Source organism: Dromiciops gliroides, chromosome 5 (assembly GCF_019393635.1).
Source record: "Dromiciops gliroides isolate mDroGli1 chromosome 5, mDroGli1.pri, whole genome shotgun sequence".
In the NCBI taxonomy this organism is placed as follows: Eukaryota; Metazoa; Chordata; class Mammalia; order Microbiotheria; family Microbiotheriidae; genus Dromiciops; species Dromiciops gliroides.
Window position 1 is genome coordinate 188,387,432 of NC_057865.1, and position 72,089 is coordinate 188,459,520.

The window sequence follows — 72,089 nt, forward strand, 5'->3', positions numbered from 1 at the left end:
TCTGGAACATTCTGTTCCTATTCTCACTCTCCACCCTTTCCCCACCCCCAGCTCCTCTTCCCAAGAGAGTCCCACTCCCAATGCCTGGGGAGGCCCTAATTTTCTGTAGCCTCTGGCTAGGTCATAGTGGTTGAGGTCACTGTTCTCCCAGCCAGCTGATTGGTAGGTAGCCAGCCTTTCCATCTGTCTGAGCTTCATGAAAAACACAAGTGCTCACACAGGGCTTTCCATACTAATCTCTTATCCTAAGTTGCTTTCTTTCCTTCACATTCTCTCCTGCCCGCCCCCCCTTCACTACTTCCTTCTTTTCCCAGACTCTATTCCTAGAATCACATCTGTTTTCCAGGCGCTCAGCATTCATTGTAGAATGGATAGAAAATGAGAGAGGTCCAGGAAGAAGTGACCAGGTGGTAGAGGCAAATAGGATTTATATTCAGATTTGTCTTCAGGGCTGACCAGAATCTGCAAATTAGTCATCAAGATGGGAGTGCTTAGTACTAAAGAGGCATACATATTTGATTTTCTCTGTGTTTTTGTCTTTTTTCTTTCCCCCTCTTTCCTAATTTACTGTTACTCTTTTCTGCTTTTTTTTTCTAATCCATAATTTATTAGTCTCCTATTAGTTTGCTATTTCTCTGTAAAAAACAAAACAAAACAAAACAACAAACCACACTCCTCCCCCCCAAAACCCACAAGGGGATAAAAATAAATGGTTTTCTGGAGGGTCTTACGTGAGCTGATGATGAGTGAGATGAGCAGAACCAGAAGAACATTGTACACAGTATCATCAACATTGAGTGTTGACCTACTGTGATGGACTATATTCTTCTCACCAATGCAATGGTACAGAAGAGTTCCAGGGAACTCATGATAGAAGAGGATCTCCAAATCCAAGAAAAAAAAAGAAAGAAAGAACTGTGGAGTATAGATGCTGATTGAACCATATTACTTCTTTTGTTTTGGGTGCTGTTGTTTTTTTTTTTTCTATTTTGAGGTTTTGCATCACTGCTCTGATTTTTTCTCTTGTAACAGGATTAATGCAGAAATTGGATTAATGTTATTATGTGTATATATATGTGTGTGTATATATCTATATCTATATGTATATGTATAGAGATATATAGATATAACCTATATCAGATTACCTGCTGTCTAGGGGAGGGGGGAGGGAGGGGAGGGAGGGAGAAAAATCTGAAAATTGTAAAGCTTGTATAAACAAAAGTTGAGAACTATCTTTACATGTAACGGAAAAAATAAAATACCTTATACATTAAAAAAAAATAAATGGTTTCTAGACTTAGAATTTTACAATATGAATCTATGATTTCATTTACCCAATTTGGACTTTCCTTTATTACCTCTCCATTTAGAAAGAAATGATTTCAAATTCTATTGTAGCTTGCTTATCGAACTTACTATCATTCTGGTCAATGTCTATATTTTAGATTTATTTTTTCCAAAATAAGGATATACATCAGTCTCCTACGACCCCTAGGAACACAGTACAGAACATTCAGTGTAACGATTTTTAAGTTCCTTGTATTAAAAAACCATTATTTTGGTGTGACTTATGACCTGGATCACTGGGCTAGCTCACCCAAAGAATTGGAGGCTCATCACAAATTTTGTTAAATAAAAAGAGATTTATTAGGAGAGAGGAATATATGGCCGGGGAACAGATCACTATGGTGACTGTCCCACTAGAGTAAGAGAAGACCTGGTCTTTTGTATCTTTACCAAAAAAAAAAGGGGAGGGAGGGGCAGCTAGGTGGTACAGTGGATAGAGCACCAGCCTTGGAGTCAGGAGTACCTGAGTTCAAATCCGCCCTCAGACACTTGACACTTACTAGCTGTGTGACCTTGGGCAAGTCACTTAACCCTAATTGCCTCACCAAAAAAAAAGGGGGGGGGAGGGAAGGGCAAGATAACTGGGAGGGGATCTTTGAATAATGGGGTATGAGTAGGATATGCAGCATTCATCCATATCCTGCATATCATCCTTTTTTAAAAAAAATTTTTGTGGAGTAATGAGGGTTAAGTGACTTGCCCAAGGTCACACAGCTAGTGTCAAGTGTCTGAGGCTGGATTTAGACTCAGGTCCTCCTGAATCCAAGGCCGGTGCTTTATCCACAGAGCCACCTAGATGCCCCCCTCCTGCATATCATCTTGCAGAAGACACTAGGTCCCCTGGCTGGACTGCATGTTGAGGTTGCTGCCAATCTTCTTGTAAAAGTTTAGGAAGGGTTTGATTGGCATAATCTCTGAGGGTTTGGCGAATGGGCCCAAGTTGTTTAGAAAACTGCCAGGAGGGAAAAGGTTTCCCATAAAGGAGTTCAAAGGTCAGGAGCTGTTCTAATTTGGTTGAGTGCAGTGGGGAGTGCATGGACACAATCAATCTTTGCTTCCTCACAGAGTTTGGTAAGGGTCAATCATCTAAGTAATCTTGAGAGATGAAAGCAGAACCATTATCACTCTGGAGTGATTTGGGAAGGCCAAACCCAAGATTTATTACTTGAGAAGGACTTTGGTTACATTCTGGAATTGCAGACATCCCAGATGGTCTTAGAGATGCCCTCGCCCATAAAGAGAGACTTTACTAAAGTGGTTAGAGCTTCCTTTCCCAGGTGAGTGGAATGGTGGCAGCCCATTGCAAGTTTCCATATCATATTCCTGGGGAGAAGCAGCAAACCAGAAGGAGAACACCACCATCCTGTATCCTCAGGAACAAAACCTTGACTTTTAGCTTCTTTGGTATAGGAAGGGGAGATACCTTGGGGCACAGTAGGGTCCAAGGGGGCCAGGGCTAGGGTGGATGGGTGAATGGACCTGGCAGCTGATTTATCAAGGTCTGCCCTGTGATTTCCTTGTGCTGTGGAGGAGTTGATAGCTCAATGCTCTCAGCAGTGCATTACAGAGACCTGACTGGACAGGTTTATGCCTTCAGGTAGGTCCAGAATCTCCTTTCCATGCTTCATAGGAGAATTCTTTGAGGTCAAAAATTCTTTTTCTTTATTAAATTTCTTATAGTTTTTCTTTCTTGTTGCTTTTTTTTTTTTTTTACCTTTTTATGTTTCACTTGAACCTTGTACTTAGGTTTCACTTGAACCTTGTATTTGGAAGTCAAATTTCCCATTCAACTCTGGCCTTTTAATAAAAAATGCTTTAAATTCCTCTACTTCGTTAAATATCCATTTCCCCCCCTGAAAGATTATATTCAATTTTATTAGGTTTGTAATTCTTGGTTGTAAACCTAACTCCTTTGCCTTCCAGTATATTATATTTCAAGCCCTGCAGTTCTTTAATGTGGAAGCTGCCAAATTCTCTGTAATTCTGACTGTAGCTCCACGGTATATGAATTGTTTCTTTTTGGTTGCTTGCAATGCCTTTTCTTTGATCTGTGAGTTTTGGAATTTGGCTATGATGTTCCTGGGAGTTTTCATTTTGGGATCTCTTTCAGGTGGTGATCTGTGGATTCTTTCATTATCTATTCTACACTCCGATTCTAATATTTTAGGTAAATTTTCCTTGATAATTTCTTTTTTTTTTCTTTTGCAACAAACATTTATTTTATTTTCCATTTACTACATGTAAGGGTAGTTTTCAACATTCATTTTCATAAGATTTATTTGTTTGGTTTTTTTTTAGTAAGGCAATTGGGGTTAAGTGACTTGCCCAGGGTCATACAGCTAGCAAGTGTTAAGTGTCTGAGGCCGAATTTGAACTCAGGTACTCCTGAATCCAGGGCCAGTGCTCTATCCACTGCACCATCTAGCTGCCCCTTCATAAGATTTAGAGTTCCAAATTTTTCTCCCTCTCTCGCTCCCTCCCTTTCTTCCCCCCCTCCACAAGATCGCACCCAGGTTATATATGTATAATCCACAAGTGTTCTTTTTATCAGTTCTTTCTATAGGGGTGCATAGTAAGCTTCCTCATTAGTTCCTTGGGATTGTCTTGGATCATTGCACTGCTGAGAGTAGTTAAGTCATTCACAATTGCTCATTGAACAATATTATTGTCACTATGCACAATGTCCTCTCAGTTCTGCTCACTTCACTATACATCAATGTTCATTAGTCTTTCAAGGTTTTTCTGGGATCATCCTATTTGTCATTTCCTGTAGCACAAGACCATTCCACTACAATCATATAACACAGCTTTTTCCACCATTCCTCAATTGATGGACATTCCCTTGATTCTCAATTCTTAGCCTCCACCAAGAGTTGCTATAAATAGTTTTTGTACAATTTTTCCCCCTTTTCTCTTTTTCATGATTACTATTGTTAACTGTTTCCTTTCCATCCTATTCCCTTCCCCATGATATTTATTCTATTATCCATCTTCTTTCATCCTATCACTCTTCAAAAGGGATTTGCTTGTCTGTCCCCTCCCCCACTCTGCCCTCCCTTCTTTTGCCCCTCTCTCTTTATCCCCTTCCCCTCCTATTTTCCTGTAGGGTTAGAGAGATTACTCCATACAATTGAGTGTGTACATTATTCCCTCCTTGATCCAATTCTAATGAGATTGAGGTCTTTGAACCAATTTTGATGAGTGTTAGGCTCATTTACTGCCCAGATTAAATAGATTACTCCACCCAGTTGGGTATGTCTATTAGTCCCTCCTCGAGGTACCCCCCTTTGTTTCATTTGAAAAATGAATGATTTTGCTCAATGAAACAGCTCTGATGACTTTAAGATCTTTGAGCCTTTTCTGAAGAGTGTAAAATTCATTTACTGCCCTGCTCCTCTCCCATCTCTTCCCCGACTCCATAAGCTTTTTCCTGTTACTTTCATGTAAGATTTCACCTCTGCCCTTCCCTCTCCCCCAATGAATTCCCTTCACCCCTCAATTTAACCCTAAAGATGTTATCATCTAGTTAAGTGACACAGTGGACAAATCATCACCCCTGGATCCAGGGGGATCCCAGCCAAAACCTGGCCTCAGACACAAGACAGTTACTTACTGTACAACCCCAGGTATGTCCCCCAGCTCCAATTCTTTATGGTTCTCTAGGGTCTTGTATTTGAATGTCAAATTTGCCATTCACTTCAGGTCTTTTCATCACAAATATCTGAAAGTCTTCTTTCTCCTTAAAGTCCCATTTTTTCCGCTGAAAAATTATGCTGAGTTTTGCTGGGTAGGTGATTATTGGTTGTAATCCCATTTCCTTTGCCCTTTGGAATATCATATTCCATGCCCTTCAGTCCTTTCATGTAGAAGCTGCTAGATCTTGTGCTATCCTGACTGGGGCTCCACAGTACTTGAATTCTTTCTTTTTGGCAGCTTGCAATATTTTCTCCTTGACCTGAGAGCTCTGGAATTTGGCTATAATATTCCTAGGAGTTTTCCTTTTGGGATCTCCTTCTGGAGGTGAATGGTGGATTCTTTCCATTTCTATTTTAGCTTCTCCTTCTAGAATTTCAGGGCAATTTTCCCTGAGAATATCTTGGAAGATGGTGTCTAAGCTTTTTCCTTGATCATGGTTTTCAGGTAGACCAATAATTTTCAAATGATCTCTCCTGGACCTATTTTCCAGGTCAGCAGTTTTTCCCAGAAGATATTTCACATTGCCCTCTATTTTTTTATTCATTTGGTTTTGCTTTATTGTGTCTTGGTTTCTCATAAAGTCACTGGCTTCCATTTGTTCAATCCTCATTCTTAGGCAATTATTTTCATCAGAGAGCTTTTGTACCTCCTTTTCCATTTGGCCAATTTGACTTTTCAAGCTGTTGACTTTTTTCTCATGTCTTTCCTGCATCCCCCTCATTTCTCTTTCCATTTTCCCCTCTACCTCTCTAACTTTATCTTCAAAGTCCTTTTTGAGCACTTCTATGGCCTGAGACCAATTCATATTTTTCTTGGAAGCTTTAGATATAGGGGCCCTGATGTTGCCATCTTCCTTTGAGGGTGCCCCTTGGTCTTCCTTGTTACTGAAGAAACTTTCTATGGTCCTCACCTTTCTCTGTTGGCTCATCTTGCCTTTCTTTTAGTTGACTTTTAGTTCCTTAAAGTGGGGCACTGTTTCCAGGGTGCAGTATCCCAAGCTTAAGAAGCCCCAGGTGGTATGATTTAAGGAGAATCAGGTTCTTCCCTAGTCCGGCCTGTTTCCTGGTCCTAGATGACCCCAGACCAACTTGCTAATCAACCAGCTTTGTGTGTTGTGGTTGTTAGCTCTGACAAGCCTGTGCCCCTCCCCCACCTGGGCCACTGCTACTCGAGCCTACCACCTGGTTCTCAGCAGGGGTATAAAATCCAAGTTCTGCCTTAGCACCAGCATAGACCCCTGTAGTCTCTCCCTTGCCCAGGGCTCAGGCCACTCACCAGACTGTGAGCTTAGTTCCACATGACACTAGTGCTTCAGCTGATTCAGAGGCTCTGGGGGTCTCCCTCTCTGGTGAGGCCTTCCTGGGACTGGATCTGTGTCAGGGTGACTGTGGGATTGGGCTCAACTCCTGTATCAGCACAGCAGCTCCCTCCTTCTGACCTTCCAAGCCATTCTTGGTTAGAAGATGGTTTTAGCACATTCTTCTGTGAGTTTTGCTGCTTTGGGCATTTTCCTATGGCATTATTTGGATGTTTTTTGGAGCGATCGTGTCATGAGTTCAGGAGCTCACTCCTTGATAATTTCTTGAAAGATATTGTCCAGGCTTTTTTTTTGGTCATATCTTTCACGTAGTCCAATAATTTTTATATTATCTTTCCTGGATCTATTCTCTAGGTCAGTTGTTTTTTCAATGAGAAATTTTACATTTTCTTCTATTTTTTTGCTTTTCTGATTTTGTTTTACTGCATCTTGGTGTCTTATTGAGTCGCTAGTTTCCATTTGCTCAATTTTATTTATTTTTTTCTTTTGGTGAGGCAATTGGGGTTAAGTGACTTGCCCAGGGTCACACAGATAGTAAGTGTTAAGTGTATGAGGCCAGATTTGAACTTAAGTCCTCCTGAATTCAGGACCGGTGTTCTATCCACTGCGCCACCTAGCTGCCCCTCAATTTTAATTTTTAAAGAATCATTTTCTTAATTTACTTTTTGTAATTCCTTTTCCATTTGGCCAAATCTGTTCCTTAGGGAATTATTTTCCTCAGTAATTTTTTGTATTTTCATAGTATTATTTTATATTTCTTTTTCATGGTTCTGCTGCATCACTTCCAATCTTTCCTTAGCCTCTCTAATTTCATTTTCAAAGTCCTTTTTAATCTCTTCCAGGAATTTATTTTGGACCTGAGACCAATTTGTACTTCTCTTCGAAGGTTCACCTGTGGTCATTTTGTTATTGTCCAGATGGAAAACATGAAATGCATAACTATCTTTAACCTAAATAAAACTTTCTAGTTACCTTCCCTCCTCTCATCAAAATATATTTGCAATGGGGAGGAATTTAAGTTTCTTCTAAACCAAAAAGGAAGATACCCAGTTAATTTAGCCTTATAATAATACAGTATAGGCATTAGCAGGCAGATGGCAAGCCTGAGTATTAATGTACCTAGTTGTTTGGCTTATTGAGTAACCACATATTTAGACTGAAAACAGATCTTACATACTTGCATTGTGTTCATATCTTCCACTGACTACTTGTTCTGATTATAGAAAGCTGCTATAAAAGAAAAAGTAGGGACATGATTATAACAGCCAGGATAAAAACATCCTTAACTCTGTTTGATTCCAGGTAAGAGTCACAAGTGACAACCAGTCATGCAGTAATAATTTCATCTCATAGCCGATAGATTCAGGAATAGCCAGGTGGGAAACATTTCCTGTTCAGCAGGAACACAATGGGAAAACTGAGCCAGAAGGATCCTACCTTTGATGAGACCAAGATCGTCCTTTCAGCTTTTTCCCAGATACTTCCACCTGTAGCCAATTTCCATAGATTATACACATAATTACAATGTTTGACAGACACATAAATGCACATAAGACATACATAAATCACACAAAGGAACCAACAACTGTGAGATAGTGGAGGTTACTTCTTCCTGTCTAGCCCACTAAGGGATGTGGTAGGGGCTAATCAGGAAGCTTGTCTACCTTAAATTCTCCTCTCTCCTGCAAATAATGGACATTTGGTGTTACAATAGAAAAACATTTGTTTCTTTTCGCCTAAATCCATTTCCCCCTCCCCCACCTTTTTTTAAGGATACACCTGAGGGGGGAGGGTTCACATGGAATGCTCTCTCCTCCCTTATCATGGTGGGTTGAGCTAGACCCCACTGAAAGAGGATTGCACTTACATCCAAGGAGTGCTTCTTAAGTCAGGACATCTCTGGACCATAGAGAAATGAAGATCCAGAAGTAGCCTGGCAATTCCAACCTCAGACATTGGGGGCCCACCTGACATGACTGAGATTCCTGACAGAGGATAAGGTACAGTATACACCCCACCCAGGGAATCCAAGAGCCAAATAAGTAGCTCCCTGTTTATTTGTCTGATGACTTTTCCTGGGGTTTCAGCACCAAAATGTTGGGGGGACTTGATATCTGGATCACGGAGCTAGCTCACCCAAAGAGTTGAAGGCTCATCATGAATTTTGTTAAATAAAAAGAGATTTATTAGGAGAGAGGAATATATGCCCGGGGAACAAGATCACTATGGTGACTGTCCACTGCAGTAAGAGAAGACCTGGTCTTTTGTATCTTTACAAAACAAAGGGGAAGGAAGGGCAAGATAACTGGGAGGGGATCTTTGAGTAATGGGGTATGAATAGGATATGCAGCATCCATCCCTATCCTGAATATCATCTTTTTTTTTTTTTTGCAGGGCAATGAGGGTTAAGTGACTTGCCCAGGGTCACACAGCTGGTTAAGTGACAAGTGTCAGAGGCTGGATTTGAACTCAGTTCCTCCTGAATCCAAGGCCAGTGCTTTATCTACTGCGCCACCTAGATGCCCCCCTGAATATCATCTTGAAGACCTTGGTATTGCTTATCAGCATACCAGGGTCATGCTCAGCAACACCCATTCCTAAGGTGGGAGATAGAGCTGCCCCCTCTCTTGGGAAACTTTAAGGATTCTTTGGGAGTCAAGATCCTTAGTTCCCTTGGGGTCCCACTATATTCTCACAATAACTATATCCACAGCACATAAGATAACTTAACATTTATTCATGGCACCTGTGACATTCTCTCATACCTAATGTGCACTCAGAACAGTAAATTATGAACCTGCAGTTGTGTTAACTTTTTCTTTAGTCAGTTAGAGGACACAGTTAGCATGAAGGAATGGCATTTGATAAAATAACAAAGGAAGATTTATAATATAACAGGAATATATAATTATTATATATAATTTAGCAACACACAAATAATTTAATTACTTAATATATAATTTATATACTTAATTAATATAAAATATAAATATAGGGTACACACTTCTACAAATAGGGATCATCTATCAGAAGCGTATCTGTAATGAATATGCAGTACATATGGAGGGACAACCCTCCTTGCTAGGTGCAGCTTCATGCTGGGCACCTCTTGTTCTACTGGGTTTGCTGGGTCTGCTCCTCAACTGGCACAAAATTTCTACTGAGCTCATTGCTTTGCTGGTCTCACTGGTCTTGTTCTTGATTAGGAACAAAATTGCTGGATACTCGTTTCTTCGAGGCCAGCTCAACAATCTTAGCTTCAACCCACTAGGGAAGAGGGGCTAAAAACTATCCCTGATAGTCAACCTGGTAGTTTTTTAGTGACGGCCGCATCTAGCTAACAAAAGTCATTCAGTGGGGCAGCTAGGTAGCACATTGGATAGAGTGCTGGCCCTGGATTCAGAGTACTTGAGTTCAAATCCAGCCTCAGACACTTGACACTTACTAGCTGTGTGACCCTGGGCAAGTCACTTAACCCCAATTGCCTTACACACACACACAAAAAGTCATGCAGTGTGCTAGCTATTGCTTTCCATTTGTCTCAGGATGGTAATCAAAACCTTCTTTTACAGATAATAGTCTAACTTAGGGTTCAACTAAGCTGACCCATGCCAAGAACCTCTCTGACTTAGTAGATTCAAATGAATGCAAGTCAAAATAAAAGGTAGAGCCAGGAGAGAGGGTCAGGATTTTCTGCCTACCTACTCCAAGTTTCTGACTTTATGATGCCTTTCTTTCAGTAGCAAAACCTGAATGTGCTCACAATTTTTTTTGGGGGGGTGGGGCAATGATGGTTAAGTGACTTGCCCAGGGTCACACAGCTAGTAAGTGTCAAATGTCTGAGGCTGATTTGAACTCAGATCCTCCTGAATCCGGGGCTGGTGCTCTATCCACTGCGCAACCTAGCTGCCCTTGCTCAAACCTTATCTCGTTTGACTAGTATAGCAACCTGTGAAATAGCTACTATGCATATTATTATTATCGTCATCCCCATTTTACAAATGTGAAAATTAAGGTTCAGAGAAATTGTGACACTCCAGGTCACACAGCTAGTAAGTGTCAATGGCAGTATTTGAACCTTGGTTTTCCTGACATCAAGTCCAATGCATTTTTGACTGTGTGGGTTTGGTTTTTTTTTGTTGTTGGTTTTTTTTTTTTGGTGAGGCAATTGGGGCTAAGTGACTTGCCCAGGGTCACACAGCTAGTAAGTATTAAGTGTCTGAGGCTGCATTTGAACTCAGGTCCTCCTGACTCCAGGGCCGGTGCTCTATCCACTGCACCACCTAGCTGCCCCTTTGACTGTGTTTTTGATTGAGAACATGACCCATGCACCTGATCTCCATATTGCCTCTGACATTGGGCCTGCAGGGTTCCACAATTCAAGATGCTCAGTATAAGCTAGAACAAAGATCAGTTCTGACAGATAGGGCTGCCATGCTCTCCCACAGAGCTCTAGCATGGTGCTTGGCCAGAATTCTGCAATTGCCTGTTTCTCAATTTTTAGCCTAACCCTGAGTCAACCAATCATTTGCCAGAGAAGTATAATAATTCCCAGGAAGAGAATTGGGAATAGTCTAGAAGCCTGAAAGCTCGAAGGACGGAAGGAAGGAAGCAAGAGACTGAGGAAGATAAAAAGAAAGGGAATGAAAGAAGAGAGGGGTGGCTACGGCAAGAGGGAGGTATAACAGAAGAGACAAAGAGCACAGAAAGATGGGCGAGGTTTTTTTTTTTTAAAGGAACACAGAGAGATATACTAGATTTTATTTATTCAATGTGATCAAATAGTTTAAAGAGTGAGGGAGAACTAATCAGATAAGAACGATGCATGGACAAAAGGAAGGATTGGGCGGGAGTCTGTGAATGACCCATATGTGCTCAGGATTCATTACTAGGTTGGGCCCTACACCAGAGAGTGGAATCATTATGGTCCTAACCTTTGCATTGAGAGTGTAAGCTCCCCTTTTCCCTCCCTCCCCTTTTCTCATTCCATACTCATTATGACACTCCATCCTGCCTCTTCTCTCTCTTTTTTTCCCCCTCTCTTCCCTTTCTCCTCCCTCTCTACTTCATTCTTTCAGACACAGCCAAACTTGGAATGCTTCCTGGGGAGTGGCCCTGCTCGTCCTATTCCCCAGCCAAAGGGGGGGACCCGACTGAAAAAGGGTAAAGACACACTCAACTGCTAAAGGAGACGGTAGGAAAAGACAGATCACTGAACCTAGTGAGTTGTCCTGCTGTCTGGGGCCCTGAAAAGGGAGAGAGAATAGGGGTGGTGGGGATCACGAAGTTTCAAGTGGTGGGATGGCAAGTTTTGTGGCATTATCCAAGGTCCAAGAGAGGAAGAGACACCAAAAGAAGCAGAGGAAGGGAGACAGACTGAAGAAATCGAGAACTGGATGACAAAGAGTGGAGGAAGCTGTGCAAGATGGGCCAAGTGAAGGGAGCAAGTATGGACTGATGGGTGTACTGAAAGCCCTCTTACTTTCTGGAAAAAAAGGAAAGGTTGAAAAGAACAAAGAATAGTAAGCAAAAGATGGATATAGGAGAAACAAGAATTAAAAAAAAAACCCAAAGAGGTAGATAAAATAAGGTGAAGATGAAAGAAAAAGTAGGATTTTAAGGACAAAATGAGACACAGTATATGAGAAGAGACCAGACAGTAAAAGAGGCAGGGACCCCAGAATATCCTGTTCCAGAATTAGATGCTGCTATTGCCTTCATTTTTCTACTCTCCCTTTTCTCTCCTCTATTATTATCCTCTCCTCCATCACCACTTTCTCTCCCCCCACAGACATGCTGCCTTTGGGACCCAAGCTTCTGTTGTGCTTCATTGCACTCTTCATGCCCCCTGGTAAGTCATTCCCTTTTTTCATATTCTCTCTAAGGTGTCTATTTCCAAAGCTTGTGTGTGTGTGTGTGTGTGTGTGTGTGTGTGTGTGTGTGTGTGTGTATGTATGTGTTGTGTGTAGGGGGTAGTATTATCAGGGCCTGGTATAAAAATCAGCACCACTCCTAGCTAGAGGAGCAATAAAATGTTAAGTCTGGAAGGGAAAATGAGGAATGTGAATAGACATGGCCCTAGGCTAGTGAAAAAGTCCACTGAAGGCTCTATATAGTGTTATTAGGACAAATAAACAAACTTACATAAACCAAGGGAAAACACCCACTCAGATTTATGTACACTGAAGGAAATAAAGCTAGAAGGCTGATATAAACACATACACATAAGTACAGAAATCCATATTTATATAGACATACAGACATTTAAGAGCAAGGAGCATAGACACAAAGCACAAATGTACATATTACAAAATACAACTCTTCTTGAAATAAACATACATACTCATAAACCCATACATATATCCGTACAGTACATGTGCACATTATAGATGCAGAAGGAAAAGCTTTTCATAGGAAATCAATGCAGAGATGAACAACTGGGAGTGGACCTCAGATTTGTAAAACGGGTTAGTTTCCTTTCTTCTCTGCCAGATCAAGCATACTAAGGAAGAATTTCTATGAGTGTAAATTCTTCAGTACAGTAAGTTAAGGAACAATCTTGTCCCCATTGTCACCTGACAGATCATTAAGAGGGAAGGAACTTAATGTCATTGGTGCGATGATCTAAATCCTTTCTTTCTCTTGTAGATTGGATTCGACTAGGGGTTAATGGTCAGAGAGGAGGTAAGTGTCCCATCTTGTTCTGGATTCTGTTTGGAAATGATGGAGTGGGTTGGTAAGAGTTCAACAGATCGTACCAAGTATATTGGTGAGTAGTGGGAGAGAGAATTCCTTAGACACTAAAATGTCCCTTAGCTCTTATAATCTCATTTCTCTACCATGACTTCTCTTGTTCTTTCATGTATCTGAAGACCCTTTTCTCAGAAACATCTCTTTGATCCATTTCTCTAACATTGCCTATGCATGTAAACTCCTTGCAAGTAAGCATTATTTCATTCTTTGGTGTTATCTCCCCAGTGCCTAGCACAGTGCCTGACATATAAAATGAACTTAATAAAAACTTGCTGATTGACTGATTTTCCAAGAAAAACTTGCTGGCCAACTATTTCAGACAGAAACCATTGGGTTGTTACATGAATTTAACAGATGGAAAAATTGAGCCACAGAGATAGAGTAGAAAGTTTTCTCAGAGGCATCTTCTTCTCTATTTGAGGAAGTAAGGGGACTATAAGTGTGGAATGCTGCAGTAATGTCAACTTTTTCAATGTGTTGGTTAGTTTTGCTGAACTTTTTTCTTTTTTTAAAAAAAATCTTTATATAAGAGATAGCTTTCTAAGGAGGAAAAATACACTGGGAGTACTCTGGAACATATTGAGAAATGTAGTTGACATAAAACCAAAATATATCAATAGAATTTTATTTTTTCAAAAAGAAAGCTTTTCTTTGGTCTAACAGCGAAGTAAGTGGTAGTGCATATGGAAACATGGCCAGGTCTTCAATTTCTCTTCTTTAGATTTGGTAAAGGAAACACTGGTCAATTCCTCCTCCTTTTCCCACTCCTCCCTCTGCATCCCCTTAGGACCCACAACATATTTATGAAGTAAGATCCTTCATATACTGCCGGAAGAAGTTAGAAGTCATCTACTCTAACAGGTGAGGAAACTGAGAAATAGAGAGGTCAGGTGACTTTCCCAAAGTCCCAAAATACTTAGAGCATTCTACAATTTGTTATGCTTTCCTCATTCTCTGATCCAACAAATAGTTCAGGGGTCCAGAGAAAAAATGGGGAAAGGATCCCTTTGTTGTTGTTAATGACAATATTTAACTCCTTTGATTTACTAAGTACAAATCTATTAGTCAACAGCAAATCAGACCACAGTAAAAAGAAAACAAACAAACAATAAAGAAAATAAGTTTCCATTTGTGTGACTTAAGAACTCTTCTTAAGTTCTTCACAGAGGCAGGAAGATGTATATTCCCAGTGTGACAGTCAGAATTAAAAAGATAAGGAAAAAGTGCCCAAGAGATTGTATACTGAAAAGTGGGTCTTTGGCAGAGAAGATTTTGAAAAACTTGGATGTTGTATTTTTAGGCAGTTATTTGTCTTTCTTGTCCTCTTTGAGAACTGATAACTAAAAAAAAAAAAAAGGGGGGGGGCAGCTAGGTGGCGCAGTGGATAGAGCACTGGCCCTGGAGTCAGGAGGACCAGAGTTCAAATGCGGCCTCAGACACTTAACACTTACTAGCTGTGTGACCTTGGGCAAGTCACTTAACTAAACACTCACTAAAAAAAAAAAAAAGAAAAAGAGAGAACTGATAAAAGAGAATAGGTAAATTCAAGTATTGAGAGTCATGGAGTTATGCCAGAAACTACACACTGTGTCTGTTGCTAAGTTTGAATTGAGAACTTTCACAATTTCTCTGAACTCCATCTGATCCATGCTTCTGTTTTTGTGAGTGAACTATATCTTTGTGGAATAAGTCTATATCTCAGTGATCTATAACTTTGATTATATCCTAAATAGCCCTAAGATTCACTGGGCCATTAGTGATTCTCATAGAATGAACTTTAGTCCAGTTATTATTATTTTTTTTTTTGGCAGAGCAATGGGGGTTAAGCGACTTGCCCAAGGTCACACAGCTAGTAAGTGTCAAGTGTCTGAGTCCGGATTTGAACTCAGGTCCTCCTGAATCTAGGGCTGGTGCTTTATCCACTGCGTCACCTAGCTGCCCCCATTCTGGTTACTTTTTACCTCCTTTTGCCCTGTATTTGTGTCCCCAGTGCCTTGGTACTATTTTTTTTTTTTTGGTACTACACATAATTTCATAGGTGTAGGGAACTTCTGGTGTGGAAATGTTCTTTACACAGTGCAGATTAACGACTCATCTATAAATTATAGTGTTTTTTTTAAAAAAGCTTTTTTGTTTTTTTGTGAGGTGAGTGGGGTTAAGTGGCTTGCCCAGGGTCACACAGCTAATAAATGTCAAGTGTCTGAGGTCAGATTTGAACTCAGGTCCTCCTTGACTCCAGAGCTGGTGCTCTATCTGCTGTGCCAACTAGTTGTCCCCTATAAATTATAGTTTTAAAGAGCTTCCAGCTGGTTTTTGTTTGAGGCAAGACTTGAATCACTGACTCCTTGCCAACTTTCTATCTATACCACTCTGCTTCTTGTCTTGGACATAGTGAGGGTTTAATAGACAAATACTTGTTGGATTGGATTGAATTGGATTGGACTGGATCCCAGTATAAGTATATTTCCTTCTGCAACTTTAGCAATAGTTAGGGAAAATTCATGGCTCCCTCTTCAGTATTTTATTTTTATTTCCCATATCTTTTCCCACAACTCTCCTATGTCCTATCGGGTTATGATCAGTTGAATCAGGAGTAAACACATGGAGTCAAAGGGCTTGCAAAAGGCAGTTAAATGGTGTGAATTTGCTGACACCTAGTGGGCAACATTGGCTATGTTATGGACTCAAGTAAAAACAATTCTATCAACATTAAATACATTTAGGTACTAGTGATACAAAGATGAAGTATAACATAGTTCATCACCTCTAAATGCTTATAGACAAGTGATGAGGGTGAAATGTACACAAATAACTATAATACAACTTAAAATCTGATTGAGCACACAAAGAAATCAGAGTGGCACAGGAGATTTGGGTGGTGGGAAAAGATTATTCCTGGATGGAGGGATCAGAATGTTCTCATTTTTTTTTTTAAGTGAGGCAATTGGGGTTAAGTGACTTGCCCAGGGTCACACAGCTAGTAAATGTTAAGTGTCTGAGGCCTGATTTGAACTCAGGTACTCCTGACTCCAGGGCTGGTGCTCTATCCACTGTGCCATGTAGCTGCCCCAGAATGTTCTCATTTTGATGGAAAATGAATTTTATTTTCACAAGTTTGTCCCAATGCCAAAATTGCTTCAGTTTTTAAGGAGGAGAAATTTGTAGCAGGAGAGAATACTGTTTGCAACTTCAGACAGGTTTTTTGTTTGCTTCTACTAAAAGAAACCACCTTAGGACCTGTCCCATTTTTACTTTATATTTCCTTTTACAAGTTCAGCTCCACAGTCTGTGACAGATAAGCCCTTTTAAGCAACAACAAGGCTTTTCCTCTGTCACTACCACTAATACTCTGAGAACAGTCACCAAGAAAGAGTCAAGAGAACCTTTAGTAAACTATATGTAGCAAATCTATGTGATTTAGAGTTGAAACTATATAGGCTTAGGTGATTATATGGTTGAACTGCCTTAATTTGCAAGTGAGTAAACTGAGGCTCAGAGATCAGTTAACTGATTTGCCCAATGTTATACAGCAGTTATTAACAAAGCTGAGATTTGAATATACATCTTCACACAACATTCAAATTCACATTCAATCCAATGTTGTATATCAAAAGAACAAGGATGTCAGCATAAGGATTTTTCATTTAATAGAATCTATCAGATATATAAAGCAGTGTTACTATCAGCTATCTATTATGTTTTTTTTGTTTTGTTTTGTTTTTTGTTTTTTTGCGGGGCAATGGGGGTTAAGTGACTTCCCCAAGGTCACACAGCTAGTAAGTGTCAAGTGTCTGAGGCCGGATTTGAACTCAGGTCCTCCTGAATCCAGGGCCGGTACTTTATCCACTGCACCACCTAGCTGCCCCCCAGGGACTTTTTTATTCTTACTCACATCTCCTGTGACAACCTGACCACACAACTGGTCACCTCCACTCCAGTCACCTGCTATGGAACCACACAACCATAATGGGCAAATCTTAGATACCATCTCTAACAACACCACTTCATTACATCATAACTATACCACCATTAAAGAAATGACTTTAAAATTCTGTTCTTTTATCACGTCACCTCTCCCATTTTTTTTTTTTTTTGGTGAGGCAATTGGGGTTAAGTGACTTGTCCAGGGTCACACAGCTAGTAGGTGTCAAGTGTCTGAGGCTTAGTTTGAACTCAGGTCCTCCTGAATCCAGGGCTGGTGCTTTATCCATTGTGCCACCTAGCTGTCCCACCTCTCCCATTCTAATTTGAATTAAAACTATTCATCTATTTCTTGACTTATCCCTATTTTATTATCCATCTCCCATGCCTTGTATTAATTTGCCTACAGAGCTAATCTTGACTGTGTTGTCTGCCACTTTAATGTTTTATTAGCTGCTGTTTTAGAAACCCTTATCTTTTGAAGTTCCCATCTTTGATTTATTCCCAACATCTTATTTCTGTTCCTACTCTAAGGCTATTGAATGTCACTAAAGAAAGCTAAAACATTGATTTCACTTTTTACAACTAATTTGTGGAATATAACCTTACTACAGCCTTCACTACTGATCAACAATTCTACTGTATTTGTACTTATCCATTCTTATTATCCATTATAATTATCCATCTTATTTCCCACAATAATTGTTGTTCTCCAAATTTCAGATATCCAAACATATCCAAAACAGATCCTCAAATTCCCCTTTGTTAATAACTACAATAGGACAGCTAGGTGGCACAGTGGATAAAACTGGCCTTGTATTCAGGAGGACCTGAGTTCAAATCTGACATGACACTTGACACTTACTAGCTGTGTGACCCTGGGCAAGTCACTTAACCCTCATTGCCCTGCAAAATAAAATAAAATAAAAAAGTCATAACTACAATGAACAAATGAATGAACGAAGGAATGAACGAAGGAATGAACGAATGAATGAATGAAAAAGTACTTATTTACGGTGTACTCTGTGCCTAGCACTGTGCCAAGTGCTGGGGAAACAATACTAAAGTGAAACAATCCCTATCTTCAGGGAGAATAGTGGTACACAATATCTATTAACGGATTAGTGGCTAAGGAAGGGTATTTGGTTTGGGGAATTCAGGGATAGTGAGTGCTCATTGACTTGCCCTTTCCAGAGGCAACAGTAGTGTCGATTTGACTAAAATTCTCTGAGAACGAGGTGAAAAGTGGAAGGAGACGTAAGTGTAAATAGCAAAGCTCAAAATGATGAAAGTAAATACTCATGGCTCCAGGGAGTTCAGAATGGAATACTTGCCCCCAATCCACCTCCAGGATGGTTTCTACTTCTGTAAGTTCCTAACCTGAGTGAGGCATCTTTCACTCTTCATTCTCCCTAAGCTTAACCCAACCAATCAGCTACCAACTTTTATTGATTCTACCTTCACAACCTTTGTTGTATCACTTCCCTGCTCAGCACTGACACAGCAGCTTCCCTTTTCAGGTTCTCATCACAATTCATCTGGACTATCGCAACAACTTCACAATCCAACCCTCTGCCTCCAGTATCTCCCTTCTTAATTCATCATCCATACAACTGCCAATCTGATATTCCTAAAGCACAGGTCTGACTATGTCTTTTCCCTGCTTGAGAATCTCTAGTTTCTCTCTAGCCTTTCAGATCAAATACAAATTCCTCTCTTTGACATTTAAACCCTTAATTATCTGCTTTGGCTTCCTCTTTTTCAGATGTATTATGAAGGTAAAACTCTTCCATCTATTCTGCATAACAGACAAGCTGACCCATTTGCTGTCCCCCACACTTAGCAGTCCATCTCTTTCCACTCTTCCTTTGCACAGGCTGTCCCTTATGCCTGGAATGTACTCTCTTCATCTTTGCCTCTTGTAATTTTTAGTTTCTTTTCAAGGCTGAACTCAAGTGCCACCTCCTACAGAAGAACTTACAAGATCCCCACAGCTGCTAGTTTTTATCCCCTTAAATTATCTTGTATTTATTTTGTATATATTTTCTATCATGTTTATCTGTTTTACCAAGTAGAACTTATGTTTCCTTTTTTTTTTTTTTTTTTGCGGGGCAATGGGGGTTAAGTGACTTGCCCAGGGTCACACAGGTAGTTAAGTGTCAAATGTCTGAGGCCAGATTCGAACTCAGGTACTCCTGAATTCAGGGCCGGTGCTTTATCCTCTATACCACCTAGCTGCCCCCAGAACTTATGTTTCTTAAGGACGGTGACTTTTTTGGAGAGGCAATCGGGGTTAAGTGACTTGGCCAGGGTCACACAGCTAGTACATGTCTGAGGCCAAATTTGAACTCAGGTCTACCTAGCTCCAGGTCCAGTACTCTATCCACTGTGCTAATTAGATGCCCCAAGGACAGTGATTTTCATTTCTATCTCTGCATCCCAGGTACCTGAATCATAGTAGATGATTAATAAATATTTATTGATTGATTTATTGTCTCTCATTTCTCCTTTCACCCTCAAATTGTACCCACTCCCTATCCCTTACACTTAGAACAAATGAGGTGGATTCCTGACTCACTGAGATGATTGAGGCTATTCAATAAGCTGTTTTAACTCCTTTCTCCAGTCCTCAAAACTTCTCAGCATCATTATCAACTCTTTTTTGTTTTTGTTTTTTTATTTTTATTTTTGATTGGACAATGAGGATTAAATGATTTGCCCAAGGTCACACAGCTAGTGTCACGTGTCTGAGGTTGGATTTGAACTCAGGTCCTCCTGACTACAGGGTCAGTGCTCTATATCCACTGTGCCACCTAGCTGCCCCCATCCATTCTTTTTTGATCACAGAAGATAAAGTAGCCCTATCCTTGAAAAAAGCTAAATCCCTCTATCTGTGTTCTTATTCTATTCCCTTCAGCTTCCTCCAGGACCTTTCTTTAACTGTCACTCTGTCTCATATATTATGAATCTCTTCATATCCACTATTTCTTAAACATCAGTCTAAAAACAATCTCTGGTCTTCTTAATCCCTCCGTCTTTCTCTGTTTTACTTCACTGCTAAATTTCTCAAATGAGTGATCTAACCCTCCTCTTTCTTGATACACTCTTCCCTCTAGGTTTTTAGGACATCATTATCCCCTGTTCTCCTCTTACCCATCTGACTGCTCTTTCTTAGTCTCTCTTCCCGGACCATCATCCAGATCATGTTCTATTACTTACTGTAGGTATCCCACAGGGTTCTGTCCTGGCCCCTTTTTTCTTCTCCCTCTATTCAACCTTTTTTGGGGATCTCATCAGCTCTCATGGATTTATGTTGACCATTCTCAAATCTACCTATCCTTCCTCAAACTCTGCTGACCTCCAATTTTGCATCTACATATGTCTTTCAGACATCTCTAACTGGTTGTCTAGGAGACATCTTAAACTCAATATGTCCAAAATAGAAATTATTCTTCCCCCCTAAGGTCCCTCCTTTTACATTGTATTAAAGTTATTTGAATATCTTTATCTTCCTCATGAACTTCCCCCACAATTTGCAAACAGTTTGTTGAATGTCTTGTTGAAGTGAAAATAACGACATTTGGACTTTTCCTAAGCTTCCCCCTCCACCCCCCCCCCCATGAAAAACATAAAGCATTCTCTAAACATTATCTTGGTGATTCCCACCATTCCATAAGGGAGATTAGATGAGTTCTCATGATCTCTTGTCTTCTGAAGTCTCAAGAGAGGAAATGGTAATAACAACATGTAGGGGTCAAAGTTTAGGTCATCAGGGGAAAGGACTCAGGGTGGATTGAGGGCAGAGGTGGGGAGAGGAGAATTTTGGAACACTTGGAGGAATGATTTTTAAAAAATTCTTCCTTTGTCTTTATTCCAGATGAGACAACTCAAGAGACATTTACAGATGATCCTAGTAAGTTTCCTTCTCCCAATGTTGCATTAGGAGTAGAACTGGAGCTGAATTCTGTGAAAGAAAAAAATGAAAGCAGAGAGTATTAGAAATTTTAAATACATGTAAAACCTCTTTGTCAGATGATGAAGTCAAGCTTTATTCTGATTATTCTTTCCATTCCATGTAGGTTCTCAATCCTCCCAAATATCAGCCTATCCTCCCAGGATTTACTTTATAATTGCCTTTAAGATCCTATTTCTTTCTCCCTAATTCTTTAGCCCTTTCTTTAGACATTCTTTATTTTGCCTGCCTATTTTCTTTCTCAGAATTTCCCCTCTCCTGTCCCTGTATATTAATCTGATTTGGAATATTTCAGATCTGGTTGTGAATGATCCCCCAACAGATGACACAGGTGAGTTCTAATCTGGCACCTTAGAGATGATATGGAATTCACGTTTGTTATATCTATCCTGAGAATAATCTTTTACTCCCATTACTTACTACTTGGGCTCCTTGGGGCTCAGGTTTCTCATTTGGAAATTTAAAAGGCTTAGATAATATAACCTCTAAGATCGTTTTCAGTTCTAAACTATTATTCTATGGTCTTTTCTGCATGACAGAAGGGAGGGTAATGGAATGCCACAAACTCAAAATGAGAGATAAGGAGGGGAGGGTTTTACTTTTAGCCCATGAGTAAGAGTAAACTCTTTTTTTAGTTTGATAGCTAAATTGAAAAACAGATATTACTTGGAACAGTTCTATCAGTAAGTGAGACTTCTCTTTAGTGAGTATACACAGCTAGTTTAATTTTTACCTAACCCCTAAATCTAGCCTTATTTTCTCAGACAACTTCCTTAACCCTATCATCCCTCTTTTCCCTCTGCCAGATCACTCCAAGCTATTTCCTTCCCCACCCCCATGCCCAGCCTCAGACATACACACTTTTGTTTTTTCTTTGCAGTTCTTGTTGATGTTGTGCCTTCCATAGATGATCAGGGTAAGTTTGGCTTTGGAAACCCAGGGACTTCCCCAGAAGTGTGAAGGGAGAGGGACCAAAATAGATGTATTTATTGTTCAAGTAGATACCTTCTTTAACTACACCTACTCTGGATTAAATCTATCAGCAAGGGTTTTCCCCCTTGACCAAGATCTCATTCTAGCTTGGTTGATAAAAAGGTTAATACAGAAAACCAGTGTTCAAATGGAGAATTAGAGATTTCTATATCCTTTTCCCACATTGTGATTATTCTAGTTAACTCCCAGAAGTAGGATTCTCCCAAGTATACTACTTAGTAACTCTTCCAGTGATGTCCCTTCTAGGTATCTCTTGTTGGAACCCTGATCTCTAATCAATTATGGATTTTTTTTTTTTTTTGCTCTATCCTTCCCGAGGCCCCAAACTCATATTTTGCCTACCTCTAGCCCAAGGCAAATGGTGGCAGGAAAATGGCAATATTGTCTCTTAAGACATATCCCACAGGGGGGCAGCTAGATGGCGCAGTGGTTAAAGCACCGGCCCTGGATTCAGGAGTACCTGAGTTCAAATCCGGCCTCAGACACTTGACACTTACTAGCTGTGTGACCGTGGGCAAGTCACTTAACCCCCATTGCCTAAAAAAAAAAAAAAAAGACATATCCCACAAAGCCAAACTCTACAAGTCTAATAGGAAAGAATCATATTCTTGTGAAGATACACAATTCTACCAAGATTTCATCTTTTTTTTTTTTTGTGCTCTACATGCAATTCCTAGATAAAAGACTTTCTGGACACTAGGACCTTTGCTTTATTATGTTCGAGCTTCTAGTTAATCGTTCCAAGATACTAGCAATACATGATACTTCCTAAGTCCCAGGACAGGAAGAGGGAGGATAGATTCAGATTTTTCCATCTCATCCTGTTGGGATTCATTCTATCCCATGACTCATGAGTAGTCTTTAAAGTAGTCATTTTACAACTGAAAAACTGAATGATATCAGATTCCCCCGCCTCCACCCTTACTCCCACCCACACAGCACTGGCAGAGTAGATGATATCAGAAAATAATAGTAACCAACTAAAACTTTCTGTTTTTTAGCCATCTCCAGTGACAAAAACACCACTGCAGGTATGATTGCATCCTGCATGCTTTTCTCTGGTACTTTTCTTCCCTTCCTTTGCAGCTGTTGTTTCTTGTCTCCTTACTCTTGGGTAAAAATTCTACCTTCTTGTTTTTAGTTCTTTCCTTAATCAACTTCCTCTAGGGCATGTGAAATAAAAGCAAGGCCTCTGGAGTCTATACACAAATGCATCAAGTGTGGAATAATGAGCACAATGAGCTAGAGAGTTCATAGTAACAAGGAGGCAGTTATGACCTCAGAAGTATTGCTGATACTGGGTGGCATGAAATCTGTTACTGGGATATGGCTCTGGAAGAGTATACCATATTTAAGAAATAGAATAAGGAAAAAGGATAGGCACAGAATGCCATTATATATAATATATGTATTTATATACATATATATTTTTTGGGTGAGGCAATTGGGGTTAAGTGACTTGCCCAGGGTCACACAGCTAGTAAGTGTTAATTAAGTGTATGAGGTTGGATTTGAACTCAGGTCCTCCTGAATCCAGGGCCAGGATCTACTGTGCCACCTAGCTGCTTCGCCATTTTATATATATATGTGTGTGTGTGTGTATGTATTTATATACATATATATTTTTATATACATATCTATTTTATATACATATCTATTTTTTGGGTGAGGCAATTGAGGTTAAGTGACTTGCCCGGGGTCACACAGCTAGTAAGTGTCAAGTGTCTGAGGCTGGATGTGAACTCAGGTCCTCCTGAATCCAGGGCCGGTGCTCTATCCATTGCGCCACCTAGCTGCCCTGCCATTATATATTAAGAGGATAGATTCATACAAAGAAATCCTTGGGTGGGGGAGAACAATATCAGGGAAAACATTTAGGTGAAGATCTAAAGAAGCAGAAATTGTAGGGATATTGTTGTCAAAGTATATTACTGGGGGTGGGGGCAGCTAGGTGGCACAGTGGATAAAGCACTGGCCCTGGATTCAGAGTACTTTCGTTCAAATCCAGCCTCAGACACCTGACACTTACTAGCTGTGTGACCCTGGGTAAGTCACTTAACCCTCATTGCCTTGCAAAAAAAATAAAATGACTAGCTATATGTTCCTAGATAAATCATGGAACTTTTCTGAGCCTGAGTTCCCTTATCTGTAAAATGTAGATACTATTGTTTGTGTTACCTAGTAACCTAAAGATTTATATTAATTCCCAGGGAACTCATTGATCAACTTGAATTTTTAGAAATGTACAAGAGATGAAGCAAGGGAAAGTAAAGGAACATTAATGCAAAACATTCCCTCTCTCTCTATCATTTTTTTTTAGTGAGGCAATTGGGGTTAAGTGACTTGCCCAGAGTCACACAGCTAGTAAGTGTTAAGTGTCTGAGGCCGGATTTGAACTCAGATCCTCCTGACTCCAGGACCGGTGCTCTATCCACTACGCCACCTAGCTGCCCCGCAAAACATTCTCTAAGACCATTGTCAGGACTTTTAAGCCTCAGAAAGAGCTAAAACTGTCCAGAAAAGTAAAGATTGGAACCATTTTTTTTGTGTGTTTTATGTTTTGTGTGTGGGTTTTTTTTTTTTTGAGGCAATTGAGGTTAAGTGACTTGCCCAGGGTCACACAGATAGTAAGTGTCAAGTATCTGACGCTGGATTTGAACTCAGATTCTTCTGACTCCAGGGTTAGTGTTCTATCCACCGTGCCACCTAACTGCCTATTTTTTTTCAATCAGAAAAAAGAAGAGGATTAAAGAAGGGATAAGATTTCTATTTTATGTGAATACAATGTGATAAAATGGGGAAGATGCTTATTTATTATTTTGCTTTTGTTTTCTCTGACAAGGAGAATGATATTTGGACTGGACAGAGCAGAAAAAAACTGCTTACAGAGAATGGATAACTAAGATAATTAGTGAGAGATTGAGAAGTACCTAGTCTTCTCAATTCAAGTTACTAGTAATAGATGAATTCTATCTGAGAGTATTTTTGAATAATTGGTGGATATCATCACTGGGCTGTTTTTCAGTGGTCTTTGAGAATATTATAGAGGAAGACAGAGGTCATTCCATTAGTTTGGAAAATGGAAAGTGTTGTCTAAATTTCAAAGAAGGCAAGAGAATGGAATCTGTAAATTATAGGCCAGTAATCTTGACCTTGATTCTTGGAAAAAATCTAGAATGAATTACCAAAAAGATAGGAAACATCTAGAAAAGAAATAGTGATCACAAAACTAGTATGGTTTCATCAAGAATAAGTCATATCATATTAACTTAATTTCCTTTTTTGGACAGGAATGCTTCACTGGCACAGAAAGCATAATAATAGTGGATAGAGTGAAAGACTTGGAGTCATGAAAATCTGGATTCAAATTCCACTTCTGACACTTAATACCAAGTCTTTGCTATCTCTATGTGTGTTTAGTAACTTCCTGGGATTATGAAGGCAAAGGAGATTTTCTAATTAGAAGTTTCTATATAAACTAATTGATAGATCTTTTGAGTATCAGGCAGAATAATACTATAGCTATAGTTTACATAGCCTTGAAAAGAATTTGTTAAACCACTTATACTATTCTCATTGACAAAATGGAGAGATGTAGGGTAGATGTAGGATAATCAGGGGGATTTGGAAATAGTTCAGTGGTCAGACCCAAAGGGTAGCCACTAATCATTCAATCTCAATGTGCAAAGAAGTCTGCCAGTCAGGCTCCACTTGGAGGATGATTTGGATGGTGAAGGGTTTCAAGATTATGATATATAAGAATGAGTTGTGGGGGCAGCTAGGTGGCGCAGTGGATAGAGCACCGGCCCTGGAGTCAGGAGGACCTGAGTTTAAATCCGGCCTCAGACACTTAACACTTACTAGCTGTGTGACCTTGGGCAAGTCACTTAACCCCAATTGCCTCACCAAAAAAAAAAAAAAAGAATGAGTTGAAGAAACTGATAATGATTAGCCTGGAGAGGGGAAGAAAGTATGTGGCATAAGAGCTTTTGTAATATTTGAAAGGTTCTCATTTAGGAAAAAAAATTCACTTATTTTGTTTAACCCCAGAGGTAAGAACCAGTGGTAATGGGTAGAAACAGCAAAGAGGCAAATTTAACTTGATGATGTAAGAACACTTTTCCTAACAATTAGAGCTTTTGAAAGGTGGAATGGGTTGTCTGAGAGAAGTTTTGGTTTCCCCTTCACTGAAGGTCTTTAAGAAAAGGTTGAATAACTATTTATTGAGTATGATATAGAAGGGATATGTGTTTAGACATGGGTTGGACTAGATGTACTTTAAGGTCCCTTCCAAGCCTGAGGTTCTATAATTTTGAAACTTTCAGTGTTCCTGATTTTTATGTTCTTTTCTGCCTCCCCCCTTCCTCTTCTTTAGATCATTTTAGGGGAAAAACAGCTTGACAATCTTGAAATTCCCCTTCTCTCCTATTTTCCTAGAGTTGAGGTTCCCAACCTCTTTTGGTGCTTATACTTCTTGTCTTTGAGAAAACCCTTTCACCATACCCATTCTTTAAAATGAAAGGAAATAAATTCTAGAATTAATCACTTATATGCATATAAGAAATAAAAAAGATGATTTTTTCATAAAAATTTCATTTGGTATATAACATTTTTTAGTATCATAAAGTCGTGAAATATTTATCAGAACATAGTCAAATAAATATTTCCTTTACCGTTTGAAAAACTTCTCATATCCCTGGTTGATAACCCCTTTTCCTAGAGCATTTGATTTCCTTAAGTGGTGAGTAATTTGTTATTTCGAGAGTTGAATGTCATCAAATAAAAATCAGGACTAGGGATTTCCATTAATATCCATGCCCCTGATCCATAGACCAAAAACCAAACAAATAAAAAACCCCAAACCAAAAGAAACAAAAAATCCTTTTGCTTTTTCAGTCCTCCACTAATAATCTATAAAAATTTTGGCTATTTTGCACTTGAGAATTTAGTTTCCCATCTGAAAAACTCTAGAGTCTTTAAGGTAGGAGAATTCCTGCTTCTTAAGCTTTAGTTTAGTGAGTTTTTTCTTGCTCGGTGCTCAGTAGAGATGGAAAATGTTTTCCTGCCTAATAGTAGAATGAATAGAAAGAAAAAAAGAAAGCAGAAGAAAGAAAGAAAGAAAGAGAAAGAAAGATAGATAGATAGATGGGTAGATATATAAAGGCATCACTCAGTGTTATTTACTCTTTCACAGTTCAGAGGAAAAGACAGGGACTGCTATAACATGGGATACTGAGACACCCATAGGAAAAGGGGCCCGTAAAGGACTGTAATCTCTTTAATTTGAGGCAGGAAGATAGGTAAACAAACACCGACTCTTCCCCTTCATCTCCAAAGAAAATATAGTGCAGACCATTCTGTCTGAGTTTTCCCTCTGTCCAGACTGTTTACCTAATTTCTTGGCTGTGCCTCTTTTCTGAAGCCCCCCTTTTGTGTTTGGGCTCTCCTATTGCAGAGTGCCGGGAGGAGCAGTTTCCCTGTACACGTCTGTACTCAGTGCATCGGCCGGTGAAACAGTGTATCCATCAACTATGCATCGTCAAGTAAGGGAGCCCAGAACCCTCAGGATTAGTTTTCTGGGATAGTCTAAGCATCTCCCGGGCACTGGGAATCCTAGAGATTTTTTTTTTAACCTTAAGGAAACAGCAAGAATCTTGAATCTTAGCCTTAGCTAACTAATTCTGAACATGACAAGACTGAGTAGACAAGAGGCACTTTGGTTAAGAAGGAGATTCCTGGTGGAAATGGGTTATCTGGTGGGATAAGAGTGAAGCCAAAGACATAATACCAGGTAAAGGAGAGCATAGGGAGAATCTCTAGAACAGCTTGTGAGTTTGACTGCTAATGAAGGCGTTTGCTCAGTGAATGGGGACTTCATTGCATCTCCCAAACAGAAGCAGAATAGCTCTGGGAAATCCAAGGCTTGCATGTTTGCATGTGGGGAATGGGGTTGGGTGTGAGCAGAACAAAGCAGGTGGGAGTGGGAGCTAAGGCTTGGAAGGAACCACACACTATGAGGTAAGCCTGGTCCTGTTCTTTCCCTTAATCAATATCTTTGTCTTTTTCCTTTACTGATTTTGTTTTTTCTGCATGTCGACAGTGTCCGCAGGATGTACATCATCAACAAAGAAATCTGCTCCAGGCTCATCTGTAAAGAACATGAGGTTATGAAAGGTAATAGAAGGACCTTACCCTCTCCTTCAACCCTTGGACTTTTTGTAGGAAGCACAGGTTCTTTATTAAAACCCATTAAGATAGGTTTCCTGAAGCAGAATACTGCTAAAGAGAAGAGTACTAACTTACATTTCTGTTATCCTTCTTTCAGAAACTCATATGACACAAAGGGTCCAAGTATACTTAGGAGAATTTTTTCACTCATGAGACAGTGTCCATTCAGGAAATGTGGGACCATGTGTGCATGGCATTTCCTAATATATTGAACTTGTAAACTTGTAAACATTTAGTTCACAATGTAACTTAAGAAAGTTTTTTATTTTAAAGAAGTGAAAAAAAATTAAAATCATAGAATCATTAGTAGGAGTGCTATAGTGGTCTAGTGAATAGAGCTCTGGGCCTGGAATCAGGAAAACCTGAGTTCAAATTCAGCCTCAGACACTTACTGGCTGTGTGACTCTGGGTAAGTCACTTAACCTCTGTCTACTTTGGTTTCCTCATCTGTAAAATGGGGATAATAATAGCATCTACCTCCCAAGGTTGTTGTGAGGTTCAAATGAGATAATAGTTGCAAAATGCCTAGCACAGTGCCTGGGACATAGTTAAGCGCTATATAAATGTTAGTTGTTGTTATTATTATTATTATATTAGTCCTAAATATTTATGTTAAGTTCCCAAGGGCATGAAGACTTCTATGACAGAGGCATTTGTCCAACAAATCTTTTCTTGGCCTGATGTCCCTTGTTCCTTAAACAGGAAAAAGGAGATTCAGATGATAGTCCTTTCTCTTTCTCCTCATCCTCCAGTGATCATGCCTCTGAAGAAAGGGCATTGAATCTCCACTTTCTTAGACCAGGCTGGAAAATTTTGCAGTTTTGATACCATCTTTCTGGTGAAATATGATGGCCAAAATATTCCCTGAGTCTGGATTCAGTCTCTCAGATCACATTGCTCTCTTCTCCACCTTCTGCTTTGTTACAATTGGGGAACCTGATTCATCACCATGCTCTTGGGGCAAACATTTTATTTCCTCTATTTCCTCAAATGGGAAATAGAGAAAGGGCTAATACCCTAGTTCTTTCAAAGTTTATTCAGTGCTTTCTTTAGTTGAAAACTATTTCATCATCTATTTGGGGACCTCCTTATACCCATGCAAATAGACAACTTATCAGTAAGTTATACACTTAGTTTCTTGTAGCCTTAGAAGTTAAAGGACTTGTTCCAGGTCTTAGAGCTAGTATGTGTCAGTTCTTTCGGACTCCATTTTATTAATCTCTCCTTTGATTTTCAGAATTTCTAATTTAGTATTTAATTGGAGATTTTTAAATTGTTCTTTTTCTAGGTTTTTTAGTTGCATTCCCAATTCATTGATCTCCTCTTTCTCTATTTTATTCATGTAAGCATTTGGAGAAATACAATTTCCCCTACAAACTGCTTTGGCTGCATCCCGTAAGCTTTGGCATATTGTCTCATTGCTGTCATTCTCTTGGATGAAGTTATTGATTGTTTCTATGATTTGTTGTTTGACCTACTCATTCTTTAGAATGAGATTATTTAGTTTCCAATTAATTTTTGGTCTGTCTTTCCATGGTTCTTTATTACATATAATTTTTATTGCATCATGATCTGAAAAGGATGCATTTACTATTTCTACCTTTCTATATTTGACTGTGAGGTTTTTGTATCCTAGTACATGGTCAATTTTTGTGTATATGCCATGTACCACTGAGAAAAAGGTATATTCCTTTCTATACGCATTCAATTTTCTACCAAGTCTATCATATCTAATTTTTCTAAAATTCTATTCACCTCCTTAACTTCTTTCTTATTTATTATGTTGTTAGATTTATCTAGTTATGAGAATGGAAGGCTAAGATCCCCCACTAGTATAGTTTTTCTGTCTATTTCCTCTTGTACCTCATTTAACTTCTCCTCTAAGAATATGGATGGTATACCACTTGGTGAATATATGTTTAGTATTGATATTACTTCATTGTCTATATGGTACCTTTTAGTAAGATGTAGTTTCCTTCCTTATCGCTTTTAATTAGATCTATTTTTGCTTTTTCTTTGTCTGAGATAAGGATTGCTACCCATCCTTTTTTGACTTCAGCTGAAGCATAATATATTCTGCTCCAGCCTTTTACCTTTACTCTGTGTGTATCTCTCTGCTTCAAATGTGTTACTTGTAAACAGCATATTGTAGGATTCTGTTTTTTAATCCACTCTGCAATTCACTTCTGTTTTATGGCAGAGTTCATCCAATTCACATTCACAGTTATTATTACTGACTGTCTATTCCCCTCCATTCTATTTTCCCTTTTGTTCGTACTTATTTTTCTTCTTTCACCCTATTCCTCCTCACTAGCATTTTGCTTCTGACCCCTGCCTCCCCCAATCTGCCCTCTCTTTTATCAGCCCCATCCCTTTTCTTTACTCTTTCTTCCCCTGCTTCTGCCCTCCCTCCTGTCAGCACCCCCCCTTTTCCCCTTACCCTTTTACTTCCCTAAAGGGTAAGCTAAATTTCTTTATCCAAGTGAGTGTATAGTTTATTCCGTCTTTGAACCAAATCTGATGAGAGTGAGGTTAAAACAATGGTCACCTCTCCCTTCTTTTCCTCTATTGTAATAAGTTTGTTGTGCCTCTTCATGTGCTGTAATTAACTCCTTTCCTCTTCTCCCCATATACTCCTTTTTTTAACTCTTTAATTTTCTTTATATCATCACATCAAAGACAATTTATACCTATACTCTCTATGTATACTCCTTCTATCTGCCCAAATAGAGATATAGTTCTCAAGAGTTATAAGTATTATCTTCCCATGTAGGGATGTAAACAGTTTAACCTTATTGAATAACTTTTTTCCCTGTTTACCTTTTTATACTTCTCTTGAGTCTTGTATTTGAAGATCAAACTTTCTGTTCAGTTCTGGTCTTTTCATCAGGAAACCTTGAAAGTCCCCTATATCTATCTTTTCCCCTGAAAGAGAATGATCAGTTTTGCTGGGTAGTTGATTCTTGGTTGCAAGGCATCTTCCTTTTGCCTTCCTGAATATCATATTCCAAGCCTTCTGATCCTTTAATGTTGAAGCTGCCAAGTCATGTGCAATCCTGACTGTGGTTCCATGATATTTAAATTGTTTCTTTCTGGCTGCTTGCAGTATTTTATCCTTCATCTGATAATTCTGGAATTTGGCCACAATATTCCTTGGAGTTTTCCTTTTGGGATCTCTTTAAGGAGGTGATCGGTGGATTCTTTCAATGTCTATTTTATCCTCTGATTCTACAATATCAGGGCAATTCTCCTTGATAATTTCCTGGAATATAGTGTCTAGACTCTTTTTCTGATCACGGCTTTCGGGTCATCCAATAATTCTCAAATTATGTCTCCTGGATCTATTTTTCCAGGCCAGTTGTCTTTCCGATGAGGTATTTCACATTTTCTTCTATTTTTTCATTTTTTTGATTCTGTTTGTCTGATTCCTGGTGTCTCATGGAGTCATTAGCTTCCATCTGCCCAATTCTAATTTTTAAGGAATTGTTTTCTACAGTAAGCTTTTGCACTTCCTTTTCTATTTGACCAATTTTTTCCCCCATCTGGCCAATTGTATTTTTATTTTTTGCCAATTTTATTTTTTGTTGTTTGTTTTTTTAGTGAGGCAATTGGGGTTAAGTGACTTGCCCAGGGTCACACAGCTAGTGAGTGTTAAGTGTCTGAGGCCGGATTTGAATTCAGGTACTCCTGACTCCAGGGGCTGGTGCTCTATCCACTGTGTCATCTAGCTGCCCCTGCCAATTGTATTTTTTCTTTTTTTTTTTTTTTATGGGGCAATGGGGTTAAGTGACTTGCCCAGAGTCACACAGCCAGTTAAGTGTCAAGTGTCTGAGGCCGGATTTGAACTCAGGAACTCCTGAATCCAGGGCCGGTGCTTTATCCACTGCGCCACCTAGCCGCCCCGCCAATTGTATTTTTAAAGGATTTTTTTCTTCAGTTAATTCTTGTGCTTCCTTTTCCAAGCTGTTGATTATTTTTTCATAATTTTCTTGTGTAACTTTCATTTCTCTAATTTCTTTTGCCATTTTTTTCTTCTACCTCTCATTTGATATATATTTTTTAAGTGAGGCAATTGGGGTTAAGTGACTTGCCCAAGGTCACACAACTAGTAAGTGTTAAGTGTCTGAGGCTGAATTTGAACTCAGGTACTCCTGACTCTAGGGCCGATGCTCTATCCACTACGCCACCTAGCTGCCCCTCTCATTTGATTTTTAAAATCCTTCTTGAACTCTTCCAAGAAGGCTTTTTGGTCTTGAGACCAATTCATCTTCCCCCTTGAGGTTTCACATGTAGGCATTTTGAGAGTTTTGTCCTCATCTGAATTTGTGTTTTGGTTCTTTCTGTCAACACAGAAGCTCTTAATGGTAAGGGCTCTTTTCTGCTTCTTACTCATATTGTGGCTTATCTTTTGACTTATAAAGTTGAGGTTTGCTCCTGAGGCACATGGGCTAGTGTTGTAAGCTTCTTGTTCTGGGGGATAGGGGTCTGGTCACTGGCTTTCTGCTCTGTGGCCTCTGTGGCTTGTGGATTCCTTACTGCCCTAGGCTTGCTCCCTGTGCTGGGATGACTTGGCCTAGTTGTGCCTGTCCTGGGTGTGGTTCTCTAGCTGGCAGTTTGCCTCTCAGCCAGGGCTGGTGGTTCTCACAACTGGCCTGCTGTGCAACCAGCCAGCTGAGATAGGACCAAGGGTCCTCAGTTGCTGTTCTGTGGTCAAGAGCCTCCTGCTGACTTGCCCAGACCCCCTCTGTGCTGTGTTGTGCTCCCCTTTTGCCCAAGTGAGACCGACCTTTTCTGAAGTCTTCTAAATTATCTCAAGTTGGAAGATTGTGTCTCTCTGTCTTTTTGTAGGTTCAGTAGTTTCAGAATCTGTTTAGAGGCTTAATTTAATGTTGTTTTTGAGAGAAACTTGGGAAAACACAGGCAACTTCCTGGCTTCTCTCCGCCATCTTGGCTCCCTTTTCCTGACTCCATCCACTATTCACACTGCCTCCTCTACAGGGTGTTAAAATGTTCAGAGAGATCATTGGTTACATAGTTTAAATATTACTATCTCTATTTTACTGATGGGGAAACTACAGCTCAGAGAAATTAATTGGCTTTCCCCAAATCACAGTTAGATAAAGGATATGAACCCAGGTCTTATGAATACAAGTCCAGTGGCCTTTCTTCTATAGCTTACTGTCTCTCTACTCTAATAATAACTAGAGGAAAGAAAGCACAAACACAAACACCCACAAATAAATGCTTTATTCATGTTTTCTTGATCCTTCCCCCTATTTGACTCAGAGATAGTGAAATTCAAGAAGCAACTGGGGAATAGGTGGTGGAGAAAAGACTAGATTTATCTATCAGTTTCACTAAATGGAAAAGAGGAGATGCTGTTTTGGACCATCATTTCCTGGCTTAAAACTTCCATACAAAGATTTAAGGACTTAATGGGTGGGACTGATCACCCTGGTTCCTGATTGAGATAGTGTATTTTATAGGCTTAATCTTCATCCATTCATCAAATATTTATTAAATCCTCTGTGCACCACTAGCCTTTCAAGGGCATTTACTGGACTCCCAGGTTAAGAGGGCAGACATATCATTATGGTCAGGAGATCTCACTGGAGAGCAGCTACGTCAAAGACCTAAAATGAAAAACATTTAAAAAAATAAAGAAACTGAGGCACAGACAGGGTCTGTAATCCACTAGACAGTGAGTCAGATACAGAGCTGAGAATAGAACCTAAGGGACTCTTGGGCTCCCACTTTGGAATTGTTTGTTCTGTGGAATGTCATGGGTGAAGGGTAGAGAGGTTTTATTTATTTTTTTTATTTTTATTTTTTAGTGAGGCAATTGGGGTTAAGTGACTTGCCCAGAGTCACACAGCTAGTAAGTGTTAAGTGTCTGAAGCCGGACTTGAACTCAGGTACTCCTGACTCCAGGGCCAGTGCTCTATCCACTGCGCCACCTAGCTGCCCCCGGTAGAGAGGTTTTATAAAGACTGGAGTGTCAGTCTTCCAATGTGAGCATTTACACTTTGGAAACTGGCAAAGGCTACAAATCAGGGCTTGATTTGTTTTGTTGTGGCTCTAGATTTAAGAAAGTGATGGAGTAAATGTTAATAGTGCAGTGTGTTGGGCATTTCCGGAGGGCTGATTGTTAAATATTTCCCAGTACACTCTTGCCCAAGACCATTCACTGTGTGAACAAAGATACCTCTCACCTCCTCTGTGTGTAGCTCTGCATGGTGGTTGTGGGCAGAGTGAGCACCACAGACATGGCCTCATCTGACTCAACAGCTGCTTATTCTCTGCACTGAGACATAGTGAACTTTGAGGAAGAAAACTTGTTGTATGCTCCCATTAGCTCTGTGCAAACCACCTGCAAAAAAACAACTTGAAACTGAAGATAGGACATAGGAATTCTTGGCTTCCATATCCCAGTGTTTCTAGGGTTTCCTTGAAGCAAGTGTCTATCTTGAGCTTTGTACATAGCCAGCACTTTAATCAATAATTGTTGGTTGCTTGACCATCCTTCATTCATTAGGGCTGTGATTGGGAGCCAGATTAGAAAAGCTGGAGTTTTTGTTATTGTTGTTTCATTTGGACACAAGCCCTTATCCTTTTTTTGTAATTTATCAACCTCCTATTCTTTGCTTCTTTTCCAGATGAACTTTGCCGTCAGATAGCAGGTCTTCCTCCAAGACGTCTCCAACGTTCCAACTACTTCCGTCTCCCAGTTTGTGAAGATGTGGATGTGCAAAGGGCCAATGGCCTGTGATCATTAAAGAAGAAGAATGGAGAACGGGGGCAAGAGGGGAGGAAAAGGGACCATTTATTTCCTAGTTCAGCTCATCTATGGATATCAAGATGTCTTGGTCTGGTTCCTCTGCCCTTTCCCATGGCCTCTGTCCCAAACTGCCAGTGTTGGGCTCTTTCTTCAGCACTTCAAGTGGTGCTGCCAATCTGTAACATCACTGTATAATAGGGATATCTAATGACTATATAGCTGACCTGGATTCCAGAAAGGTGGGGTATCAAGTAGATGACATATAGGGAGGGAGTCTATTCTTGGTAGCCTAGAGAATTTCATATAACATATTGCTTTCAAAGAACCCTTTAAGCTTTGTTTCCCCTAGTAGCTCCCCTTCACCTACTTATTTCTCCTTACTCTTCTTTTGACTTGTGTATAGTAGTAGCTAAAGTTTTAGCATTTGCCTATTAAACCCTCTCTGTGGGGAAAATGATGGTGCTTTCCAACACCTGGTGTCCTTCTCAGAGAACTCTAGTTCCTCCGAGAATATTTAAACTTAAGCCTTTTTTTTCAGCTTGGGTATGAGCCTGAGGACCAAACCAAATAAAGGACTAGGATCTCTTTCCTAGGATCATATTTGGCAATGCAGCTGGAAGCCAGGTATCATTTATTGACTCATTCATTGACTCATTCAAATCACTCAAGCATTTAATGATTTATTTTATGACTTTTTACATAACAGGGAATCCCACTAATCCAAAGAAACTCTAATTGGGATAGCTGAGTCATTTCTATTACAGGACATCAACTCTTTGCCTTTGTTGACCCATTTTCTTGACCTGTGCTAAGTCTGTGAGGAAGCAATATAAGAATGTGGATTTCCAGCCATGGGGAAGATTTTGCTGAATCTTTGGACTATCAAATATGTGATTAGCTTGGAGAAAACAAAAACAGTAATATTAAAATAGAAAAGAATAGAAGTTAATACAATCCAGAAAAAAATAGAACTGGAATGAGATTATGAAATGATTTATTCCAGTAAAGAAAATTAAAGATTGATGTGTCATGGTAGATAGATATTTTCCCATAAAGAAAATCCTATAGAAGGAATGTTTTGGAGGCTTTGTACAACTTAGGAGATAAGGCTTGTCAGTGGAGAGTCATTGATAAATTCCATAGAGAAAGTACCAGATAAATACCCTGAGAAGAATGCTTTGTTTATTGTGTTAAGAATTATGAAAAGGGCTAAGAATAGGGTATTGCATGAGGGATAAGATATGAGCAAAATATAATATCATCCACAAGTATAATTCATAAATACTGGAACAAAGGTATGAGTGATTTCTATAAGTATCAGGGCAATTCCTGCTTCCCCCTCTTGTTCCAATTCTCAAAATATATAAAATATGAAACTATCCCATAGACTATCATTTGTAATTTGGACTTAGGAAAGGGGTTGTCAGAGCTGAATTATGCTGGATAGATATTAGATTTCTTGGAATGATCAGTTGTGATTATTAGTGGAAAGACCTGAACAATAAAATTTTCAGGAAGACCTTGGGTTCTAGTCTTGTCTCTTCAAGTAGTCAGCTGTGATAATAGACAAGTCATCACTAACCTCATTTTGGTACTCTGCAAAAATGAGGGAGTTGGAAATTCCTCCAAGTTCCATGGGTTCTATGGATTAAAAATTTTAGTATTAATCTCACTTGAGGCCTAAATACTGGAAACCTGGTTCTGGCTCCCCTAAAATGGCTGTTTTCCTTTTATTTGGGGACTAATTTGCTCTATATTAGGACAAACAGTGCATTATGTAAAAGGATAGACTATTGCCACAGAAGGGCCAAGTTATTTTTTCATAGGATCTTTCTGGCTAAAGTGAGGTATTCCATTCATTTCTTTTCTTTCTTTCTTTCTCTTTTTTTGGTAAGAGCAATTGGGTTATGTGACTTGCCAGGGTCACACAGCTAGTAAGTGTCAAGTGTCTGAGGCCGGATTTGAACTCAGGTCCTCCTGAATCCAGGGCCAGTGCACTATACCACCTAGCTGCCCCTATTTAATTCATTTCTAGGGGACAGAGCTATGGTCCAATAAATTGTTGGATACCATTATTTAAAGACTCAGACACTTTGCTACTGTGACATAGGTCCTTTCTTTAGAGTTTAAATGTGTCAATGATGAGAAGTCTTATTCTCTTAAAAACAATAACAGAATGGTAATCAGTATGGCTATCAAGGACAATTTAATGAGATTTTCTACAACTAATTTAGCTGATGAGATGTTAGATAGAACTTGAGTTCTGTTCTCCCTTTGCTCTGTTCCATGTAGCCTGTAGGGTTGAATGTAGGCATATATATAGACAAATATATTAACTGTATTCATTAAATACTGTACAGGAACTTCATGGGTACAAAGTTTCTGAGAGGCATTTAAGAATCCTTTCTAGTACTTGAACCTCTTATTGTATGCAGGATGAGAGGTGGTATTCCCCTTGGGAAAGTTCCTCAATCCTGGCATTATGTATAATGGATTAGAAAATCATTAAAAGAAAACATCATTTCCCCTTGTACTGGAAAGTAATCTATTGTCTGGTTATTTCCTGCTTTCTTTCCTTCTTATGCTGACATATAAGACCTAGTTATTCTGTTTCCACAACTCAGCTGTATCTCTGATTCCATTCCCCTGTTTTAAGTTTTTTTTTTAGGCCGGCCCCTTTAATTCCTTACCGGAAGTGTATTTCCACCTCCAAATCTTGGACATTACTCCTCCAGTCACTTCCTATACCTTTATGCTTTTGTACATCAGACAATTTCCAATAAACTTCACAGGGTGAAGATTTCAGTCAGTTAGTTGATAAGCATTCATTAAGTGTCTACTATGTGCCAGGTACTGTGCTAAGGGATACAAAGAAAGACAAAGTTCCTGCCCTTGAGAAGCTCATGGTCTAATGTGAGAGGGGAGAGAACAAACAAACAACTATGTACAAACAAGCTATGTATGCAAGATAAATAGGAAATAATCAACAGAGGGAAGGCACTCGAATGAAGAGGGGTTGGGAAAGGTTTCCTGTAAAAGGTGGGATTTTAGCTAGAATTTGAAGAGGAATCTAGGAGGTGGAGGAGGGAGAGCATTCCAGGCATGAGGGACAGTCAGTGAAGATTTCTGGAGCTAAGACATGGAAGGTCTCATTTGAAGGACAGCAAGGAGGCCAGTATCATTGGATCCCAGTGGAAGCTGAGGAAAAAGGATAAGATCGTAAGGTGGAAAAAGATTGCAAAGTGGGTGAGAGGGGAGTTAGATTGTGAAGGGTTTTGCATGCCAAACAGATTTTATTTTTGATCCTGGAGGTGATAGGGAGTCATTTAAATTTATCAAGTAAAGTAGGGAGGATAACTTGGTTGGAACTGCATTTTAGGGAAATCGCTACTACCTGAATATTGGATGGACTGGAGTAGGGAAAGACTTGTGTCAGGCAGACCAAATAACAGGCTATTGTGATAGTCCAAGCATGAGGAGATGAGGGCTTGCACCACTCTGGTGGTAGTGCCAGAGGAGAAAAAGGGGGTGTTTCACTCCTCTCAACTTTGGTACTGTTTCCATTTCTCACTGCCTCTGCTCCTGCAACACCCCCTCCCACTCCTGATTTCTATGGGAAGAAATTAGGAAATGTCAACAAATTTATTCATCCTTTTAAAGCTTCCCAATTCCTTGCTTGGTTCTCTTCCAGATTTGATGCTAGGCAAAATTTTGAAATGGATAAAGTATTGCTTCTTTCCTTCTACTTTATTTCTCCTTTATGAACTCTTACTATCAGTTACCAGGATTCCCTTTTCCCTTAGTCCTCTGTATACCTTAAGGGGCTAAAACTTTTCATCACCCACCCCTCTTATCACTCAGAGAAAGTATCTGATAAACTCATTGGCATTAATGTGTTAAAGAGGGGAATGGTGAAACCATATCCTTCTAGGGATATTTACATTTTAATAAAAGACAATTTATAGGCCAAATGGATGAATTTTTAGTGGTGAGCTGTTAGGTATCAGCATGTTGGTGGGAAATTTTTTTTTTCTTTGGTTGGGGAGAAGGAGATGATATCTTCCTGGTAATGATGCTTTTTGGGTATTCTTGATATCATACCTCAATGTCAACTATTCTGCCTATATAAAGTTCTGCTGTCTTATTCTCTTCTAAACCTAACGCTTTCCATTATGCATTGCAATTTAAACCTGAAGTCTCCTATCTTGGCTTATAAGCAGTTGAGCTCATTTTGATGGAATGCCTTTGAGAATCCCTCCTGTCACATCTTGTAAAACTCCTACTGTCCAGCACAGAGCTGCGGTTGTAGTCCTTTTGATCTGAGGCGGATAAACAAGCTCCAGCTGCTTTCACTGCTGAGCCTGCCTTTTGATGACTTCAAGCAGCAGAGGTTACTGGCCACAAGCTCCTCCCCCTCCTCCTCACTCAATTGCCTCCTAGGGGCTGAGGGTTAAAGCTTGTTTTCTAATCACATTCACTGTACCTAGACAGAGCAGACAAGCTGCTCCTCACCTCTGTGACCCTTCTCCCTCTACTGAGATAGCTGTGGCCCAGTGAAAGGAGGGAGTTTGAGAAAAATCAGAGGAAAGGAACAGAAGTGGTGTGGCCCTGGAGGATGAGAAACTGAGGAAGGCAGGAGGATGGCAAAGGGGAGGGTGATAGCATTACATGAAACTGAGAGCTAAGAGGGTGGGATCAATGGGAAGAATTAAAACTGTGAAGAATAATGAGAGCTACAAGGTATAGTTAAAAAAAAAATCAAGGCAATGGCCTGGTTGGGAGTTGCCAGAATGAGGTGTAAAGTTGCAAGGACACCAGGAACATTATAAAACAGCCTCCAGATCTTCACAATATTTTTCATTGACTGGGAAAACAAAGCTTTTGATGACAAGTACAAAGTTTCAATGATAACCAATCTCCCTGTATCTCACAACCAGCAACTTGTTTTCAAATGCCTGCCAATAGGGGAAAGTGACTCGTCCTCACTGAGGTTTCATTGTGGTTAAAGTGGGCAGGCAGAGCAGGTGGCCATCGGCTTCTCTAAAACCAGTCGAGCAAAGCCAGCAGCAGCATAGTCAGATGATGACTTCTGAGTAGACCCCAAGATGGAAAAAAGCAGACGTTGTTTATATAAATAGAGATGCAGAGCCCGCAGCTTCCTGTTGACAAACTAGGCTTCATTGCCTTTCTCCTCCGGTTATTAAATTTTTTTCAACTTCATTATAAACACTAAGCCATATTTAAAATTTTTATATAGTTCCCTCTATGTATCCATACATAGACTATATTGTCATATACAATATATTTTAACAAAAAATTATTAAGCACTTACCATGTGCCAGATCCTGTGCTTGCCATTGGGGATACAAAAGCAGAAATGAACAGGTCCCTGATCTCAAGGAGCTTATATTTTACTGGGGCGGAGATGGGGGGGGGGGTTACAACATGATGATAAAGATAACATAGGAATATAGAGTAGTGAGGAAATGGGGTAAGGAGAGATTAGAAATATAGATTTAGGAATATTTGAGGAGGTAGCATTGAAAGTAGGGTAGAAGAAAATGGGGCTATGCAGAGGGGGAGGCAGCTGAGCTAAATCATGAAAGAAAGCTTTTGTAATGTATAGATGAAGAGGAAATATATTCCAGGCATGGGGAATGGTTCGTACAAATGCATGGAGGTGGAAGATGGCCTGTGGAATTTGGGTAATGGTGAATATTTCAGTTGGATTGGAAAGTAGACTTCATGAAGTTGGGGAAGGTGTTGTTGATCTAAGGAAAGAAGAGAAGCTTTAGAACAGACGCTTTGGGCAATGCAATAGAGAATTAATCAGGGAGGAATGCAGGGGTTGTTCTGAAGTAGTGAAGACTCCAGTTAAGATTTGGTAACATAAATCTGTAGTGACTTTGATCAGTACAGTTATGTGACTTCTTCCATTCTCTAGTTCTTTTTAGTAGAGTTAGAGTAGAGAAGGCATGTGGTGAGGACAGCCTTTCCATCCTCAGTATTTTATCTTATTTTATTTTGTGGGGCAATGAGGGTAAAGTGACTTGCCCAGGGTCACACAGATAGTAAGTGTCAAGCATCTGAGGCCAGATTTAAACTCAGGTCCTCCTGAATTCAGGGCCAATGCTTTATCCACCGCACCACCTAGCTGCCTCCCATCCTCAGTATTTTAACAAGTCATCACCTCTACTCTGGCTATACTCTCTTCTCACAATTTCTGCCCTTTAGTGAAGAGGCCATAGAATTTTTGTTTTGATTGTATAGCTCTATTTAAAAAAAATGTTGAGCACCTCCCATATTTACATATTTACTTATTTAAAAATCATATGCATGTACACTGTCCTAAAATTGTGTTATAAGATTTACAAAACAACAAATTAAAATAATATTTGATTTTAGAATCAGTAGGGAACTACTGGAATTAATTGAATAGAAAAGAGAAGTGATTAGACTTGACTGTTAGGAAAATCCCTTTGACAACTATGCAGAGGGTGGAATGGAGAAGGGAGGGTCTTAAAGCAAGAATACTAATTGGGAAGCTATTTAGGAATTCAGGGGAGAACTGAAGAGGGCCTGAACTGATGGTGGTAGCTTTGTGACTAGAAGGAGGGGATTAATATGAGAGATGGTGTGGGAAATGGAGCTGACAAGATTTGACATTTGATAAAATTGTGGAGTGAATGAGAATGAGGTGTTGAACATAGTGTCAATTGTTCTGAACTTGGGTAACTGGATAGTAGTGCCTGGGGACAGTAATGGGGGAAGTTTGGAAGAGGAGTAGATTTAGGAGGAAAGGATACCTTACTACATTCATAGCTATGGCACCTGTACAGTGGCTGACTATGGTAATGGTTTGATTATCCTTGACCCCCAGGAGCCAAGCCTCAGTTCAAAAGGGAGAAGTTTGGGAGCTTGTATTGTAGAAGGAGAGGTAGAGTTGTGGAATATTGGTGTGGAGGAAAGAGAATGCTATAGGTGTATGTACTGGAGACAAGCCCTACTATCTGGCTATTGTGGGGAAGGTGGGATGGAACCCATCTTTTCACTCTCTGATCGGCTGAATCACATACCACTTGCATCAGATCATGGCCCCTGAGAATATAATTTCTCACTTCGTGAATTAGTGAACCAGTTCAACTCTAAATTATCATTTACTGGGCAGCTAGGTGGCGCAGTGGATAAAGCACCGGCCCTGGATTCAGGAGTACCTGAGTTCAAATCCGGCCTCAGACACTTGACACATACTAGCTGTGTGACCCTGGGCAAGTCACTTACCCCCATTGCCCCGTAAAAAAAAATATATATATATATATATAAAATAAATAAATTCTATTACTCTCAAATACCCTTAGTTCTTTTGTCCACTCATGCCTTAGAACTCTCCAAACCTACATCACTCCAACTAACTTCTTAGTTTTACTTACCTGCTACTGAATAGAGCTAGAAAAAGTTTCAAAGCCTTATTGACTAGTTCCACTACAAATTTATATTCTCTAATTTCAACTGGACCCTTGATGAAACAATGCAATTATTTTACTGTTCTCTCCCCACCAAATACTTCTTTATCTCACTCTCAACAATGGCTTCTTCTTCTTCTTCTTTTTTTTTTTTTGGCAGGCAATGAGGGTTTAAGTGACTTGTCCAGGTTCACACAGCTAAGTAAGTGGTCAAGTGTCTGAGGCTCAGTGTCTGTAACTCAGGTTCTCCTGGATCCAGGCCTGGTCCTTTATCCACTGTGTCACCTAGCTGCCCCACAACAATGGCTTTTTGTTTTGTTTTGTTTTTGTTTTTTGCAGGCAATGGGGGTTAAGTGACTTGCCCAGGGTCACACAGCTAGTAAGTGTCAAATGTCTGAGGCCGGATTTGAACTCAGGCGCTCCTGAATCCTTTAACCTCTGTGTCATCTAGCTGCCCCAACAATGGCTTTTTAAAGAATAAGTTTTATCTAATTTTAGCTGTGAGTTTTCTCTCTCCTACCTTCTCCTCTGCTCCATTGAGAAAGCAATACACAATCTATTACAAACATGTAATAATCAAGCAAAACAAATTCCCACATTAGCTATGACCAAAAAAAAGTATATGCCTCAATTGGTACTCTGAATATATCACCTCTCTATTGGAGGTGGGTATCATGTTTTATCATGAGTCTTCTAGAATTGTGATTGGTTATTGTGTTGATCAAAGTTCTTAAGTTTTTTGAAGTTGTTTGTCTTTACAGTATTGTTGTTATATAAATTGTTCTGATTCTGCTCCTTTCACTATGCATCAGTTCATATAAATCTTCCTAGTTTCTCTGAAAACATCTCCTTCATCCTTTCTTATATCACAATAGTATTATATAACATTCATAAAGCATGACGTATTCAGCCATTCCCCAGGTGATAGGCACCACTTTCAATTTCCAATTCTTTGCCACCATGAAAAGAGTTGCTAAAATTTTCTTTTGGTAATATGGGTTCCTCCCCGCCTCTCTCTGGCATATACCAGCTATGTGTGGCATTGTTGTGTCAAAGAGTATGCACAATTTAATAGCCTTTTAGTATTTTTCCAAATTGCTTTCTAGAATGGCTGGACCAATTCACAGCTCTACCAACAGTGCATTAATGTTCCTGTTTTCCCACAGCCCATTCAGCATTTATCATTTTCCTCTTTTTGTTAACTTTGATAATTTAATGAGAATGAGGTGGTAGCTCAGAGTTGTTTTAATTTGTATACCTCTAATTATCAGTAATTTAGAGCAATTTTCTTATGGCTATCAACAGCTATAATCTTTTTTTTCCTCTAAAAATTGCCTATTCATATCCCACAATGGCTTTTCTATTTTTTTCTCCTTAAATTTCCAATAGATCCCCTCTCACTCTTTCAGGTGAGACCCTTGCCTTGTTAAAAAAAAACAAAAACAAACCCAAACTAAACCCAGTAAAATCTGAGCTTCTCCTCTCTTCTTCATCTCATAATATCTCTCTTCATCTCCATCAGAAAATGGAGACTGGAAACCCCTGTGTTGTGCACTGCAATGAGTCCCCTCATCATCCATTATCACTGCTTCAGATCATTGCCTGCCTCTGGGTCCCACCCCAGCCCTGCTTAGCTCAGGTCCAAAGACAACCACTGTTTTCTAAGGTCAGACTAGTTATACTCTGTTCAACTTTTCTTCTTTTAAAAATAGTATTTTATTTTTTTCTAATTACATGTGAAGACAATTTTAAAAGTCATTTTAATAAGATTTTGAGTTTCAAATTTTTCTCCCTCCCTCCTCTATTTCCCTCCTCCGTAAGACAGTGTGCAATTTGATATAGGTTATATATGTGGGATCATATAAAACATATTTCCATATTAGTCATGTTGTGAAAGAAGCAGAACAAAATGAACAAAGTAAGAAAAAAAATAAAGTGAAAATAGTATGCTTCAATCTGCATTCAAACTCTATCAGTTCTGGGGCAGCTATGTGGTGCAGTGGATAAAGCACTGGCCTTGGATTCAGGAGGACCTGAGTTCAAATGCATCCTCAGATACTTGACACTGGGCAAGTCACTTAACCCTCATTGCCCTGCAAAAAAAAAAAAAAAAAAAGAGGAGTTTAATCCAAACTCTATCAGTTCTTTCCTTGGATGTGAATAGCCTTCATGAGACTTTTGGAATTGTCTTGGATCACTGTATTGCTGAGAAAAGCTAAGTTAATAATAGTTGATCAACACACAATGTTACTATTACTGTGTACAATGTTCTCCTGGTTCTGCTCATTTCGCAGATTGTTTGGAGTATCTGCTGCTCATGTCTCTCCCTGTTGCCCATTCCCCCTCAATAGTATTGAACCTCCAAAGTCAAATCCCTTTGCCCCTTGTGGGAGACTTTATCATTTTCCCCAAAATCCCATGAGCTGGAGGAAGAGATAAAAACATCAGTGCCTTAGCCAACATCTTCCCTTTCCCTAACTCTCTCTAGGTTCTAGAAAGGGTAGGAGGTATGATAGCAGTAATGTTATTATTGATAAAAATAGCCTGATATTTATATAAAAGACTGTGAATCACATGCGAAAAAATTATAACTGTTTCCAAAAATATGTCATGTTAGCCTGTATTACATACACAGAATTTAGGGGTCAAAGAATCATTAGAGATCCTATAATCCAACCCACTAATTTTTTTAACCTTTTTTTTTTTTTTGCAGGGCAATAGGGGTTAAGTGACTTGCCCAGGGTCATACAGCTAGTAAGTGTCAAGTGTCTGAGGCTGTATTTGAACTCAGGTACTCTTGAATCCAGGGCCGGTGCTTTATCTACTGTGCCACTTAGCTGCCCCTAACCCACTAATTTTTAAGATGGGAAGCTGAGGAACAGAGAGGTTAAGTGATTTTCCTAAGATCACAAAGGTACTAAATAGTAAAGGCAGGATTCAAAAGTCTTCTGATTCAAAATCCAGTGTTCTTTCCACTGCTATGCCCCACTGTCATGATCAAATCACTAGGAAAGCCACATATCTGCCTATAAGATTTTTGTTACTCTACATATTTTATTTCAGCTACATGTAATTATCAGGATTCACTTCCAAACAGGGGAAATGACTAAGAGGATGGGGCCACCTGGGAGCACAAATTCCAAACCAGAGTATGAGCAAATTTTGGGAAAGCAGCCATTAAAAGAGGAATAGTACCCACAAGTAGAGAAGTGATAGTCTATCTCTTGACCAGACTGTATACGGAACATTGTATTGAGTTCTTCATGCCACAGTTTTGGAAGGAGAACTTAGAGATTGTCCAGAGGTAGGAAACAATAGTGTGGTGAAGAGCTTGAGGTCCTTGTCCTATGAGGATAAGTTTACGGAACTGAGATAGATGTATAGATTGGAGATGCAAAGACTAAAACTAAGGGTTTGTGGTAGGGGGAGAGGAGAGACCCAATACCTGTCTTTAAATATTCAAAGGGCTGTCATATAGAACAGGGATTAGATTTTTCTTTTTAGCTCGAGAGAAGAACTGTGAGCAACACTCTGGTCATAGCTGAAAAGAGGAAAATTTAGGTTTGGGGTTAGAAAAAATTTCCTCACAATCAGAACTATGGAAAAGTGGGCTGGGCTTGCTCCCTCATTGGAGTTCCATGAGTAAGGACTGGAAGCCCACTTTTTGGCATGTGGTAGAAGGGATGCTTTGTTGGATAGGGGTTGGAGTAGATGGTTATTGAAGTCCATTCCAATTTAAGAATTCTGTGGTTTTCTATTGATCAGAGAAATGCAAATCAAAACATCTGATGTATCACCTCATACCTAGAAGAGTGGCAAATATAAGAAAAAAGGAGAATATTGGTTGTTGGAGGGGATATGGGAAAACTAGGACACTATTGGTGGTGTTGTGAACTAATCCAACCATTCTGGAGAACAATTTGGAACTATGCCCAAAGGCTATAAAATTGTGTATACCCTTTGATCCAGCAATACCACTGCTACTTTTGTTTGTTCATTTTTTTTTTTTTTTGCAGGGCAATGAGGGTTAAGTGACTTGCCCAAGGTCACACAGCTAGTAAGGGTCAAATGTCTGAGGTTGTATTTAAACTTAGTTCTCCTGATCCAGGCCAGTGCTTTATCCACTGTGCCACCTAGCTGACCCCTCACTGCTACTTTTATATCCCAAACACATTCCCTCCCCCAAAAAGAAAAAGACCTATTTGTACAAAAATATTTATAGCAGCTCTTTTTTTTTTTTTGGTAGCCAAGAATTGGAAATCCAAGGAATGCCCATCAATTGGGGAATGGCTAAATAAACTGTGGCATATGATTGTGATGGAATATTATTGCCTTATAAGAAATGACAAACAGCATGATTTCAGAAAGGCCTGGAAAGATTTTGTATGAACTGATGTATAGTGAAGTGAGTAGAACCAGGAGAACTCTGTGCACAATGACAGTAATATTGTTTGATGAAGAACTGTGAATGATTTAACTATTCTCAGCAGTCCAATGATCCAAGACAATCCCAAAGGACTAATGATAAAGCATATTATCCACCTTCAAATCAAGAACTGATATTGATTGAACACAGATTGAAGCATGCTATTTTTTGCTTTCTTTCAGTTTTTCCTTTTATTCAAGTTTTCTTATACAAAATGACTAATGTGGTAATGTTTTACATAATTGCACATGTATAACCAATATCTGATTGTTTACCATCTCAGGGAGGGGGAAGGGAGGGAGGGAAGGAGGGATAGAATTTGGAACTAAAAACTTTAAATAAAATGTTTATGCTAATTATTATTATTATTAATGTTTATTATTATTTTAAAAAATTCTGTGATTCTTATTTAGGAGGCACAAACTCAGAGGGTCCCAGCATAGCTACCTACTACCTTCCTCAAGCCAGAGTAGCAAAGCTGGGAGAAGTAACTTATTTATCAAGGGCTCAAATAACTAAGAGAAAGATCCAGCTTGTAGACTGTACCTCAGAAATCTATCCAGAACAAAGAGACAAAATAGTGCAAGAAGGCGTTAGTTTCCAAAGAGTAGGTAGGATGAGAAAAATCCAAGAGGAAAGGCATCTTTGGAGCCCAGCTAAAAAGGAGTCCTTTCTTACTTGGAGCCCAAGAACAAGATAAACTTGCCAAGCTCTTGGTCAATTAATTGAGGGCAACATCTGAAGACAATTAAGTTTTAGGCATAGGAGGAAAATCCTTGCCCAATCCCCATACTCATACCATAATCACAGCTATAGAAATCAGATCTCAAAGGGCTGAAAAGAGAAGCTTTGGCCACTAATCCGTTTCACAGTGATGAAACCCAAACTTTGTTAATAACAAGATTCAGGAAGAGAAGACAAAAAGTAAGCAAGAGGGAAAACAAAAGAGTAGATCTAAGTCCTAATAACATTTGTAAATTGTAAATTGTTAACCTTTTTTCTGTTACTGTACTCCTCTATGTATCTGGGGAAGCAATGTGGTTTAATGGAAAGGGCCTTGTCCTTGGGGTCAGCTGATAGCTGCGTTTGAATTTTAACTATAGTACTTAGTAGCTGGGTTACTATCACGGGCAAACTCTTAACCTCAATTTTTGCAACTGTAAAATGATGATAATAATATTTGAAGCATCTCTTTTCCAGGATTGTTGTGAGGATCAAATGAAATAACACATTTTGCAAGGCCTGAAAGAATGAAACAGTGTTCCAAAAGTTTCAGTATGGTTTTATGCTTTATTAGCTAGTAACTGCACTGTCTCTAGGGACACACCCTGTATAAGAATCAGCTATTATCTGTTAGGGTATTATTCTTACAAATCCCATTGTTTTGCAGTGTTTCATAGATGATAATCCATTTTAAATCCCTAAGTAGTTGGTTTAGGAAGAGAAACAAGGCTAGATGTTAGGAAAACACTGAGACCTTTTTCTCACAAGGGATTTGGTGTTTGGGGAATCAAGGTAAACAAGAAGCAGTAGTGATGGTAGCTTGAAACCTGAAGCCTTCATATGGAAGTTTTTAAACTAGGGCTGTTGTTGTTTAGTTGTTCAATCACATCTGACTCTTGATGATTCTGCATAGAGTTTTCTTGGCAAAGATACTGGAGTGGTTTGCCATTTCCTTCTCCAGTGGATTAGGGCAAACAGAGGTTAAATGACTTTCTTAGGGTTACACAGTGAGTGTCTGAAGTTGGAAAACTAGGGCTAGTTAAGTGTTAAAAAGCAGGGGCAGCTAGGTGGCGCAGTGGATAGAGCACCAGCCCTGGAGTCAGGAGGACCTGAGTTCAAATCTGGCCTCAGACACTTAACACTTACTAGCTGTGTGACCCTGGGCAAATCACTTAACCCCAATTGCCTCACTAAAACAAAACAAACAAACAAAAGCAAATGGGAAAAAATAGTCTGGTTTTGGGTTGAGGTATCTTATCACATACCATACATAGTATCTTATCAAGTATACTCAAAGTGCATGGGACATGGTAACTTTGGTTACCTTAAATTTTGATTCCTAATCATAACATCTGCAAGTATAATTCCTAATACATTAAAATACCTTGCATTGATGACATCAAGGCAAAATTGATTGACCAGACAGAGCTGTAAGTAATAATTTGGTGCCCAGTGCAAGCATTAAAAAAAAAGTACACACACAGAGATCAATTTTTTTTTTTTTGAAAACAGAAGTATTCTTATCTTGAACACTAAAAGACTTTCTGTATACCGAACATAAAAAGAGAATTCTACATGAAATTGTGACTCTCCATTTCACAGTGCTTGCTTTTTAAAAAAGTGTAATAGGGGCAGCTAGGTGGTGCAGTGGATAGAGCACTGGCCCTGGAGTCAGGAGTACATGAGTTCAAATCTGGCCTCAGACACTTAACACACTTACTAGCTATGTGATCCTGGGCAAGTCACTTAACCCCAATTGCCTCACTAAAAAAAAAAAAAAAAGTGTAATAAATACTCCAATTTTTTTTCTAAACTGTCAAGCCTACTTGTGCTTCTTTTTGTTTTTTTTTTTCTTGTTTTCTTCTGTGCATTTAAATAAAATGTCTTCTCCTTCAACTTGTTTGTTAATTTTTTCATTTTCTGTGCCTTTTTAAAAAACATTTTTCTGGGGGTGGCTAGATAGCACAGTGGATAAAGCACCGGCCCTGGATTCAGGAGTACCTGAGTTCAAATCCGGCCTCAGACACTTGACACTTACTAGCTGTGTGATCCTGGGCAAGTCACTTAACTCCCATTGCCCCGCAAAAAAACCCCCCCAAAAAACCAAAAAAAATTTTTCTTTTATTCTATTAATTCTCTTTATGTCAATTCTATACTTTTATTCTCTGATTCATGACCTTTATACTTATTTATTCCTCTGTCATTCACTATAGTCTTCATGGAATTTAACTTGCTAAGGTACCTATTTGGGTCCCCTCTTCTAAACCATTTCTATGTTATTGCTTCGTAGATCTCTCTTTTTTTCTGTTGTGCTTCCCTCTTAGAGATTTCAAATCCTGGAGAAGATAGAGAAGATAGTATAAAAGTATTAGTATCCAGCGATACATTAATATTTTAAATTAAATTTTATTTTTTCAAAGAAGATCCACCTTCTTTCGCTGCCACTTTCCCTTACGTAAATTGAGAAAAAAGAACAAAATCCCTATGACAAATATGCATAGTTAAGCAAAACAAATTCCTTTATTGAGACATATTAAAAAAAAGTAATGTTACAATTTGCACCCTGATTCCATCAGCTCTCTATAGAGCATGTTTCATCATGTGTCACAGTATTGATCAAATTTTCTACGTTTTTCAAAGTTCTTTGTTTTAAAAATATTGTTGCAGTTGTATAAATTGTTCTACTGGTTCTGCTCTTTTCTTTTTTTTTAGTTTTCAACATCTGTTTTTATAAGATTTCCAGTTTCAAATTTTTCTCCCTCCCTCCCCCTCTCCCCTCTCCCCAAGACAGCAAGCAATCTGATATAGGTTATTTTGTACAATAACATTAAACATATTTCTGCGTTAGTCATGTTATAAGAGAAGAATCATAGCAAAAAGGAAAAACCTCAAAAAATAAAAACAACAGCACCAAAAACAAAAGAAATAGTATGGTACAACCTGCATCCATACTCTAAAGTTCTTTTTTGTTTTTCTGGATTTGGAGAGCATTTTCCATCATGAGTCCTTTGGAACCATCCTGGATCGTTATACTGCTGAGAAGAATCAAGTCCATCACAGTTAATCAACACATTATGTTGATGATACTGTGTACAATGTTCTCCTGGTTCTGCTCATCTCACTCATCATCAGTTCATGCAAGTCCTTTCAGGTTTCTCTTAAATCCACCTGCTCATCATTTCTTATAGCACAATAGAATTCCATTACATTCATATACCACAACTTGTTCAGCCATTCCTCAATTGATGAGCATCCCCTCAGTTTCCAATTCCTTGCCGCCACAAAAAGAGCAGCTATAAATATTTTTCTACATGTGGGTCTTTTTTCCTTTTTTTATGATCTTTTTAGGAAAAAGACCCAATAGTGGTATTGCTGGGTCAAAGGGTGTGTACAGCTTTATAGCCCTTTGGGCATAATTCCAAATTGCTCTCTAGAATGGTTGGATCAGTTCACAGCTCTACCAACAATGCATTAGTGTTCCAATTTTTCCACAGCTTCTCCAACATTTATTATTTTCCCTTTTTGTCATATTAGCTAATCTGATAGGTGTCAGGTGGTTGGTTCTGCTCTTTTCACTCAGAATCAATTTATAGAAGTTTTCCTAAGTTTCTCTCAAAATATCCTCTTTTTTGTTTTTTTTTTACAGCATAAAGGTATTCCATTATATTTATACACTATAATTTATTTAAACATTCCCTAACTGATTTGAACCCTCTTTAGTCTCCAATTCTTTACTACTCATATAGTTAGTATAAATATTTTTGTATGTTCTTAGTTTTTAATTTGTAATAATACATCCTTTAAGCTCCCTTTCTTCTTATCCCTTCTCTTCTCCCTTTCTATCATGTTTCCCATGTTGAGTGACATATATTTCTGTACTCGGTTCTGTGTCACCTTGACCAACATTTCCCCTCAGTCCCTGATGGAGACAGCCCAGGACTTTAAACTCAAGTGCCTTGAGAGTAGACAGTGTTTCCAGTCCATTGCTCTCAACCATAGGGAAACAATCCCTATGGATCTGTATGTAGCCTGACAACTGCTCCTGAAGGTGCTATAGCAACAATGATTGAAAACCCAGAAAAGAAAATTCTAGTCATCAAAGTACTTGGCACAGTCAAATAATTCAATATCTGGAAATCATATGATTTTATTGGTGGAAATGACATTAATGTAGAGGCATTAACATCTGCTTTGCTCTTGTATCCTAAGGACTATGGGACATTTCCATCTGACTTGAAGCTGAAGCCTTCCATATGTAAGTTCCTTGAGAGCAGAGACTGACTTCTCTATTTGTATTCCCAGTGCATAACAGAATAGTAAGCACTTGACAAATGCTTCACACATTCATTGATTACTGCTCACAATTCAAATAAATGAAGAATTCCATAAATATAATGAGATTGTCCAGATATTCTATTTGTAGATGACATTGTGATGATTATATAATCATCAGAACATTATGGGGCTTCCCCAGTTGAAAATTCCCCAACTGAAAGATCCACAGTCTTTCAAAAGGGTTTAGCATAGCAAGCCATACTTGGAAAGACACATTATGAAGAAGTGTTATCTAGATTATGACATGAATTTAGATGAGCAGCCCAATGAGACAGTTCATTAATGTAAAGGGCTTGGATGAGTCCTACAGATTGACAGTGATTCTGACCCAGAATTGAATAGTGGAAGAAAACTTCTGTAAAGTTGCTATCTAGCTATACTGTCTAAAATTCTAATGAGTTGGGGGCAGCTAGGTGGTGCAGTGGATAAAGCACCAGCCCTGGATTCAGGAGCACCTGAGTTCAAATCTGGCCTCAGACACTTAACACTTACTAGCTGTGTGACCCTGGGCAAGTCACTTAACCCCCATTGCCCCGCAAAAAAAAAAAAAATCTAATGAGTGGTTGCCAATAAATTAGAAGCTTTAGCAAGAGTTTAGACTTTTAAGTATTTATTAAATAGTATTAGGATCTAATGATCAGAGAGAAAGGTAAAAATCTAACTATTTTGAAGAGGCCCCCATCACTCAATCTGCCATGGCGAGGTGAGGAACAAAAAGGACCCAATGCTTCCTTCCTCCTTCCAGAAGCCTCCTGTCTAAACCAGAAACATCAAACGTCACTTCCTGATGCCAAGGAACTGACCTTCCAAACCACATGGCTTGCCCTCAGACGCCTTCTCCTCATGGCGGAGCTTTCCTACAATAACTCCAGCAGATGGCATCACTCCAATTGTCACACTAGCCGTTGGAAGTATCATAGAATCAGAAGATTTATTTCAACAACTATACCACAGTCATGATCCTTAGATGGTTGTTTAGAAATTGTTGCAATATGTGTATAACCTATATCAGATTGTTTACTTGCCCCAGGAAGGGGAGGGAGGGATAAAATTTTCAACTCAAAACAAAAAAAATAAAAGAATGCTAACCATTGTTTTCACATGTAATTGGGGAAAATATAATTAAAAAAAGAAATTATTGGGGGCAGCTAGGTGGCGTAGTGGATAAAGCACCGGCCCTGAATTCAGGAGGACCTGAGTTCAAATCCAGTCTCAGACACTTACACTTTCTAGCTATGTGACCCTGGGCAAGTCACTTAACCCTCATTGCCCTACAAACAAAACAAAAAAAGAAATTATTGTAATTCATAACTTCTTGTTAATAGACTAGTTTACATACATTCTAATTATGGTGTAACTCTAGGATTTAGTGGTGGAAGGGACCTAAAAAAATCATCTAGTCCAATCTCCTTATTTTACAGATAAGCAAACTGAGGCCCAGATAGGTTAACTGCCCCTCGACCCCACCCCATCCCAGTCACAGAGGCAAAAATAAAAGAATTGGGATTGATGTAAAAATGTAAATTGTTCATTTGCTTTTTTTCTTATAATTCCATCAATTAAATATTATCCAAATATTTATTTTGAATTATCACTTTAAATAACTCAATATAATTCTAGTTCCTAAGTGATTAGAAGAGAGGGAAACATTGAGGGAGGCAGGTCAATTGGAGGAATGGTCAATTATATATCCAAAGGATTAGATTTAAATCCCCTTTCTACCTGTTTGATCTAGGAAAAGTTCCTAAATTTCATCTTCTACAAAATGAAATTAGACTCATTGATTGTTATAGTTCTAAATTTTATGATCCTATTATGTGAAATTCTTCCAGAAAACAAGGCCATGAATTCCTAAATCTGTAGTGGAACTATAGTCAGTCAATAAACATTTAAGTATGTACTATATGTCAGACACTGTAATATATATATATATATATATATATATATATAGGATAGTAAAAAAAAATATATATGTATATATATTTATTTATTTATTTTTGGGCAGGGCAATGAGGGTTAAGTGACTTGCCCAGGGTCACACAGCTAGTAAGTGTCAAGTGTCTGAGGCCGAATTTGAACTCACGTCCTCCTGAATCCAGGGCTGGTGCTTTATCCACTGTGCCACCTAGCTGCCCCCTGTACTATATATTTTTTTAATTTAATTACTATTGAGATCAGTTTTGGCACTCAGCATATTATTATTTTTAAAATATTATATACCAGCAAAGGATTGACCATGAGTCTCCCTAATTTCTCATGGTCTCAGGCTTCATGGTAGAGAAAGCAGGGAGAGAGCTTCAGCAGGAGAAAAGCCCCCAAAGACCCATGCTGTCTCTCAGAGAGACAGCAAGTGGTCTCAAGGAGACCCAAGGGAGTTCACAAGACCTACACTGTCCTAAGAGGGAGAACCAAGCCAAAAGTGAGTCCAGAGAGAGTGCTCATGGCCTTTTTTTTTTTTTTTCCTTTTTTCCCTCCTGGATCTGTTGTTTTTATTTTTTTATATATAAATTTTTATTTATTTAGAATTTTTTCCAAGTTACATGTAAAAACAAATTTTCATGTCGATTTTTAAAAACTTTGTGTTCTAGGGATAGTTAGGTGGTGTAGTGGTTGGAACACCAGCCCTGGAGTCAGGAGGACCTGAGTTCAAATCTGACCTCAGACACTTGACACTTACTAGCTGTGTGACCCTGGGCAAGTCACTTAACCCCAATTGCCTCACCAAATAAAATAAAATAAAAACAAAACAAAAAACAAAAAAATCCCTTTGTGTTCCAAATTCTCTTTCTCCCTCCCTCCTCACCACCGCTCCTTAAGAACTCAAGCAATTCAATATGTTATATATGTGTAGTCATGCAGAACATTTCTACATTAGAACTAACAAAATAAATTATACTTCAATCTATATTCTCTATAGATGGATTACATTTTTCATAAGTCCTTCTGATAGCATCCTGCTTATTTCTTTCTTTTTTTTTTACCTGAGAAAGTCCTTTTATTTTATTTAATTTTTATAGCAACAAACATTTATTTTTATTTTTTCCAGTTACCTGTAAGGGTAGTTTTCAACATTCATTTTCATAAGATTTAGAGTTCCAAATTTTTCTCCCTCCCTCCCTCCCTCCCTTTCCTCCCCCCTCCACAAGATTGCAACCAGGTTATATATGTACAATCCACAAGTGTTCTTTTTATCAGTTCTTTCTATGGGGGTGGATAGTAAGCTTCCTCATTAGTTCCTTGGGATTGTCTTGGATCATTGCATTGCTGAGTGTAGTTGTCATTCACAATTGCTCATTGAACAATACTACTGTCACTATGCACAACGTCCTCCCAGCTCTGCTCACTTCACCATACATCATTGTTCATTAGTCTTTCCAGGTTTTTTGGGGATCATCCTGTTTTTCATTTCCTGTAGCACAAGACCATTCCACCACAATCATATACCACAGCTTCTTCAGTCATTCCTCAGTTGATGGACGTTCCCTTGATTCTCAATTCTTAGCCTCCACAAAGAGTTGCTATAAATATTTTTTGTACAATTTTTCCCCCTTTTCTCTTTTTCATGATTACTATTGTTAACTGTTTCCCTTCCATCCTATTCCCTTCCCCATGATATTTATTCTATTATCCATCTTCTTTCATCCTATCCCTCTTCAAAAGGGATTTGCTTCTGTCTGTCCCCTCCCCCACTCTGCCCTTCCTTCTTTTGCCCCTCTCTCTTTATCCCTTTCCCCTCTTATTTTCCTTCAGGGTTAGAGAGGTTACTCCATCCAATTGAGTGTGTACATTATTCCCTCCATGAGCCAATTCTAATGAGATTGAGGTCTTCGAGTCAATTCTGATGAGTGTTAGGCTCATTTACTGCCCAGATTAAATAGATCACTCCACCCAGTTGGGTGTGTGTGTGTTAGTCCCTCCTTGAGGCAACTCTGATGAGTTTAAGGTCTTTGAGCCTTTTCTGATGAGTGTAAAATTCATTTACTGCCCTGTTCCTCTCCCATCTCTTCCCCCACTCCATAAGCCTTTTCCTGTTACTTTCATGTAGGATTTCACCTCTGCCCTTCCCCCTCCCCCAGTGCATTCCCCTCAACCCTCAGTTCAACCCTAAAGATGTCATCATGGGTCAGCTAGGTGACACAGTGGACAAAGCATCCACCCTGGACTCAGGGGCATCCCAGCCAAAACCCGGTCTCAGACACAAGACAGTCACCCACTGCATGACCCCAGGTATGTCCCCCAAATCCAATTTTTTATGGTTCTCTAGGGTCTTGTATTTGAAAGTCAAATTTGCCATTCAGTTCAGGTCTTTTCATCACAAATATCTGAAACTCCTCTTTTTCATTAAAGTCCCATTTTTTCCTCTGAAAGATTATGCTGAGTTTTGCTGGGTAGGTGATTCTTGGTTGTAATCCTAATTCCTTTGTCCTCTGGAATATCATATTCCAAGCTGTCCACTCCTTTAATGTAGAAGCTGCTAGATCTTGTGCTATCCTGACTGGGGCTCCACAGTACTTGAATTCTTTCTTTTTGGCAGCTTGCAATATTTTCTCCTTTACCTGAGAGCTCTGGAATTTGGCTATAATATTTCTAGGAGTTTTCTTTTTGGGATCTCTTTCTGGAGGTGAACGGTGGATTCTTTCAATTTCTATTTTAGCTTCTGCTTCTAGAATTTCAGGGCAATTTTCCCTGGGAATATCTTGCTTACTTTTTAATTTTTTTCCCAGGATAATGGGGGTTAAGTGACTTGCCCAGGGTTACACAGCTAGTAAGTGTCAAGTGTCTGAGGCCGGATTTGAACTCAGGTACTCCTGAATCCAGGGCTGGTGGTTTATACACTGTGCCACCTAGCTGCCTCCCCTGGAAATATCTTGGAAGATGATGTCTAAGCTCTTTCCTTGATCATGGTTTTCAGGTAGACCAATAATTTTCAAATGATCTCTCCTGGACCTATTTTCCATGTCAGCAGTTTTTCCCAGAAGATATTTCACATTGCCCTCTATTTTTTTATTCATTTGGATTTGCTCTATTGTGTCTTGGTTTCTCATAAAGTCACTAGCTTCCATTTGTTCAATCCTAATTCTTAGGCAATTATTTTCATCAGAGAGCTTTTGTACCTCTTTTTCCATTTGACTTTTCAAGCTGTTGACTTTTTTCTCATGTCTTTCCTGCATCCTCCTCATTTCTCTTTCCATTTTTTCCTCTACCTCTCTAACTTTATCTTCAAAGTCCTTTTTGAGCACCTCTATGGCCTGAGACCAATTCATATTTTTCTTGGAAACTTGGAAACTGATGTTGCCATCTTCCTCTGAGGGTGCCCCTTGGTCTTCCTTGTTACTGAAGAAACTTTCTATGGTCCTCACCTTTTTCTGTTGGCTCATCTTGCCTTTCTTTTAGTTGACTTTTAGCTCCTTAAAGTGGGGTTCTGTTTCCAGGGTGCAGTATCCCAAGCTTAAGAAGTCCCAGGTGGTATGATTTAAGGAGGATCAGGTTCTTCACTCACCTGGCCTGTTCCCTGGTCCATAGATGACCCCAGACCAACTTGCTAATCAACCAGCTTTGTGTGTTGTGGTTGTCAGCACCAATGGGCCTGTGCCCCTCCCCGACCTGGGCCACTGCTACTCAAGCCTATCTCCTTCTTAGCACAGGTGAAAAATCCAAGTTCTGCCTCAGCACCAGCATAGACCCCTGTAGTCTTCCCCGTGCCCAGGGCTCAGCCCTCTCACCAGACTATGAGCTTAGTTCCAGATGACACTGGTGCTTCAGCTCATTCAGAGGCTCTGGGGGTCTCCTTCTCTGGTGAGACCTTCCTGGGATCGGATCTGTGTCAGGGTGACTGTCGGGTTGAGCTCGACTCCTGTATCAGCACAGTAGCTCCCTCCTTCTGACCTTCCAAAGCCTGCTTATCATTTATTACAGCACAATAGTGTTCCATCCTAATATCATCCCACAATTTGTTCAGCTATTCCCCAATTGATCGGCATCACTGCAATTTTGAATTCAATTTAAAAAAAAAATCTCTTTTAGGGTATCAGCCTAGTAGTGGTATTGCTAGGTCAAAGAATATGCATAGTTTTATAGTCCTTTGGCCGTAGTTCCAAATTGCTCTATAGAATGTTTGAATCAGTTTGCAACTTTGCCAAGAGTGTATTAATGTCTAATTTTCCCCATATCCCCCACACATTTGTCATTTTCCTCTGCTGTCCTATTATCCAATCCAATAGGTATGAGGTAGCACCCAGAATTATTTTGACCTGAATCTCTCCAATCAATAGTGAATTAGAGGATTTTTTTTATATTGCTGTAGATGACTTTGATTATTTCATCTGAAAACTTCATGTCTTTTGATCATCTATCAATTGGAGATTGGCTCTCTTTTTAACAAATTTGTCTCAGTTCTCTATGTGTTTGAAAACTGAAGCCTATGAGACAAACTTGCTTCAAATTTGTTTTTTTGCAGTTATTATTGCTAACTATATTACCCTCTATCCTATTCCCTCTCCTTGACATTTACTTTATTTTCTATCTTCTTTCACCTTATCCCTTCTCAAAAGTGTTTTCCTTCTTACTATCCCCTACCCCAATCTGCCCTCCCTTCCTTCACTCCTTCCCCCTTATCCTCTCCCCCTCCCACTTTTCTGCAGGGCAAGATATTTTACTATACCCACTTGAGTGTGTATGTTATTTCCGCTTTGAGCCAATTCTGAAGAGAGTAAGACTCACTCCCCCACTCCTTTCACATCTTCCCCTCTACACCATAAGCTTTTTATTGTTTCTTTTATGTGAGATACTTTACCCCATTCCATCTTTCCCTTTCTCCAACTCCCAGTCCATTCCTCTCACCCCTTAATTTAATTTTAAAGATGTTATCATGGGGCAGCTAGGTGACACAGTGGACAAAGCACCAGCCCTGGACCCAGGAGGACCCAAGCCCAAATTCAACATCAGATACTTGACAGCTAATAACTGTGTGACCCTGGCCTCATGGACTTTTCTAAGAGTTTTTACCCTCTTTCCATAGAGGTGGGTTATTATACATTGATCAAAGCTAATTGCTTAGCATCATTCAATTCCATTGGTTGACATGACTTGAGGGTGGTCTATATTAAAATGAACTCTAGAGATGACATCAGGGAGAAAAATGTAAAAGACCCCCACTGAAGTTGTTCAAGGCAAGGACCATTACGCAGGTGTGGTTTGATCTCATCAGTCCTTCACAGAGCTAGACAAAAGAATCTATATCCATTTCTTTTGCTCCCTTGGGTTTGTCCCAAATAAGATCAAGGAGAAAAGGACTTCAAGGAGTGGGGGGAGGACAGGGAGAAAGCACTGAGAAGTTGACCTCTGGGTACCCCCAAAAATCCATTATTAATAATTATTTTCTCACAGTATTATGAGCTGGGGATTCGAGTGCAAAAAAGAATGACATTCGCTGCCCTCGAGGAGCTTACAATTGAATAGGAGAAGACAAAACACAAAAGGAAGCTGAAAATAGGATTGGCACAAAGGCATGATGGAGAAACCCAAATGGGGTGATGCTGGATGGGAAATGAAGAGATGGCTGGCATGGATACTCCCCTTAAATGGAGGCTTGGGGAGGAGCTCTTTGCTCTATCCTCTCTAATCAGATGAACCCCAGGACAGAGGGTACTGATGAGGGATTGAGTGCTAAGGCTGATGCAGTCTTGCAGGAATATGGGAATCTTGGGGGAGAATAGAGAATTCCAAAGAAGTACTTAATAATATAATACAATCATAATTTTAGAACCATAAAGTAAAATCAAGATCATCTTGTCCAGCTTCTTCATTTAACAGATAAGGAAACTAAGGCCCAGGAGAGGATAAATGACTTGCCTTATGTGGCATTAGTAGTAAGCAGTAGAACCATGTTTAGTGTAAAATATAATAATTGAATAGTCCTTAGAGGTGAAACTTGGAAATAAAACTAGGAGGCAGAATATGATGGAGGCAGTACAGAATAGTGGATAGAGGATAGATCTTGAGTCTGGAAGACTTAGGCTCACATCTTGCCTCTGACACATCTTGTGTCTGTATGACCCTGGGCAAGGCTGCTTCAGGCAGCTCTCTAAGACTAAAGCCACAAAACAGGTGCAAACTTCCTTACCCACAGAAATGAAGGGGCATGATGTGATACTTTATACTTTATTCTGGGCCTGGAAAAAATAGAAGCAATCAAACATTAAAGTCAGAAAAAATGCATTCTGTAGCTGAAGAATCAGTCTATTCCAGAACTAGGGAACAGTAAATTCACTCAAAGTCCACTAGTTCTAGGAAAGATATGACTTAGTTGGTTACCCCCTCACAACCACAGTATCTTCAAGTGGGCAAAATAATAGCTAAGAACTAACATTTGTATAGGGTTTACTATGTGCCAGGCACTGCAATAATCCATTTATAATAATTATCTCATTTGATCCTCACAACCCTGGGTGGTGGGTGCCATTATTATCCTCATTTAACAGATGAGGTAACTGAGGAAAACTGGTTAAGTGACTTTCCTATGGTCACATAGTGTTTGAAGGTCATATTTAGTTCTCTGCACACTGTGGAGCCACCTATTTGTCAAAGAATGCAAAAAATCCAACACAGCCCCCAAATGGTATTCAACTTGCATCTAGAAGGGCTTGTTATTAGGGAAGACTAAAAAATTCCGAGCCTGGTGTTTGATGCATTCTACTCAAAGGATGAGGCATGAACTTGGTATTTGGTAAAAAAAAAAAAAAAGCTAGTTCTTTTCTGTTTGGTGTCTTGTTGCTAGCAGGCACCTCTGATCATTTCTTGCCATAGCTAGTTCAACATTTGTTGAATAAGGGATTGGACTCAGCAGCAGACAGTGAAGAGGAGAAACCTGTGAACATTCTACCTTGGCCCCTTTCTTACTGCTTCTTACTTCTTACTTGTCCTTGTCTGCTTCCCCTTTGTCACAGTATCTTATCACTTCTATTTTTATACTCCTTCCAATCAGCAGCTGAACTTTGACTGCTTCCTTCTACTTCCCACATCATACGACTTCAGGGAGGTAGAAGGTAAAGGTAGAGAGAGGAAGTTACACATTGAAAAAATAACAAATATATCTTCTGATATATTTCATCTTCTGAGCATACCAATGTATTGAGGATAAGATTAGTTATATGATCAATAACTATTAAATTAATTCCATCATCCATAATCACTCTTGTCTAGTTCTTAGCACAGTGCTGAACACAGTAAACACTCAATAAATGTTTTTAAATTGATTCTTTTGCCCACAATGAGACCAAGGCAGCTGTTCAGCAGAAGATGGGTGATTGATTCCTGTAAATGTTTGTAGACTCTTCACTTAACCTCTCAACACTCTAGAGAAATCCAGTAATACAGGAGGCAGCAAACTGTAACAAACAAAAATCTGGAAATGCAGAAGTTGAATTCTCCTAAGACCACACTTTCACCCACACTGTTGATCCTTCCTTATATAGAGCACGAAAAGGTATCATGTTGAGCAATCTCACGGAGGTCCAAAAATACTGCCAGTATCTGTGAACACCTTGCCTCTTAGACATAGGAATAATACCAATGAGGTCGCTGAGGGGAATATCTCTGCTTCACTTTCTAGCCAGAATGAAACCTTACTTTGTTGTTCCCATGAAATGTGATTTCCAGATGGTAGAATCCAGATGTTCAAAGAGGGTCCCTTGATAGAAATTTTGCTAAAATTAAGGTCACTGGGTTTTCCTGAAGTTTTTTTTTTTTAAATGGTAGTGGTAGTGTAGTGGGGAGGGGGAGATGAATGTGGAGAATGGTACAAAGAGAGAGCTATCAGCATGAGAACTACTACATCCCTGCCTCCCCATTCTTATACCATAAGGCATATGTAACAACTTCAGAGTTTCAGAAATGGTTACAAAATGGTAAAATGTTTGAAAATGTTGACTTCTTTCACTGTTTTTTCTCCTATACTAAATCAAAGTTATGACTTTTTTGAGAAGCCTTTTTCATATGTAGGATAAAATGGACAATCATTTATTTTTCAGCAAATACAATTCAACAAATATGTTAACTGTAAACAGGAGCATTTAGAATTTATCACTAGCTATAAAGAATCCCTCTTACATTTGGGCTCTGTACTGGACACACCTGAAGATGGAGGTAAACACTTTTGGTGAACCTTTGCCTCTCTTTGTTTATCTCTAATACAAGGGCCTCTTCTTCAAATGGGCACTTGAACTCATGACTGAGTCCCCAGAAGGCAACAATTACCTCTCTCCTCAGTGTAACCCTGAGGTATTGGGGTTTCCACTTTATCTTCTGAACCCCTATCTGGTGTGCTCCTCTTTATCAACCAACCCATTGAATTCTATTAGATTTTAGAAAATGTATTTACTCAGAATGTATAGTAAGAATAATTGTTATAAAACAATAATGTTATAAAACATTCCCTCCAACCTGATGGTGCATTTCCCCCTTACACTCACAAAATAGTGGGCTCAAATGAATGAACAAAGGTACTGAGGCACACATAGAGAGAATACATATATGGCCAAACCCTAGAAGTCCTTTTTCCCTTTATAGAGTCTTTATAAGGTTCTTCTTAAGTTATAGTTTTGGTGGCTAAAGTCAGGTGTTCTTGCCTTTCTAAAGTTAATGTTGAACTTGTTTCCATTGTGTGTGGGCTTGATTCCTGAAGCTGCTGCCTCCTTTAGGTGTCTTTCTTCCCTCATCCATCTGCAGGTTCTTCTTCTATTGTTGGCCATTGGTACTATCTCTGGCTGAATCTGCTGTTGACTTCAGTTGCCAATATGATTTCTTATGAGTCAGAAGAAACATTAAAGTTCACAAGATTGTAATGTGGTCAATTCTATCCCTAGTTTCTTGCTTACCTAAGATTAAGGAAGAATCATTATGAAAGAAACGGGGCGGGGGGGGGCATCTAGGTGGTGCAGTGGATAAAGCACTGGCCCTGGATTCAGGAGGACCTGAGTTCAAATCTGGCCTCAGTCACTTGATACTTACTAGTTGTGAGACCCTGGGCAAGTCACTTAACCTTCATTGCCCCGAAAAAACAAACAAAATCAACACAAATGAAAGAAGCAGAGTTACCTACCATGTGCTCACAGACACATGGGGACTGGGTGGGAGAATGCAGCTTGCTGACACTTTCCTAACTGACAGATCATAGTAGTTCTGTCTTATTAGTTATGAAGGAGGAGGAGATTGAGAGGTCAATACTATCTCTTCTGTATGTAAATCTAGACCTGGTTCAGCACCTCTTGAGTAGTTAGTTCTTCCATCTCCACAGTTAATTAGAATACTTTTTATACTATACCTCACCAATTCCTTAATCACTCATATCTTAAAAATGGACCCTAAAAGCTCCATGTGTTGGTCTAGAACTAGACAGGGAATATTTCCACATGCTTTGTATAATTTACCAGGAAGGGAAAATCTAAGCATAGTCTAAGTACTGCCTCCTTATTGGCCATCTCCCATGCTTTGTTTGATCTTAATAAGCAGAGGAGAGGACCTTCAAACTGTTATTTTTGTTGTTTCATCTATCAATGACTATTAAAAATGATTTTAACATACATATTGTAGATACTCTTTTGGAGGAGAACTTTTAAAGCTAGAGTTTGTTCTAGTTAATCACCTAATCACAGCATAATGAGTTTTCCTATCTTCTTCCTCTTTCAAATTCAGTTGATTGTAAAACTGTGTTTTGCTCAAGAATATTGTTTGGAAAACCACCCTCTTCTTTCTTGTCAAAGATGTCTCTCACACATGGGTAAATTATTCTCATAAAGATCTTGGAGAGATAAAGTAGGTATATGGATTAATAGTTATTATTTTCTTGACTGCTTTTTTTTTTAGGAGTAGAAATGTCTCTGATTTATTCTAATTCTTTGGTATCTTTTCCTCTTCCAGATTTTTTCGTTTGATTGTTATCAAACTTTGGACATTGCAGAGCTCCATATAATTACTCAAAACAGTCCAGTTTAGACAACAACATGGGGAAAAATAAGTCTATTAAGATTATTTACTGTTCAGACTATGATATGTATTTGGTTGGACAACCCATAGAGATTGTTGAATAGTACGTATATCTCGGACAACCATCACAAATAGAATCTGAGCCATCTCTGGAGAAACAGAATTGTAAGATACTCAAGGGACTGTTGAGACATGAATGGTAGGCATAGTATTACTATCATTATGAAGAAAGGGAAAGGGAATAAGCATTTATATAGTGCCCACTATATGCTAGGCATTGTGTTAAGTGCTTTATAAATATTATCTCATTTGATCCTCGCAACAGCCCTATGAGGTAGGTGTTGTTATTATCTCCATTTTATAGTTGAGGAAACTGAGGCAAACAGAGGTTAAGTGACTTGCCCAGGGTCACATAGCCAGTAAATGTCTAAGGCCAAATTTTAATGGTTGTTCAAGTGGATAAAGTGACTTTTTTGTAGTTGAAAAAGTATTTGGACACAAACATCTTTTGTAGAGTCACTGAAAGCATCTTTGGGACAGACAGAATGATGGAGATTATATGTATTTCATCTGTTCACACATGATTTTGCTTTCTTCTGCTAGGTCTCTATGTTTTGACAGCTTTTAATTGCATTAATCTTGTGGATTTTGGCTCCTTGGTATGGCAATATCTATTAACATGTTCTTTAGTTTTATAGATCAATATTATAATTATGTCCATTATGATTGAGGACAATGGATCAGTTTATAATAATTATCTAGTTCCAATACAGTTTATTGGTTGAGTTTTCCAAGATATTTTGAATTCTGAATTTAAACTATAGGGATTTGTTTTCTTTCCATTAAAGAAAGTGAGCTTTTGATTCCATCAGGTCTTTTTTTTTTTTTTTTTGGGTGGGGCAGTGAGGGTTAAGTGACTTGCCCAGGGTCACAAAGCTAGTAAGTGTCAAGTATCTGAGGCCAGATTTGAACTCAGGTCTTCCTGAATCCAGGGAGAGTACTTTATCCACTGTGCCACCTAGCTACCCCCCACCAGGTCTTGCATTGTGAGATACTCAGTGGCTGCTAAATTTTTGCAGCTTTCAGTGATGTGTCTAACAGGTTCTACCATCTCCTTATATAATTAATCTTCAGTAGGGGCAGCTAGGTGGAACAGTGGTTAAAGTACTCTCCCTGGATTCAGGAAGACCTGAGTTCAAATCTGACCTCAGACACTTGACACTTACTAGCTCTGTGACCCTGGGCAAGTCACTTAGCCCTCATTACCCTGCAAAAGCAAATAAATAAAATAAAATAATAATTAATCTTCATTGATTACTAAATCTAGGTTTCTTAAGGATAGGTCTTGTAATTTCTGGTAGTAATGACCTAGAACTAAATTGCCATCATAAACATCTTCATTTCCATGATCTGGTTATTATACTTCATTGTGTGTGTATGTATGCATATGTGTATATATATATACATATATATGTATATATGCTGAGTCAATATGAATATCATTCAACTTGATTCTACTTCTGGATTTTAGCTGTTTCATAGGCTCCATCTGGAGGTAAACCACTTTTGGTTACTTTCTATGTTGCTTCCAATGGAATGTATCTATTTTTAGCTTTTAATATTCCTTGATGAAGTGATGTATTTCTTCCAAAACAATTTCTGCAGGTTTTTAAAAACTTGTTTATTTAATTTGGAAACCATACTTAGTTCTATTTCAGAGAAATGATAATGGATTTAAAGCTAGGAAGAGCCTTAGTAGACTTACACTGTCTTGAAAAATAACATGTTTTCTATTAATATTATGTTGATGTTTTGTTTTAATAGAAAATAGTTTTACATGTGAACTTTTAATGACTATGGTTTTCACTATATTTAGGTATTTTTACATGTTTCCAATACACAATTTAACCATGAATATGGAATCAAATCCAAAGCATTGCAACAATTAATAAAGGCAGTTATGGTGCTTTTGGGTATCTTGTTCAATAATTATTGAATTAAAAAAGTAAGTCATTTTTATATCCCTCAGACTTTGTATAACGCCTTTTTTTTTTTTTTTGGCGAGGCAATTGGGGTTAAGTGACTTGCCCAGGGTCACACAGTTAGTAAGTGTCAAGCATCTGAGGCCAGATTTGAACTCAGGTACTCCTGAATCCAGGGCTGGCGCTCTATCCACTGCACCACCTAGCTGCCCCTGTATAACGCCTTTTTTTGCCTTGCAGTCAACATATTATTTTCTTTTATATAGGGTTTTCTTTTTGTTTTTTGTTTTTTTGCAGGCAATGGGGATTAAGTGACTTGCCCAGAGTCATGCAGCCAGTAAGTGTCAAGTGTCTGAGACTGGATTTGAACTCAGGTATTCCTGAATCCAGGGCCAGTTCTTTAACCACTGTGCCATCTAGCTGCCCCTATATAGTTGTTGTTGTTTTTTTTTTATTTTTTTGTGAGGCAATTGGGGTTAAGTGACTTGCCCAGGGTCACACAGTTAGTAAGTGTTAAGTGTCTGAGGTCGGATTTGAACTCAGGTACTCCTGACTCCAGGGCCGGTACTCTATCCACTGCGCCACCTAGCTGCCCCCCCATATAGTTTTTTTTAAGTGATAAAAGCTGTGAACGCTTTGCATGAAGCATATGAATAAATGAATGAATGAATTAAAAAAAGAATTTATTACCTGCTTACTGTGTGCCAAGCATCATGCTAAGTGCTAGGGATACAAATATAAAAGACAGTACCTAACCACAAGGAACTTACACTGTACTGGGGGAAATAACACACATAGGAAGTGGTGGCCAGAGATGGAGAAAGGTACAAGCTTAATAACAAGGTAGTTGGTGGGGTTGTGGAGGAAGAAGGTGGCTAGAGAGTGGGATATGAGGTGAAGTATGGCTGGGTTTTTCTGAAATAGCGTCCAGTGAGATAGTCACCAATCAGGATAGTATAAACATTTAATTGGTCTATATTTGTAAGGGTCAATGGTATTCTCATTTTTTTTGTAGTCGATATGTGATACCCTCTATGAGGAAAGTTAGAATCAGGTTTGTGTTTGAGAAGAAGATGGTAAAATATTTTGCAAATAATTCATGCTCTACTGTTTAAGGTTTGAGCCAAGAATTATGCATCTTACTTAGCTTTGCTATTAATATTTTTTTTTTTTGTAGAAAAATCTCTCTTAGAATCTCCTTTGGTGCTAACTAAAAAATGGCAGAAGGCTCTCACTGAAGCATTGGAGACATCATGGTCCAGATGAAACGCTGGGATTTGGGTACATGATGACCATACTATTGTATGTAGATATCTTCTCTATTCTTGATTGTACTTTGCCTTTCATCTGTCAACTTGCATCTCTCCCTGCCTCATATTCGTGATGCCTAAATGGCCAGCATTCTGCTTTTTAAGCCTTTCATCTTTCAGAATGTCCTCATGATTGATTCCTAGAAATGTGGGCAATTAAATACTATAGAAATACCCTTTCTATCCTCCACCCAAGTGAAAACTTTGCCATCACTGCAAATATTACCAGTTATACAAATCCATCTATAAATATACATCATAAACATTCATTAATTGGTGACTACAGCATAGTATCACGCAATTATCCAAAATACATGGTACATATGCTTATTCTTCTCTGTACTCTCCTGAATTTAGACCACAGCTACGTGGTCTTTCAGCTAATCTCTCATTTGAGAGAGAGATATACTTGTGCATCTTCCAAATGCCTTTAAGTTAAATTAATAGACAAACATGTCTTTTGCTCAAATGTTAGCAGATACAGAGTAAAGCCTGTGGCCTTGTTCTTGATGACATTCTATACATGAACTAGAAATGTCACACGCTGACATTTCAAAATATTCTACTCAAGTCCTTCTACTAAGGCCTGAGGGTTACCTTCTATGTTTATCAGCGTATGATTAAAGCACTCTGGCCATGTATTCCCCTGAGGATAGTAAGGTATATTTCTAGATTTGATTCCTGCCAAAGCAAATACCTCCATGTAGTCATGGAGTTTGCTTCAAAATTTCAACCTTGATCAGGGGTTTAGGATAGAGTTAACCCTTCCTTCCTTCCTTCCTTCCTTCCTTCCTTCCTTCCTTCCTTCCTTCCTTCCTTCCTTCCTTCCTTCCTTCCTTCCTTCCTTCCTTCCTTCCTTCCTTCCTTCTTTCCTTCCTTCCTTCCTTCCTTCCTCCCTCCCTTCCTCTCTCTCCCTCCCTTCTTTCTTTCCTTCTTTCCTTCTTTCCTTCTTCCCTCCCACCTCTTCTTCCTCTCTCCCACCCTTCCTCCCTCCCTCCCTTCTGTCCTTCCTTCCTTCCTTTCTTCCTCCCTCCCTTCCTCTCTCCTTCTCTCCCTTCCTCTCTCTCTCTCCCTCCCACCTTTCCTTCCTCTCTCCCACCCTTATTCCTTCCCTCCCTCCCTCCCTCCCTCCCTTCCTTCCTTCCTTCCTTCCTTCCTTCCTTCCTTCCTTCCTTCCTTCCTTCCTTCCTTCCTTCCTTCCTTCCTTCCTTCCTCTCATCTATACACTCATGAATGAGTTAACAAACAGACTTGAAAATAATGCCCTAGTTCTTCACAAACTTCTCATGGTAGTCACTGAATAGTAGAAAAGTCTTCAGATCTAAAAAATTTTATACATGATTTTGAATATGTTCAAGTGACTAGCTTGCCTATTTTCTCAAGGCTGGTCATCTCCACTGAGGTGCAATGTTACCTGTATACTTAAGAAACTGTCACCGAACTTGGCAGTTGAAAACTTCAGACTAGCAGATGTTAGTCTATCTAGCACCTAGTAACTGCTCCTCATGCCTTTCCAGCGTCTTTCCAAATATAATATAATCCATATCCATCAATACTGCTAAGTAGTTTATGCCACCAACTATCTATTTCATGAGCCATTGAAAATTGATAGGAGGCCTCAAAATCCCATGAGGCATGTACTCAAATTGATAGAATTCCATTGGACAAATGATGGGCATCTTTTCCTTATCTTCCTCATCCATGGAGATCTGATAATATCCCCAGTCCAACACTGAAAACCACTGACTAAGAGATAGTTCAGGATATCTCAAATTTGTGTCATAGTACATTGGTTCACCTTAGTTCTTTTATTCAAAGTCTAATAGTCTTCACACATCTGGTTCTTCCCATTCTTCTGTATTCATAAATACTTGTTGATTGATTTTATTGATTACATTACCACTATGGGTAGCAGAGACATATGGTCCATGGGGCTCTGTGGTGATGCCTTCTTGTAGTCTCTGAGGTCTTCCATCCAGAAGAGGGAAATTTTCTGAGATTGCTTTTGGGAAAGGTGGAGATTTGTTGAGGCCAGTCAGTCAACAAGCATTTATTAAGCTTCTCCTTTGTGCCAGGAGGCAGTTAGTTGGCTCAGTGGATAGACCTCTGGGCCTGGAATCAGTAAGACCTGAATTCAAATTCGACCTCAGACACTCACTAGCTGTGTGACCCTGGGCAAATCACTTATCCTCTGGAGAAGGAAATGGCAAACCATTCCCATATCTTTGCTAAGAAAACCCCCTATGGACTCAACTGAATGACTGAACAATGTACCAGATGCTGTTCTAATCGGTGAGGATACAAACAAAGGCAGAAAACACTCTCCCTGACCTCAAGAAGCTCACATCCTAAAGGGGGAGACAATATGCAAACAACTCAGTAGGTAGAAGACATATACTTTGTAAAGGGGAGGTTATCTTAGAAGGAAGACTCTAGAAATGTGCTTTTGCTTTGGGAAACTTGCAAAGACCTCTTGTAGAAGTTGGGATTTCAGCTATTGTGAAGGAAACTAGGAGGCATCAGAGGTGAGGAGCTAGAGTATTCCAGGCATTGCAGGTCAATAAAGAAACACAGAGTCAGTAGATGGGACACTATATTTGAATGATAAAAGCTAAGCATTTTTAGCACTTTCAGGTTTACAAAATGCTTTACAAATGTTTTCTCACTTTTACCATTTTAGATTAGAAAAATGAAGTGTTTAAGAAGTTAGTAATTTGCTCAGTTACTCAGCTAGTCTTTTGACTTAAGATTTGACTTAAAGCCTTTTTGACTCCAGGTCCAGTATTCTATCCAGTGTGCTGCCTAGCTACCTTTGAGATGCGGCAAGAAGGCCAGTGTCATGGAACTGTGGAATACAGTAAGGGGAATAAAATATAAGAATACAGGGAAAGTAGGAAGGGGCTAGGTTTTTTTTTTTTTTTTTTTGCAGGCAATTGGGGTTAAGTGACTTGCTCAGGGTCACACAGCTAGTAAGTGTTAAGTGTCTGAGGCCAGATTTGAACTCAGGTACTTCTGAATCCAGGGCCGGTGCTCTACCCACTGTGTCACCTAGCTGCCCCGGGGCTAGGTTTTCAAAGCCAAACAGAGTATTTTATATTTGAGTGGATTTCATGATTCATCTTATGACCACACCACACATCACGGTAATGCCCTGAAAATCTACTGGTTCTTTTTCTTTCTTCCTTGGGTGATGCTTTCATTCTTCAGGTGCTGCAGGACTCTCTAAAGTCAGACTCCTCTATTTCCACCCCTGCATCAGGGATTTCAACACCTCTGGGAAGAGTTCTTTCAGCGTTATCTTCTATTTTCATGTAAATTTCTGTAGAAGAGGCATGGATTGTCAGGGTGTTCAAGTATACAATACCCTGCCAGTACTTTGAACAGGTTGGAGTTGATCCCAATCAATGCTGACTCTCTGGGAATCTCAATGTTGACATCAAGGTATGTATGCTTCCTTGGGACATACCAGGGCTATGATATCTCCTTTTTGCTGATATTAGTGACTTTACTGAAGGATTCCAAGTTCACTCTGCTATAACCCATAGTACATCCCACTCAGTGACTTTTATCAAGAGAAGGCCTTTGACTCTGTGGTACAATAGCAAAGCATGTTCCAGAGGGTGGTTATCAAAGGCCTAGTATCTGTGAAATAATTGGACTTGCCTAAGTGAATAAGGGCACTGGTATATAAAAAAATCTTATAGGTTCACCTATCAATTAGTGAGCAGCTAAGATAGTCCCTTGATTACTTAGAGGTTGCTTGATACCTTTGGTCAAGAAAATAGATATGAAGATGATGGAAAAAGGGAGGGTACTGAAGCCCAGGTCATCTCTGAAGATATGGATTGTTGAAACCAAAAGAGACATCATTTTCATTCAATAGACCTTGCTAAAGAAGTTTGGGCTAAGATAGAAGATGAACTAGGGACAAAACTATGCCTCCTGGGAAACCAAAAGTCCAAAGGAAGTCTATTTTGGGAGCAATACTTACAGAGTGTGGCCAAATAGGTCAGCATGTGTTCTGCTTAATGGTCATGAAGGTGTTATTAACCCTCTAAAGGATATCCAGACTGGATGTGTCAAAAGCCAAATTCTACTGGACTGCCATTAGAAAACCAAAACAGGATTAAGAATGGTTGGTGACCACTCTAGGCCCTGAAGATTACATTTTGGTAAATTCTCAATAGACTACTGACTTTTCAGAAAGGAAGCATTTAGTAATCTTTGGTGTTGGGAGGAGGAGGTTCTGAAAGAGGGAAGTGCAAGATTCCCTCTCTCCTTCGTTGGTGTCTGAGGGAGATCTGGAAGAGTCCTAACATATTTGATAGAGGGAGTGATAGAAAATATTTCTCCTTTTTTCCCCCCAGGGCAATGAGGGTTAAGTGACTTGCCCAGGGTCACACAGCTAGTAAGTGTCAAGTCTTTGAGGTCAGATTTGAACTCAGGTCCTCCTGAATCCAGGGCTGGTGCTTTATCCACTGTGCCACCTAGCTGCCCCCTGATTGGCGACATTTTAACCTAAGAGGTTTGCAAAAGATGGTGTCTTAGGTCCAAGAATGAAGATATAAAGTCAACTAAGGCTGAGTTTTAGTTGTGATCAATGAAATGGAAATGATGGAGGATTCATTTAAAAATATATTTATTTATTTTTTTTAAAGTGAGGCAATTGGGGTTAAGTGACTTGCCCAGGGTCACACAGCTAGTAAGTGTTAAGTGTCTGAGGTCGGATTTGAACTCAGGTACTCCTGACTCCAGGGCTGGTGCTCTGTCTACTGTGCCACCTAGCTGCTCCTAGGTTTCATTTTAATATAGGACGAGGTCATAGAATTTTGAGTGGGGAAATCTTCCAAGGTTTAACTTG

At 39.2% G+C, this 72,089-nt stretch overlaps 1 protein-coding gene across 2 annotated transcripts; it reads left to right on the plus strand.

The window, feature by feature from the left end:
* The first annotated feature begins 10,965 nt into the window (after positions 1–10,965).
* MFAP5 (microfibril associated protein 5) lies at positions 10,966–36,280 on the plus strand. 2 transcript variants are annotated; one of them, XM_043968034.1, is made up of 11 exons: positions 10,966–11,040; positions 11,440–11,524; positions 12,153–12,212; positions 13,010–13,045; positions 20,913–20,948; positions 21,304–21,339; positions 21,889–21,924; positions 23,003–23,032; positions 27,457–27,544; positions 28,102–28,175; positions 34,886–36,280. In XM_043968034.1, exons 1-11 carry the CDS (start codon positions 11,005–11,007, stop codon positions 34,996–34,998), a joined length of 630 nt encoding a protein of 209 aa, XP_043823969.1. In that variant the 5' UTR covers positions 10,966–11,004; the 3' UTR covers positions 34,999–36,280. The 2 variants fall into 2 exon arrangements, with proteins under 2 accessions (XP_043823969.1, XP_043823970.1); XM_043968035.1 differs by lacking the exon at positions 10,966–11,040 and having other exon boundaries at positions 11,498–11,582.
* Positions 36,281–72,089: the final 35,809 nt, after the last annotated feature.

Excerpts from the sequence above, each read along its gene's own strand:
- MFAP5 (XM_043968034.1), top strand. The coding sequence starts at position 11,005 with ATGAAAGAAGAGAGGGGTGGCTACGGCAAGAGGGAG. Across the intron at positions 12,213-13,009 it reads TGCACTCTTCATGCCCCCTG|ATTGGATTCGACTAGGGGTT; the intron begins GTAAGTCATTCC and ends TTTCTCTTGTAG. Across the intron at positions 13,046-20,912 it reads GGTTAATGGTCAGAGAGGAG|ATGAGACAACTCAAGAGACA; the intron begins GTAAGTGTCCCA and ends TCTTTATTCCAG.